Raw genomic sequence first — 72,089 nt, forward strand, 5'->3', positions numbered from 1 at the left:
GTCGAACCTCCATGGGAATCGAGAGCTGTAAAGGATTCTGCTGAGAAGTTCGAAATTGATAACAAAGAGGACAGTGCACAACCTCCAAAGCATATACCTTGTGAAAAATTGGACGGAACAGACCAAGAAGTCACATCCGCAACTGAACTCCTTGAGCCTGAAGAATCTTATCCAAGTGAATACGAAGATGATATCGAGGTAGATTTCTCTCAACCTCCAACATATGACTTGAGTGACAAGGAAGACATAGAAGACTTTGATCAGGACGCAGTTGCAGTTGAAAAATTTTGCAAAGAAGTGGAGGAATTCACAGAAGAATACAAGGGAGTAGAACTTACTGAACCACTGAAAACACCTGTCCCAAGGCCATTACCACCTAATACAAGCTTCAAGTGGGTACAATCCTTAACCTTTATCTTTACCTTTCCACTTGAATATGGTTTGCTTGAAACAGATGGCCAGCTTAGAGCTCTCTACAGCTTTAAGAGTAAGAGGGAAATGGCTCGTACTCAGAGCTGGTGTACAAGGTTCAATAAGGTTCCGCGCTTCGATTCGAAGTGTAAGGATTGGTATCAAGTTCAATTGAATGGGTCTCGAAAGACGTTTGGTCATCTTGGTGAGAATACAATTTCTAAACCGCTCGGATCGAAGTATATAGATTAAGATAAAGGCGGATTTAAAAGCAAAGTTTGGGATCATGGAATCTATTCTGACATTCGTCACCCCGGGAGCCTGAGAACTTGTTTGAAGCTGCTCAACAGCTTTACATGCCTAGTTTGGGACCCCAGAGGCTGTTGGCATTACAAACATTGGTGGAGATTTCTGGATGAATTTAAGCATAAGCCACCATAACAGGAAGCTCATCCAATGTCCAACTTAAGGACTTTAACTAAAAGTTCTAGGTGGGAGTGAAGAATTGAAGATTGACGGTTTAGAATTCAGAATAAATTCTCGTTGCAAGTATAGTTTCTAAACCAGGCAATCAACCTTTCTTACAAAAGTTTTGGTTGTCACAAGTAACAAACCCCTTTAAAATTGATAACCGAAGTATTTAAACCTCGGGTCATCTTCTCAAGGAATTGTAGGGAGGTATGTTCTTATTATTGGTTATGAGTTTTGTAAATTGGGGGTTTTGAAAGTAAGGAACAAGTAATTTAAATGACAAGTAAAATAAATAAATAACTGTAAACTAAACTCTTGGCAAGGTATGAAAATTCGGAAGTCCTATCCTAGTTACTCCTATGAGAATGGATGTTAATCCCACTTAGTTAACCCTTATGAAACCAAGAAAAAGTCAAGTGAACTAATTAGTTAGATTCCCAAGTCCTAGCCAACTCCTAAGGAAAGACTAGAGTTAGTGGAATACCAGTCAATTTAGCTGACATAACAACCAATCACGGATAGTTGATAATTCAAGAGCTTCCAGTTAATCAATTAAAGCCAAGAATATAAAAAGCTAAATTATTTATATAAATAAAGGAAAGCAATCATAATTCTGAAATACCTCAAATTGTACTAATAAAGATATCAAATGTAACATGGAAAAGTTCATAAATTAAATTGAGAAAATAAATAAAAGGAACATTGAACCTGAGAAGAAGTTGAAATAATAAGTTGAAATAATAAATTTGAAATCCTAATTCCTTTAAGAGGCATCCTAATCCTAAATCCTAAGAGAGAGGAGAGAACCGCTCTCTCTAAAAACTACATCTAAATTATGAAAAGTGAATAATTGAAGACATGTCAATTAATGGATGCATTCCCCCACTTTATAGCCTCTAATCTGTGTTTTCTGGGCTGAAAACTGGGTCAGAAACAACCCAGAGATCGCCTCTAGCGATTTCTGTTACGTTCAGGTCGCGGCAAAGTGACGCGGAGGCGTCGTCCACGCGTTTACGTGGATTGCATTTCTGCCAGGTCACGTGTCCGTGTGATCCACGCGTTCGCGTCGCCTGGCTTCGGGGCAGCTATGGAAAATTATATATCAAATCGAAGCCCAGACGTTAGCTTTCCAACGTAACTGGAACCACATCATTTGGACCTCTGTAGCTCAAGTTATGGTCGTTTGAGTGCCAGGAGGTCAGGCTGGACAGCTTTAGCAGTTCCTTCAGTTTCTTGTATTCCTTCCACTTTTGCATGCTTCCTTTCCATCCTCCAAGCCATTCCTGCCCTGTAATCTCTGAAAACACTTAACACACATATCAAGGCATCGAATGGTAATAAGAGAGGATTAAAATTAGCTAAATTAAGATCAAAGAAACATGTTTTCAATCATAGCACAAAATCAGGAAGGAGAATGTAAACTCATGCAAATAGTATGAATAAGTGGGTAAAGAGTTGATAAAATCCACTCAATTGAGCACAAGATAAACCATGAAATAGTGGTTTATCAACCTCCCCACACTTAAACATTAGCATGTCCTCATGCTAAGCTCAAGAGAAACTATAAAGGAGTAAGGAGGAATGGTATAATGTATGAAATGCAACCTATCTAATGCAACTATATGCAAAAATATTTCTACCTACTTGGTTAAAAGTAAATAAATCTTTTAAGAACAAATATGAACTGGATTTCACTAATTCAAATCACAAAAATGAAGTACAAGTAAACTTGCAAGAAGAAAATAGCTCATGAAAGCCGGGAACAAAGAATCGAGCATCGAACCCTCACTGGAAGTGTATGCACTCTAATCACTCAAGTGTTTTAGGTTTGATTCTCTCAATTCTCTACTAACCTTGCTTTCTAAGGCTTTCTCTTCATCTAACAATCAACATAAATTTAATGTACAGATACACATATCAAGAGGTCTTTTAAGGGTTGTAATGGGGTTAAGGTCAAGGTAGGATTGTATTTGGCCAAGTGGACTAAAATCTGAATCCTTAATTAAGTTAAACTTTTCCACCTAACTTAGACAATCCATGTAATCATAATACAACATCTAACTATCCATTAACCATGTTTTCTACATATTCATGCATTCTAATTTCAAGTACAGTACATATGCATTGCTTTCAACATTTACTTTGGGGCATTTTGTCCCTTTTTTATTATATGCTTTTTTTCTTTTCTTTTTCTCCCTTTTTTAATTATTTTTTTATTTTTATTTTTATTTATTTATTTTTTTATTTTTCTCAATGCATATGATTAAATTATTGAATGCATGAACATGTCCTAAACATTTCTTTGACATTTTCAGAAAATTCTAACATACTCAATTCTCAATCCAAATGTTTCCAAACCCACTTTTCCCACACTTAAATCGTAAGCACTCTCACTAGTCTAAGCTAACCAAGGATTCAAATGAAGGACATTATTTTTTTTTCTTAGAGTTAGTGATGAGCTAAAGTAAAGAACAAAGGGTTAAAATAGGCTCAAAATTGGTTTGCAAAGAATAATGAAAAGGGTAAGGCCATATGGGTATGTAAGCTCAGTGAAATAAAGGCCTCAATCATGTAAGTGTATGCATACATCAAATAATGGAAATATAGAATTAAGCAAGATAAAGATCACAATTTTAGAGAGAATAACACACACCAAAAATAAAATTTTGGTTGATAAAATGCAACCAATCAAATAGGCTCAAAATCTCACTGGTTTTGTGTGTTCAAGCTCTAAACCATGTTCCAGTATAATATTTCTTCAAACAAGTTTAACATTGAATTTTATTCAAATTAGTGAAATTCTCTAAAAAGTTTCTTGAAAAAGAAAATATTACTTTAACCAAGGGGTAAAATATGCATAAAATCAAACAAATATGCAATCAAACATGTAAATGCAACAACTAACAAGGAAAATAAACCATTGGTGTTGAGATAGAAGAGTAACTAACCCATGGAGATCGGTATCGACCTCCCCACACTTAGAGATTGCACCGTCCTCGGTACATGCTAAGATGTACAAGTGGACGGGCTGCTCTAACTGATGTCTTTCTCTATAGATTGTGCAGATTGACTTGCCTGTCTCCCCAGTTAGAAGCTTTCCATTTTCCTTCCTCGATGGCCATCCTGAAAGAAGAGAAAAAGAAGGAAAGTAACCCAGAAATAAAGATAAGAACATAAATAAAATATGGTTGTTAATGCCAAATAATAAAGGTCTCAATTACATGGTAGATACAACATGCAAGTGAGAAAATAGTGGAAGCAAATGGCATACCAGTGGTGCAAAAGTTGCAACAAATGGGGGGAGAAGTGTGGGTAATGAAAGACAATATAAATTCATGTCAATGCAAAAGGAATATCAATATTATAAAAATTAACAGTGACATATAATTGATAATACCCAATCAGAATAAAACAAGTCATGAAGCACCAGAATAATTCAAGAAAAGATGTAACAGTTGATTAAGAAAATTTAACACCAGTGGAAAAATAACGAATTTAGAAAAGAAAAAAATAAAAATTTGCACTAAATTAAAATGTAATGAATGAAAGTATGCAAATGAATTAAAATAAAATAAAATGAAAGATAAGAATAATGAGAAGGGAAAGAAGGGAAGAAGAAGTAAGTAAGAAAGGAGGGAGAGAAAATTAGGATTGGGGAAGAAAAGATAAGATTTTTGGCGCTGATTTGGATAAGCTGTGCGGCGGAGGCGATGCGGACGCGTGCGTGACGCGGTCGCTAGGTGTGCGATAAGATCAGGTGACGTGGATGCGTGGGTCACGCGATCGCATGGCCTGATTTGTGCGATTGGCGCGAGTGCAGCCTCGCGTTCGCGCAACTCTCTGTTCGAAACTCTTTTTGCCAAATTTTTGGGTGACGCGGTCGCGTGGTTGACGCGATCGCGTGGATGGCCTTTCTTTTAAAAATGATGCGGATGCGTGGGGCACGCGTTCGCGTGGTAGGGCTTGTGCTTCTAGCATGGTTCCAGCCTCATTCCAGCCCAACTTACTGCCATACACCCCTTTACGTCGATTTTACATAGCCACGCGTTCGCGTGGGTGACGCGGACGCGTGGGGAAGCTATTTTTCAAATGACGCGGCCGCGTCGGCAACGCGGTCGCGTGGGCATATTTGTAACTAAGGCACGCCTCCAGCCACGCTTTTGCGTGACTCTCTGTTCAATTTTCTTTTCTTCCTAATGCACTAGTGACGCGGACGCGTTAGCGACGCTGCCGCGTCGCGTGCGTGCTTTTTTTTTTATGCAGAATGCAAAATGATATGGATGTTATGAGTAATTCCAGGTTCAATGAAATAAAATAAAACTCAAAAACAAACAAAATGAAATAAAATTAAAATTGCAAAAGGAATGATCATACCATGGTGGGTTGTCTCCCACCTAGCACTTTTAGTTAAAGTCCTTAAGTTGGACATTTGATGAGCTTCCTATTATGGTGGCTTGTGCTTGAATTCATCCAGAAATCTCCACCAATGTTTGGAATGCCAACAGCCTCCGGGATCCTAAACTAGGCGCAGAAAGCCTTCATGTAAGTTAAAGCAAGTGACAAGGCCCCAAGAGTGTTGATTGCCAGAATGAATTCTGGGATTCCAAATCTTGCTTTTGCACCCGTCTTCTTGTTGATTATTATGATTCCATCCGGGTAGCAAGCAATCTGAATTCTCACTAAAGCGGCCAAACAACTTCCTAGACCCATTCAGTTGAGCTTTACACCAACCTTTGCGTTTAAACTTAAAGCTTCCAACCATAATGAACCTTGCAGGACAATTCTTACCACTGACCATCTTCCTCTTACTCTTAATACCACAAAGAGCTCTAAGTTTACCATCTGTCTCCAGTAGCCCATATTCAAGTGGAATTAGAAAGCTAAGGGATATGAATTTTACCCACTCGAATGTTGTGAAGAATGATGGAAACTTAGGGGGAGTATTTCTAACGAATTTGCAAGCTCCACTCCCTTGTGCTCTTCTCTGACAATTTCCACCTCTTTGCAAGTGTCTTCAATATCAACCTCTTCCTCTTGGTAGCTTTCCTCCAATTCAATCTCTTCTTCATTACTCACCAAGGGCATGGGAGGTTGTGCTTCTTCTTCTTTAATCTCCATCTCTTGACCAACCTCTTCCAAGTCTTCAACTATGATATGCCTTGGAGGTTGTACACCCTCCTCAACATCAAATGCAACCGTCTTGGAAGGAGGCTCTTTGTCTTGACTTTCCCATGGAGGTTCAGCATCTCGCAAGTTTTCAACCACTTTTTCCTCTTCAATAATTACTGCTTTGTCCAGTAGTTTTAATATAAAATCATACTCATCCTTGATGATTTTCTTTCCATGACAATTCCTTTCAACTATTCTTTCATCTTCAAGGGTCTTTACTTCCTTCACCTTTAGGGCCTCCTCTAGCTCTTTATGAAGTATGGATTCGCGAAGATGATCCCTTCTCTCTTGTTCCATGTCAATAGCATCATTGGGATCATGTTGCTCTTGGATTGATGGATGTGGGTGCTCTTCCATGGATGGTGGCGATGGGATGGAGAGATCGTTCTGTGGTTGAAAAGGAAGTGCACTAGAGCTTGAGGGTTGATTGTTGAAGGTATTTAGTGGTCCGATTTAGGCGACGAGAGCTTGTATAGTAGAGCTTAGATCGGTGAGTGCTTTCTCCATGGAGGTTTGGGGTGGATAGGAGGGTTCATTTGGCTCATAAGGTGGTTGGTATGGTGGATACGGGTTAGGGTCATATGAAGGTGAATGGTGGAAAGGGGCTTGCTGGTAACTACAAGGGGGTCCACCATAACTATTGTCTCGACATGCATTGGTAAATGGTCGTTGTCCATGGTAGTTTGGAAGGTGTTGTTGCCTAAAGGGTTGATCAGATCCTCGTGGCTCCATCCATCTCTGATTGTTCTGACCTTGATGCATGTCCCTGTTATAGCTTCCATTCTTTACAACAGCATTAGAACCAAACTCAAAGAGATGGGGTGAGAACTCATAATAACAAATAAAAATTAAAAACGAAAAATAAAAATAATTTTAAATTAAAAGGTTATTGAAATATAAAATTTTTTTGAATTTGAAAATTAAATTTTGAATTTTGAATTTTGAAATTTGAAATTTGAATTTTGAAATTTGAAATTTGAAAATTTTTTTAAATTTGAATTTTTAAATTTTGAAATATGAATTTTGAAAAAGTCAACAATATAAGATAAAGCTTTGAAAAAGATTCAAATTTTGAAAAGGTATGATTTTTAAAATTTTAAATTTAAAATTTTAAATTTGTATTTTGAATTTTGGAATTTAAATATTGAAATTCGAAATTTGATTTTGAAATAAGATAAGATACGATTTTGAAAAAGATATGATTTTTGAAAAAGATTTGAATTTTGAAATTTAAAACTAATATAAGATAAGATAAAAATTTTAAAATCAAAATCTGAAATTTTTTTTTATGCAAATTTTGAAAATTCAATTAAAATAAAGAGGAAAGATATTTTTGAATTAAATGAGGAAAGAGAAAAACAATAAAATGACACCAAACTTAAAAATTTGCAGATCAAAACGAAGAGAACAACTAAGAACAACTTGAAGGTCAAGATGAATACGAAGAACAAATTTTTGAAAACTTTTTAATAACTAAATAAAAACCAATAACCTCTTAATTTATGAAAAAGCAAAAAAAAAATAAAAACAAAAATAAAAACAAATAAACAAGCAAAAAGCAAATATTTACAATAACCAATAATAAAGCACACGTTTGCAATTCCCCGGCAACGGCGCCATTTTGAAGAACTGAAGATTGACGGTTTAGAATTCAGAATAAATTCTCGTTGCAAGTATAGTTTCTAAACCAAAAAATCAACCTTTCTTACAAAAGTTTTGGTTGTCACAAGTAACAAACCCCTTTAAAATTGATAACCGAAGTATTTAAACCTCGGGTCGTCTTCTCAAGGAACTGCAGGGAGGTATGTTCTTATTATTGGTTATGAGTTTTGTAAATTGGGGGTTTTGAAAGTAAGGAACAAGTAATTTAAATGACAAGTAAAATAAATAAATAACTGTAAACTAAACTCTTGGCAAGGTATGAAAATTCGGAAGTCCTATCCTAGTTACTCTTATGAGAATGGATGTTAATCCCACTTAGTTAACCCTTATGAAAGCAAGGGAAAGTCAAGTGAACTAATTAGTTAGATTCCCAAGTCCTAGCCAACTCCTAAGGAAAGACTAGAGTTAGTGGAATACCAGTCAATTTAGCCGACATAACAACCAATCACGGATAGTTGATAACTCAAGAGCTTTCAGTTAATCAATTAAAGCCAAGAATATAAAAAGCTAAATTATTTATATAAATAAAGGAAAGCAATCATAATTCTGAAATTCCTCAAATTGTACTAATAAAGATATCAAATGTAACATGGAAAAGTTCATAAATTAAATTGGAAAAATAAATAAAAGGAACGTTGAACCTGAGAAAAAGTTGAAATATTAAGTTGAAATAATAAAGTTGAAATCCTAATTCCTTTAAGAGGAATCCTAATCCTAAATCCTAAGAGAGAGGAGAGAACCTCTCTCTCTAAAAACTACATCTAAACTATGAAAGTGAATAATTGAAGACATGTCAATGAATGGATGCATTCCCCCACTTTATAGCATCTAATTTGTGTTTTCTGGGCTGAAAACTGGGTCAGAAACAGCCAAGAAATCTCCCCCAACGATTTCTGTTACGTTCAGGTCGCGGCAAAGTGACGCGGAGGCGTCGTCCACGCGTTTGCGTGGATTGCATTTCTGCCAGGTCACGCGTCCGCGTGATTCACGCATTCACATCACCTGGCTTCGGGGCAGCTATAGCAAATTATATATGAAATCGAAGCCCCGGACGTTAGCTTTTCAACGCAACTAGAATCGCGTCATTTAGACCTCTGTAGCTCAAGTTATGGTCGTTTGAGTGCCAGGAGGTCAGGCTGGACAACTTTAGCAGTTCCTTCAGTTTCTTGTATTCCTTCCACTTTTGCATGCTTCCTTTCTATCCTCCAAGCCATTCCTGCCCTGTAATCTCTGAAAACACTTAACACACATATCAAGGCATCGAATGGTAATAAGAGAGGATTAAAATTAGCTAAATTAAGATCAAAGAAACATGTTTTCAATCATAGCACAAAATCAGGAAGGAGAATGTAAAATCATGCAAATAGTATGAATAAGTGGGTAAAGAGTTGATAAAATCCACTCAATTGAGCACAAGATAAACCATGAAATAGTGGTTTATCAGGGAGACAACCCACCATAGTATAGTCGTTTCTTTTTCAATTTTATTTCGTGTTGTTTATTTTTTTCATTGAACCTGAATATTATTCATTAGCATTGCATACTGCATAATTGCATAATTGCATAAAAACAAAAATGCACGTGACGCATAAGCGTCGCTGACGCGTCCGCATCACAAGTGCATTAGGAAAAAAAGGAAAGTGAACAGAAATTCACGCGAAAGCATGGCTGTAGGCGTGCCTTTGGCACGAATTTTTCCACGCGACTGCGTCGCTAACGCGTTCAGGTCAGTTGCGAAAAACACATCCCACGCGTCCGCTTCACTCACGCGAACGCGTGATCTAGAAATCGGTGTAAAAATCCAACGCCCAGAAATCTGGGCTGAAATTGTGCGGCTAGTGTGCGTTTAGCACAAAACGGCCCACGCGTTCGCATCCCTGACGCGAACATGTCACTTGCAAAACACTGAGGAAGCCATTGAGGATATTCTGCAGCTTCAGCCAAAGTCAGATTAGCCTGATGGTTACCAAAAGGCTGAAGAGAATATGCGTTTTATGAGATTTGACTAGGATACTGTCAAGCAGAGGATAGCCCTTGATCCTACTGTCCCATGGGTCATGGGGAAGAACACAGCAATGCCTAAGGGAATCAAGCTGATGTATCTGAATGATGAGGCTTGGCTCTGGCACTAGATCCTGAGAAATTTTGTTATGCCGAGCACTCATGAGACGGAGCTACCTGCTGCTATGATCACCCTCCTCTGGTGTGTGATGGAGGGTAAGGACCTGTATCTTCCACGATTCATCCGGTATTACATGGCTAGGGTCCATGTCAGAGGCACTCTCCCTTTCCCATATCTGATTACCCAGCTCGGCCGTCGAGCTGACGTGCCTTGGGAGCTGGCTGATGCGAAGCCGACTGCTGCAGACTGCAAGAAGATCATTCCTCACAGCAGGAAGTTTTAGGCTTTAGGCTACAGACCTCCATTCCTCACCACTCCTGATGAGACAGCCACACCTTCAGCTGCCCCTTCTTCATCTACTGCTACCCCAGCTACCACCACTGCACCTCCACTTGCCTCAGAGCCCGTTTATCACCTCATGCACTGCTTATTTCAGCAGCTGGACTAGATGGAGCGCCGCAACCGGCGGCGATATGAGCGATCTGAGCGTCGCAACAAGCGACGCTATGAGCACCTCAAGTTGATGATCCGATCTGGCGGCGACATCCCCTCCGAGCCTGACACACCATCAGAGCCATCCGAGGAGGAGGCGGACGAGCATGAGGAGGAGACACATGCACAGAGAGAGGCTGAGCAGGCAGGACCAGAGCAGGCTACACCACAGCATGAGGAGCCACATCAGATTCAGGCCACAGACCCAGAGATCCCTCTCCAGTCAGCACCTCCACTGCAGCAGACAGATCCTCCTACCCTTATCCTGTCTGCAGATCCTCAGGCCACCATAGAGACTCCAGCAGCCCATCCTTCCGGTGATGACACTCCTTTACACCCAGCTTGAGTGAGCATCGAGGACGATGCTTTACTTTAAGTGTGGGGAGGTCGCCATCTCTGGCGTATCTTTTTGGTGAACCACTATAGACTCTTTTATCTTATTTTGTTATTTTCCTGTATTTTTCTTTTTATTTTTATTTTTCAGTACTTATACATTGTTCTTTTGCTGTATTTCTACCCTATTTTCCGCATTTTGCACTTTAGTTCATATTTTAGCCATTTAGTTTAGTTTGCAATTCTAAACTTATTAATTATAGAATATGTGGATTCATTAGTATAGTTTACCCTTTTAGCATATAATAGTTTGATTTAATTGAAAATAAAAGGAGTAAACTAGAAACCTTAGTAAATTAAAACAATCCACACACCTTGTATATATAGCATTACATGTTAGTTAGTTAACAACATTTCATCAAGGAACAACACTAAGATTTTAATGGCCACCCTAAGATTTACATTGAAAATAATGGGAACTTTTAATTTTTACTTGCATGACATGTATAACTGATATATGATTTTCGAGTTGGAGAACACACAGCCTGTGAATTTTGAGCTTAATTGTATGGTTGCATTCAGACCATAAATTTCATTCTTGTGTGTTTTACCCTTCTTTTTCATTCTGATGTTCTTTACTTTGTTTTAATCTATATGTCCAATTATAGAATATAGATACATACCAAGAGATGATTGAGGCCATCATTTGAATTTTTCCTCACTTATCCCAAATTAGCCTACCTTTTACATCACCCTTGTTAGCCCCCTTGAGCTTTTTAATCCCCTCTTGCTCTATAAACCACACTACTAGCCTTAAGCAGAAAAACAAAATAATTATCCCAAGTTGAATCCTTGTTTAGCTTAAGATAGAAATTGTGTATTGTTTAAGTGTGGGGAATTTTATGGGAACATGGGATGATAGAAACAAAGTAGGAATTTAAAAAGAGTAAGCTATTTCAAAAACAAAAATTTGGGAAGCATGCTCATGTGAGATCAAAACAATGGGATTACCATGAGCATTGATTTAAAAAAAAAGAGAAAAAAAAGTATTTTTACATTATTTAATTATGGGAATACACAAAGAAATTTCCCAAAATGCAAAATAAAAAGAGTCAATGCACATGGGTCAAAAATTTTAATGTATGAGCTTGTAATCCAAAAAGGAAAATATTGGGTAAATAGGTTAAGGAATTTTAAAATCATATATAATATGTATGTTAGGTGAGATCTTAGACTAATCAAGGATTCGCTTATTAGCTCACTTAGCCATATACATATACCCTTACCTTTACCTTGGCCCCATTACAACCTTGAATAAGACCTCATGATTTTTGTATGTCTATATTCTATAATTGTTGATTGGTTAGATAAAGAACAAAGTTATAGAAAGTAAGGATAGAAAAAGAATAGAGTGATTAACCCAATAAACACTGAGTGACTAGTGAGTAAACACAAAATCCAGTGAGGGTTCAATAGCTCATCACTATATATCTCTGCTTAAATTGTTAATTATCTTGCAAGTTTGTGAAATATTTTTACCCATCTCAATTGTAAAAGTGCTTTAACATTATCTAAGGTTTGGCTATGCATATATGATTCCTTGAGGATATGAATTAATTTACCTACATGTAAGCTTTATATACAAGTGAATAATAATTAGAATTGCATGATTCATTTAGGTAGTTGCATTTAGAATAGATTGCATTGCATGAGATTCCACCACTTTAACCTTACCTTACTCTTTATCTTGGATTTAGCATGAGGACATGCTATTGTTTAAGTGTGGGGAGGTTGATAAACCCATATTTTAGGATATATTTTATGCTCAATTCAAGTGATTTATTCAATCCTTCACCCACTTATTCATGTGAAATTGCATGATTTTACTTTCCCTTCCTTATTATGTGATATATGTGAAAAACATGTTTCCTATGCTTTAAAAATAATTATTTTAATTACCTTTTATTACCATTCGATGCCGTGATTTGTGTGTTGAGTATTTTTAGATCTCCTAAGGCAGGAATGATTTAAAGGATGGAAAGAAAACATACAAAAATGGAAGGAAAGCACAAAATGGAGTTTTTAAAGAAACTGGCAGCGATGCGAACGCATGGACGACGCAGCCGCGTGCCTAGCGCGAAAAGGCAGTGACGAGAATGCATGACTGAGGCGGACGAGTGCTTTGAGCAGAACACAGATGACGCGTACGCGTGACCAAAGCAAACGCGTGATAAGGAAAACTCCAGATGACGCGACCGTGTGACCCACGCGGACGCGTGATAGACGCCATGCACCAGAAACTGCAGAAAACGCTCCCAGCGATTTCTGAAACCCTTTTGGCCCAGATCCAAGTACAGAAATTACAGATTTGAGGTTATAAAGTGGGGGAATGCATCCATTCATAAGAGGTCAATTATTATTCACTTTTCACAATTTAGATGTAGTTTATAGAGAGAGAGGTTCTCTCCTCTCTCTTAGGTTTTAGGATTAGGATTCCTCTTAAAGGATTTAGGATTTCAACTCTTCATCAGGTTCAATATTTTTTTTACTTTATATTTCTCTTTTACTTTCAGATGCTTTAATGCTCTCATTTAATTACTTATGTTGTCAAATTGGCTTATGAACTCTCTATGTTTAGATTGATTTTCTCTTATTAATGCAATTGAGGTATTTCAGATTTATGATTCTTGTTTAGCTTTTTATATTCTTGGATTTATTTGATTAAATGGAGGCTCTTGAGTTATCAACTTATCGTGATTGATTGTTATGTCGGCTAATTGACTGGAATTCCACTAACTCTAGTCTTTCCTTAGGAGTTGGCTAGGACTTGGGAATCTAGCTAATTAGTTCCCTTGACTTTCCCTTGCTTTCGTAAAGGTTAACTAAGTGGGATTAACTTCAATTCTCATAGGAGTAACTAGGATAGGACTTCCGAATTTTCATACCTTGCCAAGAGTTTATTTTACAGTTATTTATTTATTTTACTTGTCATTTAAATTGCTTGTTCCTTACTCTCAAAACCCCCAATTTACAAAACTCATAACCAATAATAAGAACACCTCCCTGCAGTTCCTTGAGAAGATGACCCGAGGTTTAAATACTTCGGTTATCAATTTTAAAGGGGTTTGTTACTTGTGACAACCAAAACATTTGTACGAAAGGATTTTCTATTAGTTTAGAAGCTATACTTACAACGCGATCATATTTTTTATATTTCTTTACCGATAGAAAAACTGATTGTCAGTTTTGCACGCCTAAATGGAGCAGGGATGCTAAGTCCTTGACCCCTCAGGATCTATAGACCCCACAGGATCCCCACTACCCCACCTCTTCTTCTCTCCTCTTCACACCCTTTCATAACACTCTTCCCCAAATATCCTTCACCAATCACCTCTATATCTCTTCCCTAAATACGCTTCACCACTCACATCTATCCACTCTTCCCCAAAAACCCCTATCTCCAAATTCAAAAATTCCTTTCCCTCCCAAACCCAACCCCAATACATGAAACCTAACCCTCCCCCTACCCCTATATAAACCCCTCACCACTACTTCATTTTCACACATTACAAACACTTCTTCCCCCCTAGCCGAATACACTCTTCCCCTCCATCTCCTCCATTTTCTTCTTCTTATACTATTTTCCTTCTTCTTTTGCTTGAGGACGAGCAAACCTTTTAAGTTTGGTGTGGTAAAAGTATTGCTTTTGTTTTTCCATAACCATTAATGGCACCTAAGGCCAGAGAAACCTCAAGAAAGGGGAAAGAGAAGGCAATTGCTTCCACCTTTGAGTCATGGGAGATGGAGAGATTCATCTCAAAGGTCCATCAAGACCACTTCTATGAAGTTGTGGCCAAGAAAAAGGTGATCCTTGAGGTCCCTTTTAAGCTCAAAAAGGGCGAATATCCGGAGATCCGACAAGAGATTAGAAGAAGAGGATGGGAAGTACTCTCCAATCCTATTCAACAAGTCAGAATCTTAATGGTTCAAGAGTTCTATGCAAACGCATGGATCACTAGGAACCAAGATCAAAGTATGAACCTAAATCCAAAGAATTGGCTTACAATGGTTCGGGAAAAATACTTAGATTTCAGTCAGGGAAAATACTTAGATTTCATTCCGGAAAATGTAAGGTTGGTGTTCAACTTGCCAATGATGTAAGAAAACGCACGCCCCTACACTAGAAGGGTCAACTTTGATCAAAGGTTGGACCAAGTCCTCATGGACATATGTGTGGAAGGAGCTCAATGGAAAGTTGACTCAAGAGGCAAGTCGGTTCAATTGAGAAGACCGGACCTTAAGCCTGTGGCTAGAGGATGGTTGGAGTTCATCCAACGCTCTATCATTCCTACTAGCAACCGATCCGAAGTAACTGTGGATCGGGCCATCATGATCCATAGTATCATGATTGGGGAGGAAGTGGAAGTTCATGAGATTATACCTCAAGAACTCTACAAGGTGGCTGACAAATCCTCCACTTTGGCAAGGTTAGCCTTTCCTCACCTCATTTGTCACCTCTGCAATTCAGCTGGAATTGACATAGAGGAAGACATCCTCATTGATGAGGATAAGCCCATCACTTAGAAAAGGATGGAGAAAACAAGAGAGCCCACTCATGGACCTCAACAAGAGCATGAGGAAATTCCCCATCATGAAATTCCTGAGATGCCTCAAGGGATGCACTTTCCTCCACAAAACTATTGGGAGTAAATCAACACCTCCCTAGGAGAATTAAGTTCCAACATCGGACAACTAAGGATGGAGCATCAAGAGCACTCCATCATTCTCCATGAAATTACAGAAGATCAAATAGCTATGAGGGAGGAGCAACAAAGGCAAGGAAGAGGCATAGAGGAGTTCAAGAGCACCATTGGTTCTTCAAGAGGAAGAAGACGCCACCCTCACCAAGGTGGACCCATTCCTTAATCTCCTTACCTATTTATTTTTTTCTGTTTTCATTCTCTATGCTTTATTTTTATTTGTGTCTCCATTACATGATCATTAGTGTCTAGTGTCTATGCCTTAAAAGCTATGAATGTCCTATGAATCCATCACCTTTCTTAAATGAAAAATGTTCTAAAAGCAAAAGAACAAGAAGTACATGAATTTCAAATTCATCCTTGAGATTAGTCTAATTATTTTGATGTGGTGGCAATACTTTTTGTTTTCTGAATGAATGCTTGAACAGTGTATATTTTTGATATTGTTGTTCATGAATGTTAAAATTGTTGGCTCTTGAAAGAATAATGAAAAAGGAGAAATGTTATTGATAATCTGAAAAATCATAACATTGATTCTTGAAGCAAGAAAAAGCAGTGAAGAACAAGGCTTGCAAAAAAAAAAAAGGAAAATGGCGAAGAAAAAAAGAAAGAAAAACAAAAAGCAAGCAGAAAATGCCAAGAGCTCTTTAAACTAAAAGGCAAGAGCAAAAACCCAGTAATCCTTTAAACCAAAAGGCAAGGGTAAAAAGGATCCAATGCTTTGAGCATCAGTAGATAGGAGGGCCCAAAGGAATAGAATCCTGGCCTAAGCGGCTAAACCAAGCTATCCCTAATCATGTGCTTGTGGCGTGAAGGTGTCAAGTGAAAAGCTTGAGACTGAGCGGTTAAAGTCGTGATCCAAAGCAAAAAGAGTGTGCTTAAGAACCCTGGACACCTCTAATTGGGGACTCTAGCAAAGCTGAGTCACAATCTAAAAAGGTTCACCCAGTTATGTGTCTGTGGCATTTATGTATCCGGTGGTAATATTGGAAAACAAAGTGCTTAGGGCCATGGCCAAGACTCGTAAAGTAGCTGTGTTCAAGAATCAACATATTGAACTAGGAGAATCAATAACACTATCTAAATTCTGAGTTCCTATAGATGCCAATCATTCTGAACTTCAAAGGATAAAGTGAGATGCCAAAACTGTTCAGAGGCAAAAAGCTACTAGCCCCGCTCTTCTAATTGGAGCTAAGTTTCATTGATATTTTAGAATTTATAGTATATTCTCTTCTTTTTATCCTATTTGATTTTTAGTTGCTTGGGGACAAGCAACAATTTAAGTTTGGTGTTGTGATGAGCGGATAATTTATACACTTTTTGGCATTGTTTTTAAGTAGTTTTTAGTATGATTTAGTTAGCTTTTAGTATATTTTTATTAGTTTTTAAATAAAAATCACATTTCTGGACTTTACTATGAGTTTGTGTGTTTTTCTGTGATTTCAGGTATTTTCTGGCTAAAATTGAGGGACTTGAGCAAAAATCTGATTCAGAGGCTGAAGAAGGACTGCAGATGCTGTTGGATTCTAACCTCCCTGCACTCAAAGTGGATTTTCTGGAGCTACAGAAACCCAATTGGCGCACTCTCAATTCTGTTGGAAAGTAGACATCCAGGGCTTTCTAGCAATATTTAATATTCTATACTTTGCTTGAGTTTTGATGACGGAAACTGGCATTCAAATGCCAACTTCCTGCCCTATTCTGAAGTTAAACGCTAGAAACAGGTTACAAATCAGAGTTAAACACCAGAAACAGGCTACAACCTGGTGTTTAACTCCAAGAAGAGTCTCTACACATGAAAGCTCAATGCTCAGCCCAAGCACACACCAAGTGGGCCCAAAAGTGGATTTCTGCATCATTTACTTATCTTATGTAACCCTAGCTACTAGTTTGGTATAAAAACTACTTTTAGTGATTTATTTCACATCTTTTGGATAATTTTATGTTCAGAGATCACGTTTAGGGGGCTGGCCATTTGGCCATGCCTTGACCACTTTCACTTATGTATTTTTCAACGGTGGAGTTTCTACACCCCATAGATTAAGGTGTGGAGCTCTGCTGTTCCTCATGAATTAATGCAAAGTACTATTGTTTTTCTATTCAATTCAAGCTTATTCTTATTCCAAGATATTCACTTGTACTTTAACCTGATGAATGTGATGATCCGTGACACTCATCATCATTCTCGCATATGAACGCGTGCCTGACAACCACTTCTGTTCTATCCGCAATAGCTTGAGTGTTTATCTCTTGGGCTCCTGGTTCAGATCAGAGTCTTCGTGGTATAGGCTAGAATCAATTGGCAGCATTCTTGAGATCCGGAACGTCTAAACCTTGTCTGTGGTATTCTGAGTAGGATCTGGGATGGGATGACTGTGACGATCTTCAAACTTACGAGTGCTGGGCGTAGTGACAGGCGCAAAAAGATCAACGGATCCTATTCCAGCATGAGTGAGAACCGACAGATGATTAGTCGTGCGGTGACAGCGCAGTTGGACCATCTTCACTGAGAGGACGGACGGTAGCCATTGACAATGGTGATCCCCCAACATACAGCTTGCCATGGAAAGGAGTATGAAGGATTGAATGGAGGCAGTGGGAAAGCAGAGTTTCAGAAGGAACAAAGCATCTCCATACGCTAATCTAAAATTCTTACCAATAAATTACATAAGTATCTCTATCTTATTTTATGTTTATTTATATTTTAATTATCAAAATCCCATAACCATTTGAATCTGGCTGACTGAGATTTACAATATGACCATAGCTTGCTTTAAGCCGACAATCTCTGTGGGATCAACCCTTACTCTTGTAAGGTTTATTACTTGGACAACCTAGTGCACTTGCTGGTTAGTTGTGCGGAGTTGTGAAAAGGAGTTGAGATTATAATCGTGCGTACCAAGTTGTTGGCGCCGTTGAGATCATAATTTTGTGCACCAGAGCACTATAACTTGTGGGGCGCAAGATAAATTAAGAGTGAGCAGGGCACTATATCCCTGGTCGTAGCAGAAAGGCAAAATCACCGGAGAAGTGTTGGGTTGGCATTTTGAGCCGACCAGTGATATCACGAGCCAAATCGGATAGACATTTATCATATGCATCAATGTGACATTGTTTGGGTGTGAATATTGTAATTGGTTTGCCTGTGTGAATAACTATGTTTAACTGCTAATTGCTATACTTGATATAACTTCTTTGTTTGTGTTTGAACCTCTCTACTTGTGTTTGTAACTAAAATTGGTTGGACTGTGACGAATTGAATGTTGTTTGAATTGTTTTGGCCTGAGGCCGTGATTGATTATGTGATGGGCTGGAGGTCGTGTCTGGTTTGAGTTTTTGGTTTAATAAAGTATGAAAAATTAAACTGGTTCAATATAGACTTAATGAATCTATACTTGGAACAGCTTGGTCATTCATACTATCTAGGAAAACTTTTGATATTTTTTACAAAAGGTTTTGGATTTTGAAGAATAAACAGATTTCTCTCTTAGAAAGTGTTCATACCATGAGTCGAGCCAGGCGAGCCGGGCTGGATGAAGATCAAAATGACTGACCTCTTTGTAAGATTGGTCGACACGACCTCTTCCCAAAGAACTCGGCCAAATTACTATAAAGGCCCAAGTAGGCCCAAAGAAGAAGATCACAACCCACTTAAAGGAGGCTGGCCAAAAATAAGGGGACCCACCCACAAAAGATAAGATAAGATAACTAACTTATCTCAAAGGGAGGTTACCACACACTACTATAAATACACTGGAACCCAGGTATAACTCAAACTTTGATTCTACACAAAAACTTGCCTAAAACACATGCTAACTTAAGCATCAGAGTCTCTCGCAGGTACCACCACCCTCTGGTGATCAAGGATCAACAGCACCACCAGATTTAACAAGTCAGATACGACTGCTCTGGCCATCACAATAGATCTCATCTGAGATCGACATTCAGTTTCAAGTAACCCTCAGAACATTGGCGCCGTTGCCGGGGAACTTGGAAGTCATCCCATCATCATGGCGGACAACCTTGACAACAATCACAACTCCGGCTTGGAAGAAAGAACCCCGCTTAAAAATACGGATGCCACATCAAAGGATGTGCCTCAAACCAAGGGGAACAAGAAATCTCCAAACACTAAAATCTTAGATACCCTCCGTGAAAAGCAGAATCACCTCAAACAGCTCGAACAAGAGGCCGAACATCAACTGGAAGCCGAGAGAGACCTCTGGAGGGAAACGAGACGTCACCGAGAGCTAGAGGACAAACTCACAAAGGTCAAGGCAGATCTCAAAACCAAGACTATTCATTCCAGTCATGAAGATAACTCCCACAAAGATCAAGATCCATTCACTAAAGAGATCATGAAAACTAAAGTCCCAAAGGACTTCAAAGCTCCTGACATGACCCCATATGATGGTACATCTGATCCAAGCCATCATCTAAGTAATTTCAGAAGCAGGATGTATCTCACAGAAGCCTCAGATGCAATTTGATGTAAAGCTTTCCTGGCTACCCTGACAAAAATAGCAATAAAGTGGTTCGACAGTTTGCCTCTAAGATCAATCACAAGTTTCGACAACCTAGCCAAAAAGTTCCTCGCCAGGTTCTCCATCCAGAAGGACAAGACCAAACACGTCCCAAGCTTACTAGGAGTTAAACAAGGAGATCAGGAAAGCCTTTGCAGCTACATGAAAAGATTCAACAAAGCATGTCTTGACATACAAAGTCTCCCAACAGAAGCGGCCATCATGAGGCTCATCAACGGCTTGAGAGAGGGACCTTTTAGCCACTCAATATCCAAGAAACACCCAACATCCCTAAAGGACATACAAGAACGGGCAGAAAAGTATATCAATATAGAGGAGAATTCCCGACTAGGAGAAACCTCAAAATCCAGATTCTCCTAACCACCGAATCTACGGGCATTCCACCAACGACTGCTTTGACCTAAAAAATGTCATTGAAAAACTGGTACGAGAAGGGCGACTAGATTGGTTTCTAGCCAATAGAACAGACAAACCAAGAAAAAGAAGGGATGAAGAGATCGGACAAGCTAAACGTCCCAATTGCACCCTGAAAGGCATGTCCACAGGATCAATGGAGGATTCGCAGAAGGAGGGATCTCTAAGTCATCACGCAAAAGACCCCTTAAGGAGGTGTATCATATTGGAGGAGGAGACAGGTTGGTCGACCTCCCCAATATCACCTTCACTCAGGAAGACGCTGCGGGCATCATCCCAGGGCATGATGATCCCATGGTCATTACCATAATACTTGCCAATGCCAACCTCCACCGAACGTTAATCGACCACGGAAGGTCCGCGGACATCTTGTTCAAATCCGCCTTTGATAAGCTCGGCTTGCATGATAAAGAGCTCAGAGCGTATCCGAATAGCTTGTTCGGACTTGGTGACACCCCGATTCAACCACTAGGATACATCTCCTTGCATACAACCTTCGGGAAGGAACTCGGTCCAGGACGTTGAGCATAGACTATGTTGTAGTCGACGTGAGCTCGGCCTACAACGCATTGATAGGTCAGACAATGTTAAACATGCTTGCCGCTGTAGTCTCCACTCCACACTTATGTATGAAGTTCCCCACTCCGGAAGGATCGCTACTATAAAGGGAGACCAAAAACTCGCGCGACATTGTTACAATGAAAGTCTGAACCTTAAAGGAGATCTCAGAGGAAAAGAAACCAACACTATAGAACTCGGGGGAATCCGAGCTCACGAAGAACTCTGCCCTCAGCCAGAAGGTGAAACTCAAGAAGTTCAAATTGGAGACAATCCAAACAAAACAGCAAGTATAGGAGCAAATCTGAGAGAAGACTTAAAGGGACTGCTAATAAAGCTCCTAAAAGATAACTCTGACCTCTTTACATGGAAGGCCACTGACATGCCTGGTATTGATCCCGGACTAATGTGCCACAAGTTAGCCGTATACCTAGGGTCTCGGCCAGTACAGCAAAAACGTAAGAAACTCGGCTCAGAAGGTCGCAAGCGGTAGAGGAGCAAGTACAGGCCTTGCTGGAGGCAGGGTTCATAAGGGAGGTAAAATACCCGTTATGGCTAGCCAATATGGTGTTGGTCAAAAAGTCAAATGGGAAGTGGTGGATGTGCACCGATTATACTGACCTCAACAAAGCCTGCCCAAAAGATCCCTACCCACTCCCGAACATCGACACACTAGTTGACGCTTCATCAGGCTATCAATACCTCTCCTTCATGGACACTTACTCGGGATACAACCAGATCCCAATGTATCAACCCGACCAAGAGAAGACATTATTCTTGACCCCAAAAGCAAACTATTGCTATATAGTTATGTCCTTCGAACTCAAGAACGCAGGGGCTACCTACCAAAGACTGATGAACAAAGTATTTGCCAATCACGTCGGAAAACTAATGGAGGTTTATGTAGATGACATGCTGGTAAAAACACAAAGTGAGGAATCGTTGTTATCCGACCTCGCTAAAGTGTTTGACACCATAAGAGAGCATAGTATGCGACTTAACCCTGCAAAGTGCACCTTTGCGGTAGAAGCTGACAAATTCCTGGGCTTCATGCTCACCCAAAGAGGAATCGAAGCAAATCTAGATAAGTGTCAGGCCATACTTCACATGAAAAGTCCGACCTGTGTCAAAGAAGTCCAGCAACTCAATGGAAGACTAGCGGCTCTATCTAGATTCTTAGCTGGATCAGCCTTAAGATCTCTCCCCTTCTATGCAACATTAAAGAAGGGACAGAGGTTTGAGTGGACCCCAGAATGCAAACAAGCCTTCCAAGATTTCAAGAAATTTCAGGGGCAACCACCTGTCCTTACTCGACCTCGGAAAGGCAAAGAGCTCATATTATACCTCGCCGTAGGGAGTTGGGCAATAGCCTCAGCATTGGTCAGAAAGGACGAAAGTGGGCAACAATCCATCTACTTCATCAATAAGGCTCTACAAGGGGTTGAATTAAACTATCAAAAGATAGAAAAGTTTACCTACACCCTCATACTCACTTCCCGACGTCTCCGACCATACTTTCAAGCTCACACCATCAGAGTACGGACCAACCAACCCATAAAGGGGATCTTACAGAAGACAGACCTAGCTGGAAGAATCCTACAATGGACAATTGAGTTGTTTGAATTCGACATCAAATATGAAGCTCGGACAGCTAGTTAATCCCAGTACCTGGCCGACTTCATCGCAGAGTATACCGACACCCCGGGCACCCCCACAAAGTGGAGCCTTTACGTAGATGGTTCCTCAAACAAAACCGGAAGTGGCGCAGGTGTCATTTTAGAAAGTGATCAGGGAACCCAAATCGAACTCTCCTTAAAGTTCGAGTTTCTCGCCTCGAATAATTAAGCTAAATGCGAAATGCTACTAGCTTGTTTGAGGCTAACTAGGGAAGTGGGAGCTCAAAGACTTACCATCTTTAGCGACCAAGTAGTCACTTAGTAAATAGAAGGGAGCTATCAAGCTAAGGATCCCACTATGAAAAAATACCTTGACAAAACCAAAGAACAGCTTGGACAATTTAAGGGATATGAGGTCCGACACACACCCAGGGAATAGAATGTCCGAGCTGATGCACTCTCAACACTAGCCAGCACCAAACCAGGGGAAACAATAGAAGTCTCATCCAAGAAACACTCTGATGGATGACTCCCATAATCAACTACCTCAAGTCAGAAACACTCCCTCCAGACAAAAAGGAGGCAAAAAGACTAGTAGGAGAAGCACAGTACCACACCATAATACAAGACGTCCTATATAAGAGAGGAATCTCTACACCTCTCCTAAAATGCGTCCCAACCTCTGCTACAAGGGAAGTTATCGAAGAATTCTACAGTGGCATGTGCGGCAATCACCTTGGGGCACGAGCCCTTGCCAAAAAGGTACTCTGAGCTGGTTTCTACTGGGCGACCTTGCAAAGAGAAGCAATAGAGTTTGTCAAGACATGCCCACCATGCCAGAAGCATGCCAACTTCCACATAGCTCCACCTGAGGAGCTCATCTGTGTTACTTTACCCTGGCCATTCGCGAAGTGGGGGCTCGACCTCCTTGGACCCTTCTCTCGGGGTTCCGGACAAGTCAAGTTTCTCATTGTAGGCATAGACTACTTCACAAAGTGGATTGAGGCAGAGCCGTTAGCTAACACCACCACCCAAAGAAGTCGGAAATTTCTATACAGAAACATTATCACAAGATTTGGGGCCCCATGCTCCATCACCACAGATAATGGTACTCAATTCACCAACAAAGGCTTTAGAAATCTGGTAGCTGATCTAAAAATCAAGCACCAGTTCACCTCTGTAGAGCACCCACAAGCCAATAGATAGGCGGAAGCCGCCAACAAAGTCATACTGGCCGGGTTAAAACGGAGATTACAGGACGCCAAGGGAGCTTGGGCTGAAAAGCTCCCACAAGTCCTATGGGCATATCGGACAACACCACATTCAACCACAGGAAAATCACCATTCCGACTTGCTTATTGAACGGAGGCAATTATTCCCGTGGAGATAGAAGAAAGATCTCCTAGAATGATCCTCTATAATGAAGATACCAATTCCCAAGCTCAAAGGGAAGAGCTCGACCTACTTCCAGAAGTCCGAGAAAGAGCTCGGATTAAAGAGGAAGCCCTAAAGCGTCGAATGGCTCTGAGGTATAATAGGAAGGTAGTCCGGCGAAGCTTCACCACCAATGATCTCATCTTAATCCGAAATGATATCGGAGCAGGTCGGTCAGGAGAAGGAAAGGACCATACCGAGTAACAGAAGTATTGGGGAAAGATTACTACAAGGTGTCCGACCTCGAGGGACGAGAGCTACCAAGGTCATGGCATACCTGTAACCTAACAAGGTACTATAGTTAGAAAATAATAAAAGATCTTAGGTCAAGGTGCACTTTTTTTCCTAAAAAGGTTTTTTTAATGAGGCCCTAGGCCAAGATTAACAAAGTTGCTTGACCTAGAAAGGTAAGCACTCATATGTATACACTCTTGTTCATATTTTTATCTTTTATTATCATTTGAATAAAGTTTTCAGATTCCCTAAAAAGTTTTCTACCAAGACGCATTAATCTAAGCTCATAAAACGCAAAAATTCATCGTCCGATTACAAAAAGGTCGGCAAGGTGAAAACCAAATTCATCGTCCGATTACAAAGAGGTCGGCAAGGTGAAAAACAAATTCATCGACTGATTACAAAAAAGGTCGACATGGTGAAAACCAAATTCATCGTTCGATTACAAAGAGGTCGGCAAGGTGAAAAATAAATTCATCGACCGGTTACAAAGAAGTCGGCAAGGTGAAAGCGATAGAAGCAGATTAATACAAGAAGTTATAAAAAGTAACCCATAAAAAAAAACATGACGAGATCTGACTAAAAATGGATTACTAAAAATAACTTGATAAGTCCCGACAGAGAAGTCGGACCAACGAAAGGATCAATAAAAAGGGACGAAGACACCTCCAAAAGGTCAAAAGTGCTTCGCTGAAAGGTACAAGTCTTGCGAAAACAGACATTACTTAAAAAGCGAAGGCACAAGTCAAAAACAGAGCTAAAAGGTCATCCAAGCAAACTATAAAGTAAAGGTTCCCCTCGGAACACTACCTAAAAAGTTGCTGGAACATGACTAAAAAGCTCACGTCAACATTAACCCAAGGCGCGACCTAGCAAAGCAAGCATGACCCCGAGAAAGTAATAAAAAGCCAAAAAGGTTAGAAATAACTGAAGGCTCAAGCATACTTAGCAAAAAGGGGGACAGCTCCGCTTAAACAAAGGAACGATCTCAAAGCAGGACTACAAAGAAGTCGACAACAAAAAAGGTTCTATAAGAACACTAAAAAGTTATCGGACAAGTTAGCCCGGAAACCAATAGATCACCTTAACCAAGCAAAAAGCAAGCCATGATTCAGAAGGGCCAAAAACCCACACTGTAAAAGAAGTCGGACAGGAAAGGTATCAAACCTCTATAAAGATCCACAAAAGTTGCGAAGGTATGACTAACATATCAGCAAAAGCATATCTATCATAAAGCATTAAAGACTTATAAGGCCACCCAAAAAGGCAGCCTTAGAGTTTAAAGTGTTTTGTTTAGTAAAATAAAGTTGCTAAAAAGCAACCAAATGTCAAAGAAGTCAACCATAAAGAGATTTACAAAAAACAAGTCTAAAGTCCACAAACTGGACTATAATACAAGCACCAAAAATTATAAATGATCTAAATTCTCCCCAGTAGTGGCGTCCTTGGCTGGAAGAGGAGGAATGGTCGCGATCGGGACGGCATCAACAGTTCCATCCGGCCTATTCAAAATTTGCACATCAGGATCAGGCTCTGGTTGGTTGACTTCTGAAGGGACGGAAGATGCTGAAGTGGCTGTAGCTTTCCCTGGTGGCACAAGAGGAGGACTCTCTTCCTCGTCATCTGGGGCAGACACGATCTTGCCGTCCTCCATTACATTATCCAAACTGAATAAAGTGAGGTCAAGCTCGGGGGTAAGAACTCAGACCTGGGCCTTCAAATTCTCATATGCATCAGTCACACTACCCACCAGATGACCCTGGAGCTCAGCATAGTCAGCCTGAGCAGATTCAAGCCTCTCATTAATTTCCAGCAACTCGCTATAGGTACGGGTGTAGCTCTCCTTGTAATTTTTTGCCATTTCTCCAGCCAAATTTGCAGCTGCCTCAGCTGCAGTAGCCCGGGACTTCTCCCTCTCCACATCTAGCTCCAGCTTTGCCACCCTGGCATCGAGTTCATCCTTCAAGCCCTTAATCCTGTCGAATTCTGACATGGCGTCCTCCATAAAGGCCTTAGTTACATGAACCGGAGAATCCCGGATAACACGAAACAAGGCCGTCCCAAGGTTGGCCATCCGAATACTATTACTAGTAATAAAATCCAGATGGCGAAGAATAGAGACATCATCCAAGGGAACTTTACCATAAGGGGATATCACCTCGGCGGTAAAACCCACGCCGTCAAACTCCTGGCTATTCAGATCATAAGTACCAATAGTTTTTTGACGCTTTGTGGGAGGACCAGTAGCAGTAGGAGAGGAGGCAGCACCGGAAGTTGCCTGAATAGGGTCAGAAGGAATCATCCGGACCCGAGGAGTCGGAATGATCTTCCTCGGCCCAGAAGCATCAGAAGTCGGCTATTTTGGAGGCACTTGAGAAGACCCTCCCTCTGCAGTCTTGGCCGATATATTTTGTACAGCCGTCGCCTTCTTGGCCCTGCGGAAGGCCTTCATAGAGTCACTAGACTTCACCATCTCTGAAAAAGACACTAGAAAAACAAGTTAAAAATAAAGGAAAGGACAAGTCGGCAAAAAACAGAGGAAAAGCTATCAGAAAAGAAATCGGACGCTACTCAGCTCAGCACGAAGAATGGAAGGATCCCCCGGAAACCTCTTGGTATCTAAATGAGGAGGTTCCCCCCAGTGCTCCTCCAAAACAATCATAAAAGCCTGTTCAACTTCGTCCAGGCTCTCCCAAGAATACTTAGTATTTACTGTATCTTTTTGCCACCACAAAGGAAAGGTGGGTTCATTATTCTTATCTAGAAAGAAGGGCCAAGCATCTCTAGCAGCTCGGACCTTGAAGTAATAGTTCTTGAAATCACGGAAGGACTCATCAAACATTTCAAACACCTTTTTCCCTGGGTAGCTCGGAAAGAGATCCAAAAAGCCTTTTTCTTGGCTACTCCAGGTTTGGTCAAAACAAACAGATAGAGAAAGAGAGGTACAGTAGGTCGAACACCCAATTCCTGACACAACAACTGAAAGATCTTTATGAAACCCGAAGAGTTCGGATGAAGTTGAGAAGGGGCTACGTTGCAGGTCCATAAGAGGTCGGTCTCGAAATTAGTAAAAGGGATAGTGATATTCAGCTGACTAAAAAAGTAATCATAAGCATAAAATAAAGGTCGTTCTCCCTGAGTCAAGGGAGGGAAACTAACCCTCTCCTCAGGATCAGGCGATAACAGTTCATAGTTCTTTTCATCGTTCCTATTGCTACAAATCCTGTGAAATCTCCTAAGTCTCTCACAGTATTCCGGATCGGCCATAGTAACGCACATAAGGACTATAGAGTCCAGCCAATCGGCCATTTCCACGGGGATCTTGGTAGACATCTCAATAATATTTTTTCGGGAAGACATATGGCAACTACACCTACAGCAAAGGAAGATAACAAGGGTCACTACTAAAAAACTTGGACGAAATACACAAAGAAGGAACAGCCAATCAACATAGAGGTGGGGCAACAAAAAGGGCACCCCATGGTCTACAGTAACAAGGAGTATTCAGCAAAGCCTAGGGGCACCCTTTGGAGGAAATAACAGAAAGAGAATCCAAAAAAGGAGAAGACGCAAAATAACACTAACCAACCTTAGACCTTTCAAACACGCAAAAAGCTCAACTTAAAATACCAGCATTCCCTCATACATTCCCCAATATAAGCAAAACTACCGATAGGCAACAGAAACCTCAAAGGTGCACATTTTAGTAAAACAGGTGCAGCAGAAAAACCACAACGTCGATCGAAAACAAAGACACAATATTTCTGCAAAAGGATCACGCTTCTCAAAGACAAACTCAGTAAAAATCAAAACTTTGCAAACATGCAACGGTGAAGACATACATAAAGACGACTATCGAAACGTAAAAAGGAAGGAGAATACCAACCTGTAGAGGAAGAAAAAAATAAGCACGAGGGAAGGATCTGACAGAAGCAACGATCGAATCTGCACCAACGAAACACTCTCGAGTAAAGAAGATAGAAGGCTTGGGGGCGTGATTACAAGAAGAAGTCAGAAGAACAAAGCGCCTAGCAAACAACAAGCAAAGAACGAAGAGAAAGGGAGGAAGAAACTGAAAGTGATTCTTTAATTTCAAAATGAAATACAAAAGAGGGAAAAGAAGAAACGACAAAGGGAAATTTAATGAGTTTCTAAAACCCTCGCACATTCCCAAGGAAGCACAATGCACGCTACAATCAAAATAGAAAGAGAGAAACGCTTCGCATTCAAGCAGAAGCAAGCCTGCCAGAAGTTACACAAGAGATCAACCGAAAGCTAAATGCTCGAGCATGACTTCCTCAAAGGGGTCGAAGTCTAAAGACACGACCTCAAGGGAAAGTTCGAACTCAAGCAGGGCCACTATTCATACCATGAGTCGAGCCAGCGAGCCGGGCTGGATGAAGATCAAAACGACCGACCTCTTTGTAAGATTGGTCGACACCGACCTCTTCCCAAAGAGCTCGGCCAAATTACTATAAGGGCCCAAGTAGGCCCAAAGCAGAAGATCACAGCCCACTTAAAGGCGGTTGGCCAAAGATAAGGGGACCCACCCACAAAAGATAAGATAAGATAACTAACTTATCTCAAAGGAAGGTCACCCCATACTACTATAAATACACTGGAACACCCAGGTATAACTCATACTCTGATTCTACACAAAAACCTGCCTAAAGCACGTGCTAATTTAAGCATCGGAGTTTCTTGCAAGTACTAGCACCCTCTGGTGATCAAGGATCAACAGCACCACCAAATTCAACAAGTCAGACATGACTGTTCTGGCCATCACAACAGATCTCATCCGAGATCGACCTTCAGTTTCAGGTAACCCTCGGAATAGAAAGGATTTCAGATTTTTGAATATAAACTGTTGGTTTTTGGAACAATACATAAGACGAACAATGGTCACTGTACTCTGAAAATAGATTTATTTTTACGTATCTTATTATAGCAATTCTGTAACCCTATAGTGAGAACCCTTTCGAGGATGATGTTCTCACTCCCCTACAGGCGTTTCCTTTTCAAGATATCGGAGAAGAAGTCACGAAGAGTTTATTTCATTTCCATTTATATGATGTATTGTATTGTTTTAGATATTATGTTTTTCCCTCGCCTTTATCTGTTCACGTTTTGTAAGAGGGATATGATTTGTATTATGTAATGCTTGCAAGTCAATATTATAAATATATATACATATTCTTGTTAAGTTTTGTATATGGTTTTCGAGTTTGTATCTATGTTTTCAACTAAAAAGTCTTTTGAAAGGTTATACGGTTTTAAGTTTTTAACAGGCTTCTATCTTAATATTAAATATATTTAGAGTCGTCATAATATTCGAGCTATCAGAGTGGCGCAGCCGGAAGCGTGACATTTATATAGTGAGGGTGTTACATTATGGTATCAGAGCAGTCCTTCCTGTAGAGCCTAAGGAATGGACTGACTATGCTTCAATTGCACACTCTGAGCGTTTGTCATGTAGTAGGTCTCATTCAAATAACAACAATTAGAGCTTTATGCACATGACTGTTTATTGATTAATGTTGTTAGTCTGTCATTGTATACTTTTTGGTATTAAGTTTGGCCGGCTTAACACTAGTGGATTATGTATATGGAAGCACTAACAGGTTATCATAGATAATATATGATGAGCGAATATTTTATACGCTTTTTGTCATAGTTTTCATATAGTTTTTAACAGGTTTTACTTAGTTTTTATTAAGTTTTATAGGTTTTAGTGTTAAATTTACATTTTTGGATTTCACTTTGAGTTTGTGTGTTTTTGTATCTTTTCAGGTATTTTCTGGCTGAATTTGTGGAGATGGAGTAGAAGTCTGATTCAGAGACAGAGAAAGCACTGCAGATGCTGTCCAAATCTGACCTTCTTGCACTCGGAAGGGATTTTCTAAAGCTACAGAAGTCCAAATAGAGTGTTCTCAATGGCTATGGAAAGCTGACTTCCAGAGATTTCCAGCAATGTATAATAGTCCGTACGTTGTTTCGGATTAGAAGGCCAAAAACTGGCGTTCAGCACTACAAGATTAATATTTATTTGAGGGAATATTTTGGTGGAGGTTTTTAAGAACCTCCACAATATATTTTATTTATGGCAATTTTAAAAACCCCTACCCATAATTAATTAAAATTCAACATTTAGGAAACAAATCTCATTTTCCCTTATTCCCGAAATAAAAGGCGTTTAGTTAGCTGAGAGAGTGGGTATGGAACCCTAGGTTTCCTACCGCCAGTTTCGCGCCGTTTTCGCTGCCGTTTTCATTGCTGGTGCCGTTACCACTGCCATGTTCATTGCAGTAGAGAGCTTCTGGATCGAGCCACCTCTTCTGTCAATGCGTTTTTAGATCAGTTCTCTTCTCTATACTGTCGTTTCTGCCACTGCTGCCTCCGCAGTTTCCACCACCATTGTCGCCACAGTTTCAGCCATCGATGCTACCGTAGTTGCCATGGTACAACGCATTTTCAGATCTGTTCATTCCTGAGTTTCTTCTTCAACGCTGCTTTCTCTCACTCCAATTTCTCCTTTGAACTGCTACTGGTACTTCTTTTTCTTCTTCTTCCTAATTAATTTGTTGATATTTCTTCTTTGTTAACAATAAATTCTAGCCTTTTCAGTTCTGATGCAACTTTCGTACTGATACTCCCTCTTGTTCTATATTTTTTTAATTATTTTTCATTTGTGTTGATCTTGGAAACGAGGTAGGGAAGACATGATAATTGATAAAAAAAATATTAGAATTATGTTATATTAGTTTCACTACAAGAAAAATGGCTTATGGCCACGCTTTTTTTGCCACGCTTTAAAAGCGTGGCCAAAAGTGGTCAATGGCCACGCTTTTGTGAGGGTGGCGATTGAATAGAGATTTGGCCACGTTTTTTCTTGCCACGCTTCAAAAACGTGGCGAAAAGGGTCAACGGCCACAATTTGGAAGGGTGGCAATTTATTAGAGAAACGGCCACATTTTTTTCTACCACGCTTCAAAAGCGTGGCCATAGAGTGAAAGAGAGACGTTTTAAAAGCGTGGCGACAGGGTTTCATTATGGCCACGCTTACAAAGCGTGGCCATATCCTAGTATTCTTTTGGCACGCTTTAAAAGCGTGGCCATAGAGAGAAACTGGGACGTTTTAAAAGCGTAACGAGAGGATTTCATTACGGCCACGCTTACAAAACGTGGCCAAAAGGTTTTTAAACAAAAAAAACCTAATGACCCGGCCCCCAACCCGGTCCCCAACCCATTGGCGATGCTCTTTCACCCTAGATACCCTAATCGAGCTCTCACCCTGGCTACCCCTGGAAGAGCTCCTCCCATTCCCTTCGCCCTTCGCCTTCCAAACCACTTCCATACCCTAATCGTGTCACAATCTTCTTCATCTTCTTAATCTTCATCTTCGTCTTCATACTCTTCCTCTCTTTCTCGTTCTTCGTCCGTTCTTTCTGGATCTCTCTGTTCACCTTCGAATTCCACAAATTAAATTTCGAGCTCCACCAAACATGGGTGACGGCAAGGTCAATCTCCTCGATGATCTCTTCTCCTCCAAGCCCTCCGATTCCAAAGGTCTGATCTCTTCTTCCAACGCTTCTATTTTTTTTTATTTTCTCGATTTTTTCCGTTGTTTTTACTTTTAGGGCTTTCCCTTTCGATTTTCATTTTCCTCTAAATCGCTTTCAAATGGTTGCTTCTCGTTTCGTTTTTGCAATAATTGTTCACTTTCTCTCTGTCTTGATCCATTGAATCTCAATCCCTGATTTGTTCTCTCTATCAATCGCATGCTCAACACGCAAGTTCCTTCTTGGTTAATTGATAATGGATACCTAATTTTGAATGTTGTTTTGTGTGATTTTAGCTTTTGAATTTTGATATTTTAGCTGTTATATTTTTTTACAATCCCTAAACTAGTTACCTTTCTCTGTTAGCAAAATTGATCTTGATGGCTAACTAGATATCATCTTTTAGGAACTATCCTCTGTTAATGGGTACATGGAAGGTTGCCCCTGCTCTGGTAGCTGGTTGTGTTGCAATATTGAAGCCTTCCGAATTGGCATCTGTGTATGTTTCTCAGCAGCTCTTGCAAAATCTTTACTTCTTTTTGAGTCTTGGTTAATTTTGCTGAACTATAGGCTATGCTTTGCTTTATTTCAGGACATGTTTGGAGTTGGCTGACATATGCAAAGAAGTGGGCCTTCCTCCGAGTGTACTAAATATTCTCTTTATGTATAATAGATTAGAAATAAATCTAGTAACTAAAGAACAATGAATATACGAGAAGCTCGTACACCATATGGTATTGGCCATTCTTAAACCTGAACTCCAGAGTTCAAAATTAAAGCTTTTTCTTTGGTCATTACCTTTTTTTTTTCTTTTAAATTTTTAAATAAAGCTTGTCTTTTCTGCTCCTACTATATACACTATAGTATATTGACTTTAAAATAAAGGATTTTTGCAGCATCAGTTTCCATAACATTAATATTGGAAGGCTAAAAACAAAAAACAAGTGATATTGGACTGTGCTAATTGTTTTTCTTAATTTGTCCTTATGCTAATATCTTGGGGCCTCAAACAGTAAATCAGTAAGTGTTCCATTTTATGGTGTTTTAATTGCTGTACATTTTTACTTCCTTGCAGTCTAAGATGAAGCGCATTGGAATTGATACTGAAGCACTCAAAGAGCTCTTTGGGAAGAAAATTATGGAGCTTGAGGAGGAAAAAAGAAAAGTGCAGGTTTGGACATAGTTAGGTTTAAATACTTTTTAGATAGCACACAAACGAAAAGTTTTTTCTGGTTTGGTTTAATTTTTGTCTACATTTTTTTGTGTAACTTGTTTTCAAAATTTTGTAAAAAGGAAGTCGTGAAAATAAGAAATGAAGACAGTAAACAGTATTTTTCTTATGTTTATGTTTTTCTTTTCACAATTATGAAAACAAAAACATAAGAATGAAAACAAGGAATCAAAATATTGTTTACAGAAATCTCAAGATGTTCATGGCCAAAAATTGAAAGCACTGGAAGCACAGGTAATATCTCGATATTATTTTCATGGTAATTGTCCTTTTCCAATGTCAAATAGTGTTCGAGTTATTTATATATTAAAATCTTGAACATCATATTTTAGACCTCAAAAAGAAACAAGAAAACCAGGTGCAGCTACTAAAGCAAAAGGAGAAGAGCGAAGAAACTGCAAAAAAATTCCAAGCTGAAATATAGTACATCAAGGATCAAAAGGCACCTGCGTTTAATTTTTGAGCTACTTAATTATTGAAATTTTTACTTTGTATCTGATATTGGATTTATGAAAACTGTAGGTCCAATTGCAGCATAAAATGAAGCAAAAGGCAGAACAATTTCGACAATGGAAAGCTTCTCGAGAAAAGGAGTTACTTCAGGTGATTTGCTTCTATAAATATGTAATCAATATTCTGTTTTCTTGTTTCAAAAATGCAGTGGATCTTTCAAGCCTTATAATAATTAGTACTTAATTGTGCACAATATACAAGTCAATCAGTTCTCGGATTGCCAAATAGGCGTGCAAGTTGGTGACAACAATTGAGCTTTACCTTTTCCACTATTTGATGTTTATGCTGAACTTATTGGTATTGCCATATAGTAACTAAAATTTAATTCTTTATCTGTTTTTCGATTTGGTAAGCTGAAAAGATTTGCTTGGAGAGAACTGCAAATAGCTACAGACAACTTTAGTGAGAGAAATGTTTTAGGACAGGGAGGCTTTCAGAAGGTTTATAAAGGTGTTCTACCCGATGGCACAAAAATTGCTGTTAAAAGGTTAACCGATTATGAAAGTCTCGGTGGAGATGCTGTTAAAATGTTATAGTGAACTTTGCTGCTTAATTAATACGTAGAATAATGTGCTTATATATATTTGGTTGGTTTCAGAGAGTATAAGCAGGAACTGTCCCACTATGGTCAAAAGATCAACATCATCCTTAGCAAACTCAGGAAGCAAATCACTCTCTGCAATCTACAGATAGGTGAAAAGAAATTTTTAGATCCCATAAAAGCATTATTATTATTATTATTATTATTATTATTATTATTATTATTATTATTATTATTATCTTTAATAAATATAGTTTTGTCAAAAATGTAGACATGTATAGGACAAGACGAAGAACTTACATGGTTTACGTGTTTTAACTATTAAATGAAATAGAGTAATTTATTTATTTCTTCTCCTTACTCAAAAAGTCAAAATTAATAAAAAGTGCAAACCTTGACTGTATTGAACTACTATATATAAAATTGGCTCCTTATTAGGATTATTCTAGATTAAAATTAAGCGAGATCTGTTACAAAATTGTTTTTTTTAATAAATAATTAGCTAATAAAATTTTAAATGTATAAAATTAAGGGTTTAGTTGATATTGTATAGAGAAATTGGGAAATTTAGAAAATAAATATATTATGTTATTATTAGGGAAAAAAACTCAGTTGTTCTATACTAATCAGTTTTATTATCTAATTTTGCTTTACAGAGGAGGCAGAATATATTCGCAAGCTCATGAAACTTTTCGAGGTTGCCTATCATCTTTGAGGTATTTAACCATCAACTTATATGGTACATGAGTAGTCCTGCTAGTTATAAATAAAATTGGCTTTGCGAGAGTAATATTTTTACAAGAGTTGCCTCCATTTTGCTTCTTTATTTTGTTTCATTCCTATAGCTATTTAACATTCTAGGGTATAATTATCATCATCATAACAGAGTCTTAGGGAAATAAAACACGAAAGAGAAAGATGAAGCTGATCTATATAATCATTAGAACTATCATAATGTAAGCTTACCCAATTTCGAATATCCACTAGATAGCATAAAAAATTCTGTATCCTGCTCTGCCAGATTTAAATTTATATTGATAACATAGAACTGTATATTGTTGTTTATGCTGGCTTCTAAAACTTAGGTCATTTTCTTATGAAGAACTCAAACCTGGGGAGGCTGTTTTGGATTGGCCTACGAGAAAAAAAGTGGCTCTGGGAGCAGCCCGAGGCCTAGAATATCTTCATGAGCAATGCAATCCTAAGATTATTCATCGGGATGTGAAGGCAGCTAATGTATTACTGGATGTGAAGGCAGCTAATGTCATTTCTGTAGCTATATGTTACTAGTTATTGTTTGATTTATCTTGTAATAAAAATTGCATACTTCATTTATTGGTTTGGTAATAAAAAAGGATTGAAAATTTATATTTTGCAACAATGAAGGTAAAAATCAAAAAAAGGATTTTTTTTCCAACTTGATAAGGCTATCGCCACGCTTTTAAAGCGTGGTTTTTTTTACAACTTGATAAGGCTATCGCCACGCTTTTAAAGTGTGGTCTTATCTTTTGCTATCGCCACACTTTAAAAGCGTGGCAATATCTCGTCTACTGTCACGCATGTAAAAGCGTGGCCATATCTACTCTATTGCCACGCTTTAAAAGCGTGGCCCTACCTTCCACATATGATCACGCTTTAAAAGCGTGGCCATATTTCCCACCTACAGCCACGTTTTTACAAGTGGCCGTTTGTAAAAAAACGTGGCAATAGGCTGAAAAAAGCGTGGCGGTAGCTCAAAAAGCGTGGCGAAAAGCTATCGCCACGCTTTTTCAGCTTTTCGCCACGCTTTAAAAGCGTGGCAATAGACGTGTTTTCTTGTAGTGTTTATTTTCTAATGGAATATATTTTAGGATTGTGTTGTTTATTATATTTCAGGATTGCATTGCTCGAACAAACAGGAATTGGAAAGAATGCCAGCCACATTTGTTTCTTCAATTTCAATCACTTCTCGATTATTTGATTCTTTTTCATGAGGTTTTTTTTTCTACAAGGAAGATCATTGTTATTTTGTTGAATGTTACTTAATTTTGTTTTCTTTACCAAAGTCTCAATGCAATTATCTTATTAACTCAGCCGATTTTGGAGGTTATGTTAGTTACTTCTACACCTAATGTTTACAAATTTAGAGCATAAACACTTGTTTAATTTAAAGCTTCAACTTACAACTACTCTAGTGAAGGTTTTGAATTGAATGATTGGTTTTATTTATATTACCCTTGAGATGATTTCTCTTATGAAAATACATGAAGCATGTCCATAGATGTCAGAACAACATGCATTTAACTGTTTCTCAATCAATCTCATGATGTGTGTCAGGGACACTAAAAGATGCCAAAGGAGTCGCCATCTCTAAGGTTCCTTTACCTTATCATCTTGCCTTGCTCTTTACCAACATTTTCCTGAGGATCTTGGGATATTAGCATGTGCGCTTTTTTGCTTCTACGGGTCCCATCCCCATCCCAATGTGTTCACAGGGCAATTTTTTTAAAGTTGCTACTTGTTTTCATAAGCTATATTATACACTGTTATAAGATAATTTCTTAGTTAAATCTTATTATATAATAATTATATGTTGTCCCTTTTTCTTTAGTTATTGGACATATGTGTGGTAACTCATGGTTTGGACTAATACCATTTTGACTGTGTTTACGAGACGTGTTGTTTATATATTTAAAATTGGATGTAAGTCAAAGAATGAATGATGGTTTGAATATTACAATATGGAGTATATTAACTTATTCCATATGGTTTGAATGTTACTTAATTTTATTTTCTTTAGAAGCTCTATATTATTATTCTTCTCTCAACATGGGACAAAGGATTTGGGATTTTATTTTGTTAATTATTTGGTCCAACAAGTGGTAAAAGTTGAGTTGTGTTATGATTAAGAGGAAACCATTTTGGCATTACTGATTTAGATTTAGTGCTTAGGATTATGCTTTTATTCTGGTTGCTCTGCTGTTCTTAGGTTATTTGATATAATTGTAACTATTTTTTGAAGGAATTGTTGAGGGACTCCAAACAAAATTCTTTCGGCAGAAGAAATCATGTGAAGATAAAAATAATCATTTTATTTCTTCTTATTACTTTTTTGTTTGTTTCCTTCTTACATGGTTTTAATTTCATTAATTATTAGTGCTGATGATGTTATTAATTAATAGTATTTATTTATTAGAACAGATCTCATATGAGAAGACAGCCACTGATAATAATAACAGATGCAGAGTTTTATACTTCACCAGTTTCTTGCTATTGCTTTTGAACAAAGTTTGTTGAGGTAAGATAAGAATTATGATATCAGTTTTAATATTAGTTTTAATTATTTGTTTGGCTTTGAATGCAAGTGGGTTTTTTGGTTCCATTCTTCAGGCTGGGTTGCCAGTAGACCACACTAGTGTATGCCTTATGTAAATAAAATTTCAAATTAATTCTATTAACAAATCTGTTGTGACCTTATGCACTTTTATTCACAACAAATACGTTGGTATTAGAGGATTAGCATTTGAGATTTGAGAATAAGAATTTGTAAGAGAGAATTTGTGACATTTTTGTCAATTTTGTAACTTCATTCATAAAAAACTTGTAACTTAATAATAATTTTTTGTAACAGGTTAAGAAATGAGTGAGAATCAATGGAGACTAGATGTAACTCATAACTAGATGTTCATTATCTCTTACATATGAGCTATGTTCCTCTAGTTAGATGTGGTTAAAGCGTTAAGTTGTGTTTCTACTAATTTTATCTATCATTTTAAATTACCTCAACTTTATTTATAACAATCAGAATCAACTTTATTTATATCTCCCAACTCTATCTATATAGCTAAAGTGAGTTCACCCTCATATATATTTTCCCCTTAATTCATTATTCTTGTTCTATATCTATGCTTATTTATCTATCACAGTTATGTTGTACTTAATAACTGATGCTTTTATTCTTGAGTTTGAGGACTAGTTGTTACTCTAGCTTGGAAAATTCAATATTGAACTAGGTACTGATTTTATTTCTGGTTTTATTATGCATTTGCTTAGGTTTCTTCTGTTTCTGGGATTAAAGTGGGTACTAATTTTTCTCTCACTAGTTTCTTGCTATTGCTTTTCAACAAGCACTTGTTGAGGTAAGATAATAATTATATCTTATTTTGTTTTAAATATGTTAGAAGCCTATTATAGATTTGTAGTTTATTATGTTAGAAGTCCTATATATATATTTTAGTAGTACACGTCTAGTAATTATTTTTTTCTACTTGAAGTTTAACTAGAAACAATGGATAAATCTTGGATTGCTAAGCCACGAAACTCAGATGAATACATAGTCGGTCTAGAAAACTTCTTGGATTTTGCATTTCAACATGGAGCAATTGAGAATAGTAAGATAATATGTCCATGTCCAAGTTGTGGGTTTCGCAAATGGCATGCTCGAAAGGATGTTAGAGATCATTTACTTTACAAACCATTCCCTAAGAATTATGTTGTATGGAACTTTCATGGCGAGAAAGAAGTAACCAAATTCTCAACAAGTGCACATGTCATGTGCGAGACATTGGCAACTCAACATCCCCTAGATAACATAGTAAATGATGCTTTCGGGATACATATGGATCAGGAGAGCGGTGAGGATTCAGGCACGGAAGATTTTGTAAACGATGAGCCAAGAGAAAATCGTAGAGACTTTGATGAGTTTCTCAAGGAAGGCAATCAAAAGCTATAGGAAGGAAGCGACTTCACAAAGCTAGAATTCATAGTCAAATTGTATCATATTAAAGTCTTGTGTGGACTAAGTGACAAGGCCATTACCATGATACTTGAGTTGGTGAGGGATGCTTTTAGTTGTGTGAATTTGCCTACGACTTTTGATCAAGCAAAGAAACTAATTCGAAAACTAAGTCTTGACTATGTTAAGATAGATGCTTACCCTAATGATTGTATGTTGTTCGAGGATGAAGACCCAAACAACATCCAACAAACATGCAGTCATTGTGGTGCTTCTAGGTGGAATTCTAAGAAGAAGAAGAAGAAAAAGCAAGCTGCCAAGGTTTTGAGATACTTTCCGTTGAAACCAAGGTTGCAAAGATCGTTCATGTGTCGTAAAACTGCAGAGCATATGTTATGGCATGCAACAGCGAAGGGAAAAAATGACAAAATGGTGCATCCAAGGGATGGTGAGGCGTGAAAGACTTTTGATTTGACACACAGAGAGTTTGGATTCCATCCTAGAAATGTTTGCTTAGGACTTGCTCAACATCAACCTCCTTTGTTTTTGCATCTTCCTCTTCTTCCATGTGTGAGGGTGGAAAGTTCTCTAATTCACTGGAGTATAAACTCCTTTGATTGATTTCCTCACTTTCTTCCATAGGATCTTGCATTATATCTCTTAGGAAAGAATTTGCTTGCTCCTCTTCCTGTGACTTGATAATCGACTGCACATGTTTCTCTACATTTTTGACACTTGTCTTTATATTATGTATGCATTCTTTCATGAGAAGCTCAAGATCTGATGGTATTTGAAATGAATAAGGAGATGGCGGCTCTTGATATGGATAAGAAGGAGGTGATGGTTCTTGATAAGAGCAAAAAGATGATGGTTCTTGATAAGAGCAAAAAGGTGATGGTTCTTGGTATGGATAGGGAGATAGTGGCTCTTGATATGGGTAGAAAGATGATGGTTCTTGATATGGATAGAGAGGTGGTGGTTCTTGGTATGAATATGGAGATGGTGGTTCTTGATATGAATAGAGAGGTGGTGGCTCTTGATAGTTGGAACATGGAGCACTGAAGTGTCTTTGGTTTTGACCTTGCTAACCAAACTTTGGGTAGTTCCCCCATTCATAATGATATGAATCACTACTCGGGTGTGAGTAGTAACCCATATGATCTCTCTCCATTATTTTTCCTTAGCACAAAACACCAAACAGAATTAAACACACCATGTGGTAAACAGGAAAGCAAAGAAGAAAGAACAGAAAGAAAATTTAAACTCAATAGATAAAATAACTAGTAAGAATAAAACAACTACGGGGACACCAAACTTAATTTCAGAAATTGAGAAAGAAAAAAATAATGGTTTAATTGAAAGTTTTTTTTTTTATTTTTTTGGAAATTAAAGACAGAAATAAAATAAAACTAATAAAATATAGGAATTTTTTTATTTTTATAATGAACAGAAACAAAACGAAAATAAAAGAAAATAAAAATAAAAAGGAAAAATAAAAAAAATAAAACGACCTAAAGTTTTGAAAAGAAAAAAAATAAAAGGAAGTGAAATCAACAGTGGGACAGGGAAACCAAAACGAAAAGCAAGGAAAAAAAACAAAGAAAAAAATGAAAATAGAAATTAATAATATTAAAATAAAACTAATTAAAAGAAAAATTATCTAATCTAAGCAATCAAACAACTGATAGTTGTTAATCACAGTCAATCCACGGCAACGGCGCCAAAAACTTGGTGCGGTATTTGTAACCCACTAACTTACCGGCAAGTGCACCGGGTCGTACCAAGTAATACCTTACGTGAGTAAGGGTCGATCCCACGAGGATTAATGGATTAAGCAACAATAGTATTTGATAGGCTTAGTTAGACAAACAGAAAAGAGTAATTGAGAGTTCAAAAGAATTAAACAATAAAGAAGAGTTTGAAGACAGGCAGTTGAATAAGTTGGGAGTAAAATATTGAGAAGACAGTTAAGGTTTCAGAATTATCTATTTTTCCGGATTAACTTTTCTTACTAACTATTTTAATTATGTAGGATTTAATTTATGACAAACTATATGTGACTAGACCCTAATTCCTTAGACCTTCCTAGTCTCCTCTAAAATTCATTAGCTACTAATTCCTTAGTCAATTAATTCCAATTAGAAGGTGATGATCAAATTCCAGTTTATATGCCACAAAAACTCTAATTACCCAAAAATAAAAGGATTATATGTCACGTATCCCGTTAAATCCAGATAATTAAAATTTAGGAGAATATGTTTTCAAGCTGTTGTTCAAGTAAAGAGCTTTTCCAACTTTTACAAGAACGCATCTAGAAAAAGTGTCATACTTCTGTTCCATCCAAATTCATAAGATGAAGAGCGAGAACAATTCTTAAATTATAAATCCATGCATAAATTAAAATAGAAAAAGCAATAAAATTAATCCATAGAAATAGACAGAGCTCCTAACCTTAACAATGGAGGATTAGTTGCTCATGGTTCAGAGTAGAAAATAAGGATTCTAATAAAATGTATTTTGGTAGTCTGGGATTGAATAATGTTGAGGTGGTATCCCTCTATTTATATCTAATCCTAATTAATTTAAAATCTATCTTTAAAACTAAAATAATATATTTTCCTATTTTTAAAATCTGAATTTAAATTAGAATTAATTATAGCAATCAGCAAATCTTCAATTGATGGATGGGGACCACTTGGCTTCACTAGGATCCACACCTAACTTGGGCTTGGCAGCATGAATTAGAGTTTAGTTGAGTGAAGCTGCGCCTAACTTGGGCTTTAGTGCACCTAACTTGGGCTTTAGTGCGCCTAACTTGAAGTGGGCGGGACCAATCTCGCGTATTGTTGTTGTGTCTTGCGCCTAACTTGAGAAATCTCAAGTTAGGTGCAGTCTTGGCAGCGAGTTTGGAGATGAAGTATGGACTATTATATATCGTTGGAAAGATCTAAAAGTTAGCTTTCCAACGCCACTGAAATCACGTCCATTGGATTTCTTTAGCTCGAGTTATTCAGGTTTGAGTGCGAGAGGTCAGGGTTGACAACATCATTCGCCTTCATCTCTTCTTCTGCAGAAACTCCATCAAATCTAGCTGAATGCTACCTAAAATAAATAGAATTGCACAAGACTCAAAGTAGTATCCATAGTGACTAAAAGATAATTAATTATTGATTAAACTCAACAATTTAAATGTAAATTCACTAGAAAAAGATAGGAAAGATGCTCACGCATCAAGATGCTCGGATGGAATAATCCGACACTGTGTGTCTGAAGAAGAGGCACAGAGAATTCTATGGTATTGCCATAGCTCTTACTATGGAGGACATTTTATAGGTGAGCGGACAGCGACTAAGGTACTCCAAAGTGGCTTTTACTAGCCTACTCTCTTTAAGGATTCTAGAGAGTTCTTCCGTAACTGTGATAGTTGCCAGAGGACTGGCAATCTTCCACATGGTCACAGCATGCCTCAGCAAGGAATCCTAGAGATTGAGTTGTTTGATGTATGGGGCATAGATTTTATGGGAGCCTTCCCGCCTTCATACTCAAACATCTACATCCTTGTGGCAGTAGATTATGTGTCTAAATGGGTAGAAGTAATAGCAACACCCACTAATGACACTAAAGTAGTAATTAAGTTCCTCCAAAAGAATATTTTCAGCAGGTTTAGTGTCCCCAGGACACTAATCAGTGATGGAAGAACTTATTTCTGCAACAGACAGCTGGATTTTGTTTTAAGCCGATACGGAGTTCGCCATAAAGTAGCAACACCATATCATCCCCAAACTAATGGGTAAGCTGAAGTCTCAAATAGAGAACTAAAGTGAATCCTAGAGAAGACAGTAAGTGTCTCTAGAAAGGATTGGGCTAGAAAGCTTGATGATGCTTTGTGGGCATACAAAATAGCTTTCAAAACCTCCATTGGAACTTCACCATATCAGTTAGTATATGAGAAGTCCTGTCATTTGCCAGTGGAACTAGAACACAAAGCCTATTGGGCTACTGGGTTCCTCAACGTTAATGCTAAAGCAGTTAGGGAGAAATGACTGCTCCAACTAAATAAGTTGGATGAATTTCGCTTAGAAGCATTTGAAAATGCAAAAATCTATAAGGAAAAAGCAAAGAGGTGGCATGACAGAAAGCTAGCTTCCAGAGTCTTTGAACCAGGATAGAAAGTCATGCTCTTCAATTCAAGACTCAAACTATTCTCTGGGAAACTTAAATCCCGTTGGATAGGACCGTTTGTTATTACCAAGGTATCACCTTACGGACACATAGAACTTCAAGGTAAAGAAACCAGGTTCACTGTCAATGGACAAAGGGTTAAGTATTACCTTGAAGGAGATATAGAGCCAGGAGGCTCAACACTGCTACTAAGTTAAGTACAGTGAAGTCCAGCTAAAGACATTAAAAAATGGACACCTCTCTCTGGGGACTCTAGTAAAGTTGAGTCACAATTTGAAAAGGTTCACCCAGTTAAAGTGCATGTGGCATGAATGTATTCGGTGGTAATCTTGGAAAAAAGAGTGTTTAGGGTCACAGCCAAGACTCTGAAAGCTGTGTTCAAGAATCAAAAAGAGCTAAACTAGGAGAATTAATAATATTATTTGAATTCTAAGTTCCTAAAGATGCCAGCCGTTCTGATTTTCAATGGATAGTGAGATGCCAAGACTATTCAGAAGCAAAAAGTTACTAAGTCCCGCTCATCTAATTGACTGAGCTTCATTGGAAACTCAGGAATTTATTGTATCCAAATCTTCTTTTCATCCTATTTTATTTTTAGTTGCTTGGGGACAAGCAACAGTTTAAGTTTGGTGTTGTGATGAGCGGATATTTTATACACTTTTTGGCATAGTTTTCATATAGTTTTTAACAGGTTTTACTTTGTTTTTGTTAAGTTTTTATAGTTTTTAATGTTAAATTCACAATTTTGGATTCCACTTTGAGTTTTTGTGTTTTTGTACCTTTTTCAGGTATTTTCTGGCTGAATTTGAGGAGATGGAGCAGAAGTCTGATTTAGAGACAGAGAAAGCACTACAGATGCTGTCCAAATCTGACCTCCTTGCACTCGGAAGAGATTTTTTGGAGCTACAGAAATCCAAATGGAGCTTTCTCAATGGCTATGGAAAGCTGACTTCCAGAGCTTTCCAGGAATGTATAATAGTTTATATGTTGTTTCGGATTAGAAGGCCCAAAACTGGCTTCCAACGCCAGCTCCCTGCCCTTTTCTGGTGTCCAGCCCCCAAGGAAGCAAAGCCTAATGTCCAAATGCCCAGAGATGACTCCCTAGCTGGCATTCCACATCCAAGAGACCTCATAGCACGTGGATCTCATCAAACCCAGCCCAAAAACTCACCAAGTGGACCGCAGAAGTGGATTTTAGCACTAAAAAGACTGTTGTACCCATACTAGTCATTAGCTTAGTATTTAAAGGATTTTATTCATGTCATTCGAACAACTTTCATCACTTTTTTCTAATCATACACGTTTATCATTGTTTTACACCTCAGTATGAGTTTCTAAACCTCCTAGGTTGAGGGGAGGAGCCCTGCTGAGTCCTATGAATTAATAAAAGTACTATTGTTTCTTCTTTGATCCGTGTTTGATCTATCTCTAAGATGTATATCCTATCTTCCTCGTGGTGAATAGAATGATATAACCAGTTAGCTTTGTTCATCACATTAAGACGAATGTGCCTGATAAACACCCGCATCTACTTGGGTTCGTGTGAATACTCAAAAGGAAAAGCACGAGCCAACAACTATGTTTATACATCTCTCAGACGGTTAATCCACGACTTCGTTTGGGACTTCTCAAGACACCAGTTCAGCCGATTTCTGGGGAGATTAGGGTCTCCGTAGTATAGGCTAGGATCCAAAGAAGCGGCGTTCTCTGATCCGGAAGATTCGACTTTGTCTGTGGCGTTTTGAGTTGGATCGCTAAGAGAATGGACTGCTATGTGCTTCACCCTCCATTGGATTGAATGACCACGGGCCCTGGCATTCATTCTGTAGCAGAGGAAATCGATGACCACGGGCAATGGCTTTGATCACTTACAGCCTGCCATAGAAGAAGATCATTCACAAGCAAAGAAGACAGTAGTACCAGAGTTAATTCATAAAGACAAAGCAACTCCGACTCTCAACTCTATTCCTAGCATATAATTCCTAATAGCTAATCCAATTGGTGTTACCCCTTCCAAGCATTTATGACATATTATCACTCAAGGTTTATATAATATAATCCAATTCCTTCTGATTTCGCCTGACTAAGACCTGCAAGACAACCATAGCTTCCTTCAAGCTACAATCCTCATGGGATCGACCCTGACTCACTCAGGTATTTCTTGGATGACTCAGTGCACTTGCTGGTACTGCTGCTGTAAGAAAAAATGTGGGGTTTGCGTACACGCGCACCAATATACAAGTAATAGGTAACGTATATCGTGGCTGTTGGGAAACGCTACTGGTTAAAGTTTGGAAATCGAAGCTTTGAAGTTGGTACGAGATTAGTGTACTGATGTTAGGCATGTCGTATTAACCCAATCCTATTTTATAGCCTTTTGCCGCCTTGCTTTACCATCACATGTTTAAACTATGTCACCTTTTGCATTAAGCCTGCCTTGTAACTTCTGCTTGCAATCACACTTCTACCTTTATATCTTTATACCATCAGAAAATCCTAGTATTTAAAACTGTATATATATCCATGTATGCTGAGGCCTTCTTGTTTTTCCTTAAATGTGTTAAGAAGTGAAGTGATATAAAACCTCTTTCATCTTGTATTAATTTTCGAGGACAAAAATTTTTATAAGGTGCATTAAATGTAAGACCCAGAATTTTAGAAAAGTCTTATTATGAGCTAATTTCAAATCATGTTTTTATCTACAATTTTAATTTCAGAAAGTATTTTATTGAAAATAATTAAAGCAAGTTTTGATTAATTGAATTTGAAATAAATTAAGATTCTTATCTAATTTTTTTAATTTGAGTTATTTTCTATATTTAAAATTATAAAGTTAGTAGTTGTAAAATAATAAGGATTTTATATGATTTGATTTAAAGAATTGAGATTTGCAGTTTAATACTTTCATTTTTATGAGTAAAGAGAATTAATCATATTACCTCAAATTAAGGTATGTGTTAGGATCACATGGAGGTGAATGGTGGTATGGGGCTTGTGAGTAAGGTTGATAACAATCTTGAGGAGAGGGTTCATATGCATATGGTGGTTGTGGTTGACAACCACAAGGAGGTCCACCACATCTATTAGATTGGTATGCATTAGGAGTTGGATTGTAACCATAAGAGACCGGAGGAGGTTGTTCCTAAGAAGATTGTCTATATGATTGAGGCTCCTCCCACCTATGATTACCAAATCCTTAATGCAAACCCTCATTGAAGCTTTCATTTTCTACAACATAGTTGGAACCAAACTCATTGCCAAAATGATGAGAATTTGATGAGCGGATATTTTATACGCTTTTTGGCATTGTTTTCATATAGTTTTCAGCATGTTTTGTTTAGTTTTCATTAAGTTTTCATGGGTTTTAGTGTTAATTTCACATTTTTGGATTCTACTTTGAGTTTGTGTGTTTTTGTTCAATTTCAGGTATTTTCTGGCTGAAATTGAGGAGCTGGAGCAAAAGTCTAACCTCCTTGCAAAAGTCTGGTGCTACTAAAGACCGAATGGAGTATTCTCAATGGCTATGGAAAGCAGACTTCTAGAGCTTTTCAGTAATGTATAATAGTCTATACTTTGCTTCAGATTAGAAGGCCCAAACCTGGCATCCAACGCCAGCCTCCTGCCCCCTTCCAGGCATCCAGCGGCCAAAGAGCAGAGACCAGCATCCAAACACCCAGAGAGGACCCCCGAGCTAGTGTTCAATGCCCTAGAGGCCTCCGAGCATATGGATCTCATCAAAGCTCAGCCCAAACACTCACCAAGTGGGCCCCAAAAGTGGGTTTTAGCACTAAAAGACTATTTTACCCTTTCTTATGTAATCCTTAGTTATTAGTGTAGTATTTAAAGAACTTTTACATTCTTCATCAGGGAGGATGACGTGGCGAAAATTGGCGAGTTAAGAATTTATTATAAGAGATACGTTGCAAGTACAGTTCTTAACTAGCCGAAAATCCACTTATCAATTTAGAAGGGGTTGTCACAAAATTAAAATTAAAATACTGGGAATATGAATCCCAGGTCGTCTCCCAACGAGTTGCAGAAAGGTGTGCTATTTTATTAATCAGATGTTTTCTAAAATGGTTTGAGTTGATAAACAGAGAATTAAATCAGAGAAATTATGTAATTTAAATAAAAACCTTGACTGGGAGTAGATTAGTTGAAAGCCCTATCCTTGATGGAGTTCTCCCAAGATTAAGATGATAATTGAAGGTTGTTCTGCTTAGTTATCCTTTACTAGGTAGAGGAAAGTCAAGCAAGTTGGAAGGCAATTTCTATTCACAAGTCCTAATCCTCTCCCTTGTGAAGGACTAGTGTCGGTGACTAGAGGGCGATACAACAATAAACCCAATTACAATTTTTCTCTTGAGTAATCCAACTCAAGGTTCTCCTTTCAATCATCTCCCAATCAAGTTATGGAACTACTCGCTCATTATGAATGTAAATTTCACAAAATAAGGAAGAGAAATACTGAAAGACATGATAAATAATAATCAAAAGGATCAATTAAAAATAAAAATAGCTCTTGTATAAATAAATTCTAGAAATAATCCAAGAGTAACTCTGAGTAAATAAAGGACATGAAAGAGTAAGTGACAAGTAAGGAAACAAACTAGAATGACGAAGTCTTGACGAAGGTAATAACTCTTCTCAATATCCCAATCCAAAAAGCAATAAAATCAAAATCCTAAGAACTATAAAAATGTGTAGAGAGAAAACCTAGAGGAGGAATAAATTCAGATCTAAAACTAAAATTATGCGGAATGAATGTTCTCTCTGGTCTCTGCATGTTCCCCGGCTCTAATATGCCTTTCTGGGCCGAAAACTGGGTCAAAACAGGGCCCAAAATCACCCCCAGCAAATTCTGCAGATTCTGCAGATCGCGCATGTCAAGCGATCACGTCATCCAGGCGTTCGCGTCATCCAGCGTTTTGCCTTGCCACGCGTGCGCGTCGTCCACGCCTTTGCGTCACTTGTGAGTTTCCAATCCGCGCGGTTGCGTGAGCCATGCGTCCGCGTCATTGCAATTTCCTCTATGTCGCGCAGTCGCGTGAGCCATGCGTCCGCGTCACTTCTCGCTGGTCATCTCCTCAATTTCTTGTGTTCCTTCCATTTTTGCAAGCTTCTTTTCTAATCCCCAAGTCATTCATGGCCTATAAAGTCTGAAACACTTAACACACAGATCATGGCATCGAATGGAATAAAGGAGAATCAAAAATACAAAATTAAAAGTCTCTAGGAAGCAAGTTTTCAACCATGATGTATTTTTAGGAAGGAATTATAAATGCATGCTAATCATATGAATAAGTGGGTAAAGATTTGATAAAACCGCACAATTAAGCACAATATAAACCATAAAATAGAGGTTTATCAGAGGACGCACACCATATTTTTGTTTAGCATTGTATTTTCTATCAGTATGAGTTTCTAAACCTCCTAGGTTGAGGGGAGGAGCCTTGCTGAGTTCTATGAATTAATAAAAGTATTACTGTTATTCTTCAATCCGTGTTTGATTTAATTCTAAGATGTATATTCGTTCATCAACATGGTGAATGGGATGGCTTGTGACAACCAGCTCCGTTCATCATACTAAGACCGCGTGTTTGACAACCACCCGTGTCTACTTGGGTTCGTGTGAATACGTGACTGGAAAGCATGAACCGTGGTGTGGAATTTAAAGTCCACAAACTAACCGGCAAGTGCACTGTGTCGTACCAAGTAGTACCTCAGGTGAATGACGGTCGATCCCACGAGGATAGATGGACTAAGCAACAATGGTTAAGTGATTTACTTAGTTAGACAATCATAAAATGATGTTTAGAGAGTTCAAAAGCATTAACAGTAAATTCAGAATAGCAGAAAGCAAGCAGTAAACAAGTTGTGAATAATATATGGAGAAATAGTTTAGACTTCAGAGATATCTATTTTTCGGATTGACTTTTTTTACTAACTATTTTAATCATGCATGATTTAATTCATGGCAAATTATAAGTGACTAAACCTTAATTTCTTAGACCTTTTTAGTCTTCTCTAACCTTCATCAACCACCAATTCCTTGGTCAATTAATCCCGATTAGAGGGTGAAGTTCAATTCTAGTTATATGCCACAAAAACCCTAATTACCCAAATATAAAAGGATTATATGTCACATATCCCATTAAGTCCAGATAATTATAAGTTTAGGAGAATATGTTTTCAAGCTGTTGTTCAAGTAAAGAGCTTTTTTAAGTTATACAAGAACTCAATTAGAGCAAAGGTTATACTTCCGTTCCACCCAGATTCATAAAATAAAGAACAAAAAAAATTCTTGAAATATAAATTAGTACATGAATTAAAATAGAAAAGTAATATTATCAATCCATACAATAGACAGAGCTCCTAACCTTAACAGTAGAGGTTTAGTTGCTCATGGTTCAGAGAGAGAAACTAGGATTCGTAAAACTGTAAATTGCGGAATGAGGTCAAAGAGAAGAGATGAGAGAAGAGCCCGAAGGGCTGATTCTTTTCCCTTTTATATCTAATCCTAGTTAATATAAATTATATTTCCTAAAACTAAATAATATATTTTCCTATTTTAAAATAAAATAAAATTTAATCAAAATAAATTCCATTCTGCGTGCAGCCTTGTATGAGTGAATGGGGACCACTTTTGTATTAAAGGTTGTGGTGCCAAACTTGGAAGAAACCAAGTTTGGCGTAGAGTGGGCAGAGCTCATACTTTCCTTGGATTCTTTCAGTTGGCACCGAACTTGAGTAAGCTCAAGTTCGGCGTGGTGATGGCAGCATGTGGCTTTCTTTGGAGACTTTATATTGAGTAGTGGACCACATTGCTTTCCTTGGAGTGCTTTTGAGTTGGCGCCAAACTTTAGCTTCCTCATGTTTGGCGTGAAGTGGTCCGTATGAAATGGAAGAAAAGGATTTACTATTATATATTGTTGGAAAGCTCTGAAAGTTAGCTTTCTAATGCTGCTAATTGCATATCAATTGGACCTCTGTAGCTCAAGTTATTACTATTTGAGTACAAGAAGGTCGGGGTTGACAGCATCATTCGCTTTCTTCATTTTTGCTACAAAATGCCATCAAATCCATCCGAATGCTACCTAAAATAAACAGAATTATACACAACTCAAAGTAGCATCTATAGTGGCTTAAAGATATTTAAATCTTGATTAAACTCAACAATTTGAACACAAATTCACTAGGAAAAGATAGAGAAGATGCTCACGCATCACAACACCAAAGTTGAAGTGTTGCTTGTCCTCAAGCAACCAAAACTAATATAGGCCTAGGATGTGAATTTGCATGAGAGTGAGAGATGCTTTAAGCTTATGTCTCTTCTTGAAGTGGGGTTTACAACTGCAATCCTGAATAAGTTTGGCATCTCACTATCCTTTGAATAAGAAGAATGTTACTGTCATTCGGAATTAGAATCCGGATAATATTATGAATTCTCTAGTCTTTTATACTTTAGTTTAATCCTTGAACACAACAAATCTCCTTTTGGTGCTTTACACCTTGAGCCTAGCCGTGACCTTAAATGGTTTGTCTCAAGGGTTACTTGACACAAAAAACACCACAAGCACTTAACTGGGGAACTCTCTTTCAGTTCTGATTTTTCTTTCAATTACTCCCAGACAGTGGTGCTCAAAGCCTTTGGCATACTCTGTTAAATGCATCTGATCTCGACTCTTAGTGCTCTGTCTCAAGGATTACTTGACACATTCACACCACAAGCATATGACTAGGGAAACAACTCTTTGAGCTTTTCATCATGTCTGACCTCCCTAGTCATTGATGCTCAGAGCCTTGGACCTTTCTTTTATTTTATCTTTATTTTTTTTGCTGTTTCTTTTGCTTCAAGGATTAAGCTTTCACTTACTTTAGAGAATTCATAATAGTTCTCTAAATTCCTGTTCCTTATTCATCAACATCTTTTGATTCAAATTCAAATATGCACGGTTTATGTCATGCATTCAGAATCACAAAGAACACCATCACATTTAAGTAAATAAGACTATTCTTTGTTATAAACTCTATTTCTCATGCACTACATCTTTTTCTTTTTCTTTTGAATTCAAGCTCAGTGAGCAATACATGAGACACTTTTCAGAATTAAAAATAAATAACAGAATATAAATAAAAAATTAAACTAGAACCTAGAAATTGAAATAACAAAGGATTATGCAATAATTAAGACAAAACAGTAGAAAACAGGAACATAACATAGTAAGAATGAGAGAAAATATAGAATGAAAGGAACTCATCCAGCTCAATTATCCTAGTGGCCGTTTCATTCTTCAGGCGTTGCTCTTTCGTGAAGATGATTCGTCTCCCTTTGGTGCTATTAAAATAAACAAAAAATCCACAAGCGAAGCGACAACACCAAACATAAAAGTTTGCTTGTCCTCAAGCAAAGAAAAACTGAAAACGGAGAGACATAAAAAAAACGTATGGAGGAATAAAAACAAAAATATCTTTTTGTTTATTTATTTATTTATATATAGTTATTTATTTATTTATTTATTATATATATATATATATATATATATATATATATATATATATATATATATATATATATATTAGGGAAGGGGGCTTATAGGTGGGGAGGGGGGGCGTAGTTGAAGCAAGGAACGGGGGTGGGGTCACGAAGAAAAAGGATATATATATATATATATTTGGAGAATGAGATAGGGGTTACAGGTGGGGGTCAAGATTATATATATATATATATATATATATATATATATATATATATATATATATATATATATATATTAAGGGATCATATATATGGAAGGGTGTTCCATGGTCAAAGGGTGTGGGGATTAGGGAATGGAAGATATAGGATAATTGGATGCGCATGCTGGCACCAAACTTGGGAAAGTTGGAGTTTAGCGCTGCATGCTCAACAAAGAAAGTTTCACCTGGCGCGAAACTTGGTACATCCCAAGTTTAGTGCCAGCCCACTATTTTTTTTCTCTTTTTTTTTCTTCAAAATTTCCATGCCAAACGCCAAGGAAGCTACGATTGGCATCCCCTTGGTAGAGTGAATAGCTCCTTCTGTACGCAGCTCCCATGCCAAACTTGAAAAAGTTCAAGTTTGGCGTTAAATCTTCCCCAAGTTTGCCTTGATGCATTGTTCTCCACGCCAAACTTGGGATTTTCCAAGTTTGGCGTGGACCTTTCAAAACCAATTTCCCTTATTCACGTAGCACTCGGCGCCGAACTTGGGAATCCAAAGTTTGGCGCCAACCAGACCGAGTCAAACCTCTCTAGGGTGGGCAAAAATTTTTCTAAGTGTCCGGGTTCCTGTTTTATATTTTCTACATGATCAAAATACACGTAAAACAAAGGAAAAACAGTAAAAAATCAACAAAACTCAAATAAATAATAAAACCAACGCAACGGAAAATAAACTAAGGATACAAAATTATCGGGTTTCCTCTCGACAAGCGCTTCTTTACCGTCACTAGCTTGACGGTCAGCTCCTCTAAGGAGGAGGATCATAGGGGCTCAGCTCTTCACCCCTCACTGTGAACTTCTTCCCTGTGCTCCCATTGATCAACTCTATATGCTCAACAGACAGGATCCTATTCACTGTATGAGGCAGGATTGGGCATGCAGTGAATACCACCTTCATTCCTGGGGAGAAGTCTTCAGTGGGAATCTTTTTGTTTCTCCATCTCCTGGGTACTTTCTTCTTTTTGATAACCTCCTCCTTGGCGGATGATGTATCTCCGACACCAAAATTAGGTTTGATGTCAGGAGGAATTTTATTAATTGTCACCAAAGGAGGTTTGAGTTACAGATTCTATTGTGCATCATCAGGGGTTTCTTGAAGGTTTGGAATAATAAGCTCAGTCTGCATGCACCTCTCTTCTTTACCTGCTAAATGCATATCTTTGAAGACATGAAAGACCAGTTGCTCATTTTGCACTCTAAGAACTAATTCACCAACTTCTACATCAATTAGAGCTCTCCCAGTGGCTAGGAAAGGTCTTCCTAGGATTATAGAGGCATTCTCATCTTCCCCTATGTCAAGAATTACAAAATCTGCTAGGAGAAAGAACTTACCCACTTTGACCAAGATATTCTCCACAAATCCATATGCAAGCTTTATAGATTTGTCTGCCATCTGTAATGCTATCCTTGTGGATTGTGCCTCTTAGATTTGTAACTTTTTCATCACAGACAAGGGAATTAAATTGATGCTTGCTCCCAGATCACATAACGCTTTCTCAACGGTTGTGCTCCAAATGGTAGATGGAATTTGAAAGCTCCCTAGATCTGGCATCTTCCTTGGCAAGTTATTCTGAATTATGGCACTACATTCCTTAGTCAAGACCACTGTCTCATTTACAGGCTCCCAAGGGTGTATTGGTAAAGATTTTCTCCAATAAAACCATGTTGCAAGTATAGCTCTACCAACAACAATCCTCGGGGGTCAAATTTAGAGAGGGATTTGGTTGTCACAAGTTCAGCCCCAATAGAAATAACCGAAGTATTCAAACCTCGGGTCCTCTCACAAGAAATGGGAAAACATGTGCTTTAACATTGGTTAGAAATCCGGGGTTGTGAGTTATGAGCATGAAAATAAATGGGAATCTTAACAAGCAAGTAATCTTAAATTGCAACAAACTAATTCAACTATTTAAGCAAAACATGAGCAATTCCAATGAACAAGCAACATTCCACTTAATTCTATTATAAACCAAGCAAGTAACTGTAACTAAAGCAAATAATTTGGGAAAATTGGTTTTCAAATATGAATAATAAAAGCAACTCTTGGCTAGGCATGGGAATTGGGGTCACGATCCTTGTCTAACAACCGTATCTAGACAATTATGAGGAACCAAGCTCATTAAGTCTACCCTCAAAGTCTTAAGTACGTGATATCTACTCCTAGACTTGATGTACGTCAAATGGCTTTGATCACATCAACCCATAAGTCCCAACCTACCTACTAATTGGATTAGTAGTGGGTTGGCGTCAATGAGTATCAAATTGACCACCAAGGGCTCCCAAATCATCAAATCTATTAGACCCAATGACTCAAGTTTACCCAATTCCCTTGACCTAGGCCAAGAGTAAAGAAGACTACTCCATAATCAAAGTAAACAATTCATCGAACACTTGGTAAGCATTAACAAAAGACATGTTCAAAATAGCAATTAAATTGAAATCTACAAGTACCCACTAACAATTATCAACATACAATCATCCAAACAACAAGATTAAACATAGAAATCATCAATGTAACATCAACAAGTCAAGATTCACAACATTTATGAAATGGGTATAAAATGATAACTGACAAGAATTCATAAAACTATCACTAGATATAAGCAAAATTGTAACAAGGAATTCAAATTGAACAATTAAAACTAGTAATTAACAAGATCCAATTCATAAATCAACAAGGGAAGATCAAATTAAAATTAGATATAGAGAGGAACAAGGGTTTCTCTCTCTAGAATAACCAAAGAACCAAAAACTAGCTTAAATTATGTCTAAGTGTAAAAATGATTGATCCCCCCTTTCCCCCTAGCATCCTTGGGTCTTTTCCATGCAGAAACAGCTTGAAATTGGGCCTGATGAACCTCAGAAATCACCAGGCACGATTTCCTTTAATGAGGTCACGTGCAGCTTCCCACGCGTGCGCGCCATGCGTGCATTCGCGCCGATTGCTTTTGCGATCCACGCGTGCCCGCCAAGTGTGCGTGCGCGTCGATAGGAATCTTCTGATCCACGCGGATGCGTCCATCCTTGTGCACCGCTTCCAGCCAATCCCATCCACGCGTCCGTGTGGAGTGCGCGGGCGCGCCGATGCTACTTTTCCCAAGATTTCAATTCTTCATGTTCCCCCCTCTTTGTACATGCTTTCTCCCTCTCTTCTAAGTCATTCCTATACTATAATTCCTGAAATTACTCAACAAATACATCACGGCATCGAATGGCAATAGAAAAGGATTAAAATATGGCAATTTTAAGGCAAAATAAGCATGTTTTTCATCATGGAGCAATATTGGGAAGTGAACACAAAACCATGCATTTCTTGCGAATAAGTGTGAGAAATATTGATAAAATCCCCCAAAATAAGCACAAGATAAACCACAAAATCGGGGTTTATCAAATCTCTCCACACTTAAACCAAGCATTTCCTCATGCTTAAAATAAAAAGACCAAAGATCATGATGGAAAAGAGTTTATGAAATGCAAACTACCTAAATAGATGCATACAACTAATATAAAATCATCTACCTACTTGGTCAAGAGTAAATCTATCCTCCAAGAATACATGTGAGCATATAGGGTAAAAATAGTATGTGATTCATGAATCCTACCAAATTGAACATCATCATGGAATGCATATGACTTGCTAAATGAACGCTTGTGAAAGCCGGGAACAAGCATTGAGCATCGAACCCTCATCGGAAGTGTATCCGCTCTATTCGCTCAAGTGTATAGGGTTCGTCACTCAATCTTCTCCTAATCATGCTTTCCAAGATTTGTATTTTATCTAACAATCGACAATTACTTAATGCATGCTTACAAGTATCATGAGGTCTTATTCATGGGTTGTAACGGGGCTAGGGTGAAGGTAAGGATGTATATGGCCACGTGGGCTTAAAATTTGAGTCCTTGATCAACCTAGGATCCACTAGGCACATAGAACAACCTATACAACTACAATATATTACCTAGCTACCTTTGAGTTTTACTCTTTTTGCATACTCATGTATTCTTTTCAATTCACACCCCTATGCATTGTTTTTGTTACTTTATCTTGGGACATTTTTGTCCCCTTTCATTGCTTTCTCTCTTTTTTTTATTATTATCCCCTTTTTCTTGGGGTTTCTTTGTGAACAAAAGTTTCACTGCATACAGTTTCGTCATTCAACACATGAGTATGTTCCCAAATCCTAAAATTTTTCAATTACACTACAATTACACACCGATATATCTACCCGAATTTTCCAAGTATACCCTCCTATTTGAATGACACACATCCTAACTTACCTAAGCTAATCAAGGATTCAAATTTAGGGACATTCATGGTTTTTCACTTAGGGTTGTTTATGTGCTCTATTTAAGAACAAAAGGGTTTATCATGGGCTCAAAATTGGTTAGCAACGGTAGATAAAAGGGTTAAGGCCATTTGGGAAAAGTGACTATTGAAATGATGGCCTCAATCATGTAAATGCATTCATACACCAAGCAATGGACATATAGAATCAGACAAAGCAAGGATCACAATCATAGAGAGAGAGATATGCACACAAGAATGGAAATAATGGTTAAAAGATGTAACCATGCAATAGGCTCAAAACTTTCATGCTTGTGTTCTTAGCTCAATCACTATGTTCCAAAATACATTCTTAAAGCAAGTTTACTGCAAAAAAAAAAAATTTCAGAATTTTGGTAGGTCACCCAGGACACAGTTTCTTGAAAAGGAAGTTATTATTTTGACCAAGTAACTCTATAGAAACTAACTATCATGCAAGGGTATTTACAAGCAAAACTAACTACACATGCAATATACTAACTTCTAAGCAAAAGATAAATCCATGGGTATTGAGGGGAAGAGAATGTTACCCATGGAGATCGGTCGAACGACCTCCCCACACTTTAGAAATTAGCACAGTCCTCTGTGCTACGAATAATACGCAAGGGACGGTCGGGACCGGAACCTTCACTATCCGCATCATCAGAGCTCCTATCACTTGGGTTTGAGGTGGATGTGAACATTTCGGGTTCCTCCATGCTAGGGGTAACACAACGCAGAAGCTTCTTGATGTAAGTGTACCGGCGGTGGTTGCGCTGCTCATATCTATCAAGCTTCCGGTGAAGATCTTCTATCCTTTGATGTGTGGATCTCAGTGGTGGCGATGATGAGCTAGAAGGAAAAAGAAGTGGCGGGGCCATGTCAAGGCTTGGTTTGCTCATAGGAAGGTGTAGGTATTTCCCGCTTGGGACCACATCGCCCTTAGCCGGAACTATGATCTTTTTGTCCTTGGCTTCCCAAGAAACACCCGCAGCAGTAACTAAGTCATACACCGATGCTGGAAATGGCAAATTACCCTGGTCGTGAACTTGACTCATCGCTTGCCTGACAAGAAGCGGAATATTCACCGACTTTTCCGTGAGAACACACCAAACAAGCAAGGTGAGGTCTGCCGTGAGGGACGACTTGTGGGTGCTAGGTAGCACATAGTGGGATAGGATCTGGGCCCAAGCTCTAGCTTCCACAGTGAAGAAGCGAGCGTCAATGCTCTTGGGCCTCATCCGGAGTCGACCTTGGGTCCAAAATGTCCCTGGCTCAGCAATGACTCGGAGAATCGAGTCCCAATTGAATCCATACTTCTCTCGCTGACGTAAGACTTCTTGGTAGCCATCCATGTCACTTGGCACTGGTAGGACATTAAGCACTTGCTGAATAGCCTCTTCTGAAACTGAGATTTGCTTTCGGCGCATGTATACCGATTAAAGAGAGGGAAGATGGTAGTTAGTTTAGAATTCTTCCACCCAAGAGAGGTTGATTTCCCTTGGTTTCCTCAAAAGAAACTCCCATCCTCGCTGTTCAATGCGGGGCAAAATATAAGGAGCGACCTTGTCCAGTGGAACGAGTAGATGCTCAGGATGATAGTTCCTTACAGCTATGGAGGGGAACATAAGTTCACAAAAGCGGTTGGGGAACCTTGAAGAATCTTTTGCTGGTTTTCCCTTGTCATTCTCATCAAAAGGAGCGGGTGTCTTCCCTTTCTTAGATAGGGGTTTGGCTCCTAATGAAGAGCGCGCCTTAGAATTTGACTTTTAGGGTGCCCTTTTTGTGGCCGGTTTCCTTGAAGCTATCTCCTTGCCTTTCTTGGTGGCCATCCTGAAAAGGAAGAGAAGGAAGGAAAACATTAAACCCAAGAATCAATTTGACAAAAAACATGCAAGTGACTTGTGGTGCCCATGATGAATTTAAAAGCAAGGGTCACAACACTTGGCATGGGATGCAAGAGGAAGTAAAGCATGCAATGGCATGAGAAGAGTAGTCTCAAGCATCCATAATAAAGAGCAAGTCATGTTCAATTAATATCTAATTGGCAAGTATAAACTTTAAGCACACAAATTATACTCAATGCATTTAAGAGAAAGTAAGTGAATGAGGAGGGAGCACCAATTTGAAAAATATATGACTAGAATGAACCAAAATGGTATATGTGCATTTCCTCGAACACTTGGCGTGCAATAATCAAGCAATGAGCAATTATGAGATACTAAACCAATTCAAAGCCCAAAATGGAACATCAATCATCACATAAACATCACACAATGGGAAAGATAAGAAAAAGAATGACAAAAGATCTATTAATGCAAATTAAGCTCAAATTCAACATCCATGGAGAAATAAGGAAAAAGGAAAGGTAAGCAAACAAAAAGCAAGAAACATCATCATGCAAGTAAAAGGGAAACCAAGTAAAGCAATAAGAAGCATCTAACTAGAGGGAATAATGTAAGAGAAAATAAAGAAGAGAAGTAGAAGAAGTGAAACCTTGAAAAGTATGAAGGAACAAGGTTGAATCTTCTTTTGTGAAGATGAGAAAGAAAATGGGAGACGTGTAGTGCCACCGGAAAAAGTTGGTTGTCGCCGGTGAGTGGCCGGAGACAGTGGTGGTGGGGTAGGGAAGAAGAAGAGGAGAAGGGAGATGATGGAGGGAGAAGGAAAAGAAACTAAGAAAGAAAAGGGTTTGAGAGAAAGAAAAACAGGGCAAAGCGCAAAGTATAAAACTGACTCGCGCAACCGGCGCGCGCGCAAGGCGCGCTGGCGCATCGGTGAGGATGCTAGCAGGGGACGCGTGCACGTCAGTGGCCCGTGCGCGCGAGGGGAGTTGTGCCTCAGGCACAGAGGTGGCACAAAGTTGGCTCAAGTCTCTGGTTTTTGTACCAGAGTGAATCAGTAAGGCAGGCGCGCGGACGCACACCTTGCGCGGACGCATCAGTTTTGGCATAAGGTTGGCCCAATTGTGGCACAACTCTCTGGTTTTTGTACCAGAGAGTCCACATATCTCCATCGGCGCGCGCGCGCACCGTTCGCTGGCGCGTCGATGGTTGAATTGCAAGGGTGCACGCAGGCGGCATGTACGCGAACGCGTCGGTGCCTGGCGCGAATTGGGCACAAAATGGGCATGACTCTCGGGTATTTGGCCCAAGAGTGTAATTTCGCCACTGGTGCGCACGCGCACTGTGCGCTGGCACGTCGGTGCCCTTCTTCAAAGAAAAATTTTTGTTTTCTTTATCTTTTTCACATCCTATCTACATAAACATTCGACCTATCCAACAAAATCAACAAAGCTAGCATTCCTATGCACTCAATCAATCATCAAAAGATCACAAAATTCACAAGAAACTAAAGATACGAACAAGATGGTATAAACAAGGAAGATCTTACCATGGTGGGGTGCCTCCCACCAAGCACTTTTCTTTAACGTCCTTAAGTTGGATGGTCCTTTTCTTAAGCTTCCTCTCTCCTTGGTGCATCCTCCAATATGTACACCTCTAGCTCTCTTGGGGGCTTGCAACCATGATACTTCTTCACTCTATGTCCATTCACTTTGAAAGTTGCTTCACTCTTGGGATCAAACAATTCCACCGCTCTGTAGGGTTTCATCTCCTTCACCTTGAAAGGTCCTTCCCATCTAGAATGGAGCTTGCCAGGCATAAATCGGAGCCTTGAGTTGTAGAGGATGACCTCTTCACCTTCTTGAAATCCTTCTTCTAGATGTGATGGTCATAAAATGCCTTAGTCTTTTCCTTGTAAATTCGGGCATTCTCATATGACTCGTTCCTCAAACACTCAAGCTCTTCTAGTTGTAACTTCCTAGCTTCACCCGCCTTGGCTAAATCCATGTTGCACTGCTTTACCGCCCAATAGGCTCGATGCTCAATCTCCACCGGAAGGTGGCACACCTTACTGTAGACAATCCAGAAAGGACTCATCCCTATCGGAGTCTTGTAGGCCGTTCTATACGCCCATAGTGCATCTCCTAACCGGAGGCTCCAATCCTTTCTTTGTGGATTGACCACTTTCTCCAAGATTCTCTTGATTTCCCGGTTGGACACTTTCGCTTGTCCATTTGTTTGCGGATGATAAGCAGTAGCAACCTTATGCGACACTCCATAGCGCTTGAGTAATGCTTCTACCTTCCTGTTACAAAAGTAGAATCCTTGGTCGCTCACGATTGCTCGTGGCGACCCATAACGGCATACAATGTAATTCCTAATGAAAGAAACAACGGCATTGGCGTCGTCAAGGTGGGTAGGTACGGCCTCTACCCACTTTGAGACGTAGTCAACTGCTAACAGAATATACAGATACCCACTAGAGTTGGGAAACAGTCCCATAAAGTTAATGCCCCATACATCAAATATCTCACAGAACAACATAGGTTGCTGAGGCATTTCATCCCTTTGGGATGCGTTTCCTGACTTCTGACACTTATGGCAAGACACATATAACCGGTTAGCATCTTTGAATAAGGTTGGCCACCAGAATCCACAATCCAACACTTTTTTAGTGGTCCTTTGTGGGCTAAAGTGGCCACCACATTCGGACGAATGACAAGCGTCAAGAATTGGTTGGAATTCAGACTCCGGGACACATCTTCGAATTACTTGGTCTACGCCCCTCTTCCACAAGTGAGGGTCATCCCAAATATAGTATTTGGAATCACTCCTCAACTTGTCCCTTTGGTTTTTCGAAAAGTTGGGAGGGAAGATTCTTGCAACCAAGTAGTTCGCCATTGGGGCAAACCAAGGAAAGCTATCCGACACCGCATGCAAACTATCCAATGGGAATGAGTCATTGATCGGAAATGGATCAATTTTTAAATTCTTAATGCGGCTTAAATGATCCGCAACCAGGTTTTGAGATCCACTCCGGTCCCTAATCTCAATGTCGAATTCTTGCAAAAGCAAGATCCAACGTATGAGTCTAGGCTTTGACTCATTCTTTCTCAATAAGTACATGATCTGTGTATACCACTATCTTTGAACCCAGCAAATAAGATCTGAATTTATCTAAAGCATGAACAATAGCTAGGAGTTCTTTTTCAGTAATGGTATAGTTGGATTGTGCCGCATCTAGTGTCTTAGAAGAGTAAGCAATGACATAAGGGAGTTTACCATCGCGCTGTGCAAGCGCGGCACCCACAGCATGGTTTGACGCATCGCACATTATCTTAAATGGCAACGTCCAGTTGGGGCCTCGCACAATTGGTGCCGTGATAAGAACTCTCCTTAGCTCTTCAAAAGCTTTTACACATTCACCATCAAACTCAAAATCCACATCTTTTTGGAGTAGGCGCGATAATGGCAAAGCAATCTTACTGAAGTCCTTGATAAAGCGCCTATAAAATCCTGTATGTCCCAAAAACGAGCGGACCTCCCTCACGGATGAGGGGTGAGGCAAAGTGGTGATAACATCGACTTTGGCCGGGTCTACAGAAATGCCTTCATGAGATACTACATGTCCTAACACTATACCTTGTTGTACCATAAAGTGACATTTTTAAAAATTTAAGACAAGGTTAGTGTCAACACATCTAGCTAGGACCTTGGCCAAGCTCTCTAAATAAAAATCAAATGAAGTACCATAAACACTAAAGTCGTCCATAAAGACTTCCAGGCAATTCTCCATTAGATCGGAGAAGACACTCGTCATGCACTGCTGAAAAGTAGCGGGTGCGTTACATAGTCCAAATGGCATCCTTTTCTAGGCAAAGGTGCCAAACGGACAAGTAAACGTGGTTTTCTCCTAATCTTCAGAAGCAATATGTATCTGGAAGTAGCCAGTAAATCCATCAAGAAAGCAGTAGTGAGATTTACCTGCCAAGCGGTCTAGCATCTGATCGATGAAGGGTAAGGGGTAATGGTCCTTCCGTGTGGCAGCGTTCAATCTTTTGTAGTCAATACATACTCGCCATGCATTTTGTACTCTTTTAGTGACCATTTCACCGTCGTCCTTCTCGACCATTTTGATGCTCGACTTCTTGGGGACAACTTGAACCAGGCTCACCCATTCACTGTCAAAAATTGGGTATATGATATCCGCATCCAGTAATCGGGTGACCTCTTTCTTCACTACATCGAGGATGGTCGGGTTGAGCCTCCTTTGTGGTTGCCTAACCGGCTTAGCTCCATCTTGGAGAAATATCCTATGCATGCACTTGCGGGGGTCAATTCCCACAATATCTGCTAGGCTCCATCCTATTTCTTTCTTGTACTTTCTGAGAACATCTAGGAGCTTTCCCTCTTCTTCACTTGAGAGCTCACTAGCAATAATGATCGAAAACCTTTGGTTATCCTCTAAGAAAGCATACTTCAAATGAGATGGAAGGGGCTTCAATTCATTTTTTATCTCAAGTTGAGGTTCCTTTTCATCAATCTCATGGGATTCATTCTCGACAACTTCTTCATGTTCATCTTCTTGGTCATCCGTCTCCTCAACAATGGGGTAGCACAACTTGTCATGGTCTTCTTCTTGCACTTCTGCTACCACTTTATCAATCACATCACATCGGAGCATGGAATGTTCTTCGAGAGGATGTTTCATGGCTTCCTCTAAATTGAACTTGATAGTCTTGTCTCCAACCCTAAAGTAATATATACCGGTGAAGGCATTTAACTTGAATTCGGAGGTTTTGAGGAAGGGTCTACCAAGTAGAACGGAGGAGGAGCTTCTATTTTCTGTTGGAGGTATTTCAAGGATGTAAAAGTCAACCGGAAAAACCAAATCCTTAATTACCACGAGTACATCTTCCGCTATCTCCATCACTGTGATCATACTCTTATCGGCTAAGGCAAACCTCGCCGCCGACTTCTTTAATGGAGCTAAATTCAACTGCACATAGATAGAAAGTGGCATGATGCTTACACAAGCTCCCAAGTCACACATACAATCATGAAAAGTGTATCCACCAATACAACAAGACACTAAGCACGATCTAGGGTCACCACATTTTCTTGGAATAGGTTCCATCAAGGAAGAAATTGAACTACCCAAGGATAATGTCTCTAATTCTCCTATCCTATCCTTGTGTGTACACAAGTCTTTCAAAAATTTTGCATACTTTGGAATTTGTTGAATAGCATCAAGGAGTGGTATGGTTACCTCAACCTTTTTGAACACTTGAAGCATATTCAAATCAAACTCCGGTGTCTTCTTCGCCTTCTTCACCATGGAAGGAAATGGAATAGGAATTGACTCATCCACTATAGCTTTCCTCTTGGGTTCCTTGAGGTTTACTCCTTCTTCCTCATGCCTTTTGTCTAACACCTCTTCTTCATGTGGAGCTTCAACAACTACCTCTTCCTCATGAATTTCTCCCATGACCCTTGGAGGTATCTTCTCTAATGTAGTTCCCGATCGTAGAGTGATGGCGTTGAGACCGCCTCTTAGGTTTAGTTGGGGTTGGGATGGAAGGTTAGAGGAACTTGAGGGTTGATTGGTGTTGTTATTGGGGGTTGATGATTGGCTAGAAATGTTCATCTTTGAAAGCATGTTGGTGAGGTTGGCCAATTGAGTATTCAAGGCCTCGAATTGAGCCTTGTTGCTCTCATCTCGTTTTTCCATAGCGGCTCTAAGCTCATCAACTTGATTCTTGGAAGATGGAGGAGTTTGGTTTTGATTTTGTTGTCTATGGTGTGGTGCTTGGTACTTGGTGTAGTTGTTTTGGTTTTGGTTGGAGTGGCCTTGGTTGGCTTGGTAGTTGGTGTTGTTATGGTGGTATTGGGATGAAGATTGGTTGTTGTTGTTGTGATGAGAAGAAGAGTTGTTCCACCTTTGGTTTTGATTGCTTCCTTGTGCATTATCTCTCCACCCTTGATGTTGATTACCACCTTGATGGCAGTTGTTTTGACCTTGAGAAGGGTAGGGTGGACAGTTGTTGTAATTCACATTGGCTACCACAAGGGCATGTTCCTCTTGAATTTAATGGCATTGGTCGGTGTAATGTGTGGTGCTAGAGCACAAACCACAAATTCTAGGAGGGCCTTCAAGTTGAGCAACCGGAGGTGGGGCTTGGACGGCTTGGATGGAGTAGTATTCCTTTTGATCCCTTTGGATTTGTGTAAGGATGGTGGTCATATCCCCAAGTGCCTTGGTTAGACTTGCTTCGGAGGGGGATGGTTCTACCACACCCTTGAGAGGATTACTTCTCACCCTTGTGTGTTGTGTAGCTTCGGCAACATCCTTTATCAAATTCCAAGCATCTCCCTCCGTCTTGTTTTTCGAAAGGGAACCGCCACTAGAAGTGGTGAGCAATCTTCTATCTTCCGCACAAAGACCTCTGGTAAAGTAGCTAATGAGCAAGTGAGTGGTCATTCCGTGGTGTGGACATGACTCCAATAGCCTCTTGAATCGAGACCAATACTCGTACAAACTCTCTTGGTCTCTTTGCATTATACCCGAAATCTCTTTTTGGATGTAGTCGATCTTCTCCGATGGGAAGAACTTATCAAGAAACTCTCTTCTCAAGAAATCCCAATTAGTCACAATCTCATCCGGTAGCGAGTAGAACCATGTTTTTGCTTGCTCTTCAAGAGAGAAAGGGAATGCAAAGACCATGATAGCTACCTCATCGGCTCCTTGCCTTCGAGCCGTAGAGCAAGCAACTTGAAAATCCTTCAAATGTCGGATGGGGTCTTGACCCGGCAACCCATGATACTTAGGAAGTAGATTTATCAAGCTACTCTTCAACTCAAAGTTTGGATCAAGGTTAGGATACCTTGCTTGCAACGGTTGAAGTATGATATCCGGAGCTCCTTGCTCATGCAAAGTGATCCGGTGTGGCTCCGCCATGTGTCGCTCACCTGTAGGATGCAAAGATGTATTAGTAGTGTCAACAAAAGAATAGGAAGTAGCGGACTCCAAGTCACTCTCGGTGACGTCTAGTGATTCGGTATTTTCCTCAAGAGAGGCCGAAGTACTAGGCGTATAGTCTAACCATCGTCTAGCTTGCCGAGTGTGTAACAAAGTTCTTTTGATCTCGGGATCAAAATTGGATAAGCTAGAATTCGGTTGAGACCGAGTCATCAAACTTGAAAGTCATAGCACAAATGTAAAAAAAATCTGAACTATAGCTAAGTATTAAAAGAGGTAAAATATCTACAATATTCACATATTCACATAACCAATATCAAGGCATATGTTGCAACCATTCCCCGGCAACGGCGCCAAAAATTTTACAGGCTCCCAAGGGTGTATTGGTAAAGATTTTCTCCAATAAAACCACGTTGCAAGTATAGCTCTACCAACAACAATCCTCGGGGGTCAAATTTAGAGAGGGATTTGGTTGTCACAAGTTCAACCCCAATAGAAATAACCGAAGTATTCAAACCTCGGGTCGTCTCACAAGGAATGGGCAAACATGTGCTTCAACATTGGTTAGAAATCTGGGGTTGTGAGTTATGAGCATGAAAATAAATGGGAATCTTAACAAGCAAGTAATCTTAAATTGCAACAAACTAATTCAACTATCTAAGCAAAACATGAGAAATTCCAACGAACAAGCAACATTCCACTTAATTCTATTATAAACCAAGCAAGTAACTGTAATTAAAGCAAATAATTTGGGAAAATTGGTTTTCAAATATGAATAATAAAAGCAACTCTTGGCTAGGCGTGGGAATTGGGGTCACGATCCTTGTCTAAAAACCGTATCTTGACAATTATGAGGAACCAAGCTCATTAAGTCTACCCTCAAAGTCTTAAGTACGTGATATCTACTCCTAGACTTGAAGTACATCAAATGGCTTTGATCACATCAACCCATAAGTCCCAACCTACCTACTAATTGGATTAGTAGTGGGTTGGCATCAATGAGTATCAAATTGACCACCAAAGGCTCCCAAATCATCAAATCCATTAGACCCAATGACTCAAGTTTACCTAATTCCCTTGACCTAGGCCAAGAGTAAAGAAGACTACTTCATAATCAAAGTAAACAATTCATCGAACACTTGGTAAGCATTAACAAAAGACTTGTTCAAAATAGCAATTAAATTGAAATCTACAAGTGCTCACTAACAATTATCAACATACAATCATCCAAACAACAAGATTAAACATAGAAATCATCAATGTAACATCAACAAGTCAAGATTCACAACATTCATGAAATGGGTATAAAATGATAATTGACAAGAATTCATAAAACTATCACTAGATATAAGCAAAATTGTAACAAGGAATTCAAATTGAACAATTAAAACTTGTATTAACAAGATCCAATTCATAAATCAACAAGGGAGATCAAATTAAAACTAGATCTAGAGAGGAACAAGTGTTTCTCTCTCTAGAATAACTAAAGAACCAAAAATTAGCTAAAATTATGTCTTAGTGTAAAAATGATTGATCCCCCCTTTCCCCTTAGCATCCTTGGGACTTTTCCATGCAGAAACAGCTTGAAATTGGGCCTGATGAGCCTCAGAAATCGCCAGGCATGATTTCCTTTAATGAGGTCACGTTGATAAACCACTATTTTATGGTTTATATTGTGTTTAATTGTGTGGTTTTATCATGATCCTTACCCACTTATTCATTAAATTAGCATGAAATTATAATTCCTTCCTGAATTTATAACATGTTTGAAAACTGCTTCCTAGAGACTTTAATTATGTATTTTTAATTCTCCTTTATTCCATTTGATGCCGTGATCTGTGTGTTGAGTGTTTCAGACTTTATAGGGCATGAATGAGTTGGAGATTGGAAAGGAAGCTAGCAAAAATGGAAGGAACATAAGAATTTGAGGAGATAACCAGCGAGAAGTGACGCGGTCGCATGGCTCACGTGACCGCGCGAAGGAGAGCAAATCGTAGTGACGCGGCCGCATGGCTCACGCGGCCGTGCGGATTGGAAAAGCTCAAGCGACACGGTAGCGTGGACGACGCGAACGCGTGGCAAGGAAAAGCGCGAAAGACACGTCCGCATAGATGACGCGATCGCGTGACACGTGCGATCTGCATAATCTGCAGAATTCGCTGGTGGTGATTTTGGACCTTATTTCGACCCAGTTTTCGGCCTGGAACAGCAGACTAGAGCCAGAGAATATGCAGAAACAAAAGACAACATTCATTCTACACAGTTTGGGAGTTTTAGATCTAGTTTTACTCCTTTAGGTTTTTCTCTCTAGGTTTAAGAATTTTAATTTTTCAATTGGTCTTAGCATTGGAACATTGAGAAGAGTTATTTCCTCATCAAGACTTCGTCATTCTAGTTCGTTCTCTTAACTTGGTTTTATTCTTCCATGTTCTTTGCTTTGTTCAATTTTGTCATTTGAATACTTTCATGATTAATTAATACAAGGATTATTTCTTCCATTTTAATTTATTTTCCATTCCAATAATCATGTCTTCTTTTAATTCCCTTTCATGTGCTATGGATTTATTATTTACAATGAGTGAGTAGTTCCCTCACTTGATGGGGAGTTGATTGAAAGGAACTCTTGAGTTGGAAGGATTGAAAGAAAATTTGTAATTGGGTTAACTGTTGGATTGTTATCTAATCACTAACACCAATCCCTTTGAACTAAGTGGGTTGCAACTCGTGAACAGAACTAGCATTCCAACTTGTTTGACTTTCCTTTACCTAGTAAAGGATAACTAAACAGGACAACCATTAATTATAAATTAATCTTGAAATCATCCCATCAATAATAGAGATTCCAACTAATCAACTCCCAGTCAAGACTTTTATTCATATTATTTGAATTTTCTCAATTTAATTTTCCACCTACTTAACTCAACTTTTTGGGACATCTGATTAATAAAATAGCACACTTTTCTGCAACTCGTTGGGAGACGACCTGGGACTTAAATTCCCAGTAATTTTTAATTTAATCTCTCTGTGACATATTTCTAAATTGATAGGCAGATTTTCGGTGAGTTAAGAACTATACTTGCAACGTAACTATTTTAATAATTTTTAATTCACCAACTTCTGTGCCTCATCAATTTTTGGCGCCGTTGCCGGGGAGTTGCAATAGAGTGCTAAAGTTATTAATTAGAATTTATTTATTTGCCTTTTATTTTATTTTGCTACTATGAGCTGCATGTTTCTTTCGTCAAATGACGCGTTCACTTCCTGATCCGCGCTTGCTAATATTCGATCCTGAAATTGAAAGGACTATTTCACGAATAAGGTGAGAACAACGTCGATTAGTCCGCTCTGAGGGCGGATCTGAAAGTGAACTTGAGGAAGAAACCAGCCCCCGTTCTACTGATTCGGTTGTTTTACGTGCAGAAGACATGGCAGCTAGGAGAGTTACCATCCAGGAGGAAGGAGCCCCTGATTTTACAATGTAACCGTTTCAAGCGCATCATCCAACGGTAGCTACAGATTTTGAAATAAAGACCGCACTGCTAAATTTGATGCCCAAGTTTCATGGCCTACCTGCTCAAGAGCCTATCAAGCGCTTGAGAGATTTCCAGGCAGCCTGTTCTACTGTCAGGCGTGATGGTACTGATAAAACTTCAATTTTGCTGAAAGCTTTCCCGTTTTCTCTCGAGGGAAAAGCAAGAGAGTGGTACTACACTCAACCTCTAGCAAATGTATCCAACTGGGATACACTCAGAAAGGAGTTTTTGGAGAAATTCTTTCCATCTGAAGTTACTGATAAACTGAGGAAGGATATTTCCACAATTGTTCAGGATGACAATGAGACTCTCTTTGAATACTGGGAGCGCTTCAATAATCATCTGGAAGCATGCCCCCACCACATGATTGACAAGATAGTGTTACTTAGCTATATCACATAGGGCATGAGGCCCCAAGATAAGACCATATTGGAAAGTGCTAGCAATGGGTCTATGAAGAAGTACAAGACCACTGATGAGGCTTGGCAATTGATCAGTGATTTAGCTGAATCTACTAGGAACCACAGACAAAAGCAAGGCCGTTCAAAAGCCGTTGCAGAAGTATCCTCTAGCAGAGAGACTGTGGCTCTAGCTCAGAGTATATGTGAGATGACCAACTTGCTGAAGCAGATGCAATTAAATCAACAACAAGCTCAGCAAGCTCAACCTCCCTCGCCACAGTAAAACCAACAATTAGTCCCGCAAAGAATTTGCGGAATCTGTGCTGATTATAGCCATTACACTGATGAATGCCCGCAGCTCCAACAAGAAGACAACATGGTGGCATCCACTCATAACTTCTATGACCGCCCGAACCAAGGGTACAATCAAAGTGGAAATAATAACCATGGATGGCAGGACAATTCTAACCAGAATTGGAGGGACAACAATAACAGAGGAGGCCGAGATAATCAGAGAAATCAGAGGTGGAATAATAACAACAACAGGCAGCAGAATCAACCTTACAGAGCACCTCACCTGAGGCAAAACCCAGGACCACAGAACAATCAATAGCAGACCTCTCAATTTACTCATTCTTCTTTATCTCCTAATGAAGAGCTACTACAATATTTTGAGCGAAGACAACAGACCATGGAAAATAACATCATGAATAGTATTAATGCCAGTCTGAATGGTCTCACCTCTACTTTGCAAGCTCTTATGTCACAGATTGGATCAACGCAAAATTCCAGTAACTAACCTTCAAGCTCCACTGGAATCCCCACTCAACCATTACCCAATCCAAAGGGAGGCATTAATGCCATCAACCTAAAGTCTGGAACCACCCTACAGGAGAGGAATCAGGAGGAACCAAGCCCACCAGAACACACCTCAGCTGAAGAGGTAGTAGAAATAGAAGATGTTGAAGAGGAAGAGGACATACAGGACATAGCTGAAGAAGAAATAGCTCAACCACAGGAGGAAGCACCAAAAGGCGCAGACACCACAGAAAACACTACTCCTATTCCATTTCCACAACTTGCAAAGAAGCCTAGGAAGCAGCTAGAACCCGACCCCAAAATGGTAGAAATATTCAAAAAGGTTGAGGTAACTGTTTCTCTTTTTGATGTTATTCAGCAGGTACCTAAATATGCAAAGTTTCTAAAAGACTTATGTATCCATAAAGACAAAATTAATGAATTAGAAACTATTCCTTTAGGTAGTTCTATATCTGCTTTAATGGGAGGATTACCTAAAAATATAGTGATCCAGGTCCTTGTATAGTTAGCTGTACTATTGGTGGTGTAGTAATTTATGATTGCATGTGTGATTTAGGAGCATGTGTCAGTATAATGCCTTTGTCTATATATGATATTTTGAGGCTCCCTCCCTTAAAAAGGTCGGCAGCTCGTTTTGTGTTAGCAGATAAAAGCATTATTACAGTGGCTGGAGTTGCTGAAGATGTTTTGGTGAACATTAAAGGGCTTACATTTCCCACTGATTTTTATATCTTGGAGATGCCCCATAATGATTCAGATAAGCCATCATTAATCCTACTTGGAAGACCATTCCTGAAGACATCAAAATTCAAATTGGATGCTTTTTCAGGAACATACTCCTTTGAAATAGATGGCCGCATAGTAATCTTCAATCTGAATGGAGTCATTGACAACCCCCCAGAAGATCGTTCTATCTTTCAGTGTGATGTCATAGATGAAAGTGTAGCTGAAGTTCACAAGGAAGAGTTAGAAGAGAGGCACACTGGACAAGGTCCAAGTGTGGGGACCCTCTTAACTGACAATGAGGGCACTTCGTCATTTTCATAAGCTCCAGATAATCCAGAGCCTGCCCATGATCAAAAGTTAGAATTGAAACCCCTCCCTCCATATCTCAAATATGCTTATCTTGAAGATGAGCAGAGGTTTCCAGTTATCATTGCAAGGGAACTTACTTCTCAACAAGAAGAGCAGTTACTTGATGTGCTGAGGAAGCATAAGAAGGCAATTGGGTGGAGCTTGGCAGACATAGTAGGCATCAACCCTCAAGTATGTGAGCACAGAATATTTTTAGAAGAGGGAGCAAGACCTGTCCGTCAACCCCAAAGAAGATTGAATCCCACCATCTTGGAAGTTATCAAAAAGGAAGTGACCAGACTATTGGAAGCCGGTATCATATATCCCATTTCAAACAGTGAATGGGTAAGCCCAGTACAAGTGGTGCCCAAGAAGTCTGGAGTTACTATAGTGAAGAATGAGCATGGAGAGCTCATAGCAAGTAGAGTTCAGAATGCTTGGAGAGTCTACATTGATTACAAGCGTCTCAACCAAGCTACCCGTAAGGATCACTACCCACTTCCATTCATTGATCAAATGCTGGATCGCCTGTCAGGTAAATCACATTATTGCTTTTTAGATGGTTACACAGGTTATTTCCAGATTCATATAGCTCCTGAGGATCAGGAAAAGACTACTTTTACATGTCCTTTTGGGACTTATGCTTACAAGAGAATGCCCTTTGGCTTGTGCAATGCACCAGCTACTTTCCAAAGGTGCATGATGAGTCTTTTCTCTGATCTTATTGAGGACTGTATGGAAGTTTTTATGGACGATTTTAGCGTTTATGGTGATTCTTTTAGCCTTTGCTTAGATGGATTATCTAGAGTATTAGATAGATGTGTTAATACAAACCTTGTATTAAATTTCGAAAAATGTCACTTTATGGTAAAACAAGGGATTGTATTAGGACATGTGGTATCTAATAATGGCATTTCTGTAGACCCAGCAAACGTGAATGTTATTTCTAGTTTACCTTACCCCTCTTCTATGAGGGAAGTCCGTTCGTTCCTTGGCCATGCAGGTTTTTACAGGAGATTTATTAAGGACTTTAGTAAGGTCGCACTTCCCTTATCCAGATTACTGCAGAAGGATATTGAGTTCGAGTTTAGTGAGGATTTCAAACAAGCGTTTGATAAGCTGAAGACTGCTCTGACTCAAGCTCCAATTGTGAGAGGACCAGACTGGAGCTAGCCATTTGAAATCATGTGCGATGCTTCCAACCATGTAGTAGGAGCAGCGCTGGCTCAGCGTGAAGGTAAGGATCCTTTCGTTATTGCTTATGCATCTAAGACTTTAGACACTGCCCAATCCAACTATACTACTACTGAGAAAGAGCTTCTTGCTATTGTTTTTGCTCTGGATAAATTCCGAGCTTATTCATTTGGTACTAGAGTAGTAGTGTATTCAGACCATGCAGCTTTGAAGTATCTATTAGCTAAAAAGGAATCCAAA

The 72,089-nt window shown here is 39.0% G+C and overlaps 1 protein-coding gene, 1 long non-coding RNA gene and 1 other non-coding gene across 6 annotated transcripts; 2 read left to right on the top strand and 1 right to left on the bottom strand.

Moving 5' to 3' along the window:
* The first annotated feature begins 31,384 nt into the window (after positions 1 to 31,384).
* Positions 31,385 to 35,475, top strand: LOC112750268 (uncharacterized). Of its 4 annotated transcripts, none has more exons than XM_025798902.2 (10): positions 31,385 to 31,786; positions 32,186 to 32,278; positions 32,372 to 32,423; positions 32,855 to 32,950; positions 33,197 to 33,244; positions 33,533 to 33,613; positions 33,877 to 34,010; positions 34,122 to 34,216; positions 34,721 to 34,780; positions 35,167 to 35,475. In XM_025798902.2, the coding sequence occupies exons 2-9, from the start codon at positions 32,202 to 32,204 to the stop codon at positions 34,777 to 34,779; spliced, it is 642 nt and encodes a 213-aa protein (XP_025654687.1). In that variant the 5' UTR covers positions 31,385 to 31,786; positions 32,186 to 32,201; the 3' UTR covers position 34,780; positions 35,167 to 35,475. The 4 variants fall into 4 exon arrangements, with proteins under 4 accessions (XP_025654687.1, XP_025654688.1, XP_072072481.1 ...); XM_025798903.2 differs by having other exon boundaries at positions 35,150 to 35,375; XM_072216380.1 differs by having other exon boundaries at positions 31,445 to 31,786; positions 32,372 to 32,405.
* Positions 35,476 to 37,179: 1,704 nt separating this feature from the next.
* LOC140178944 (uncharacterized) lies at positions 37,180 to 44,368 on the top strand. The gene is made up of 3 exons (XR_011872055.1): positions 37,180 to 37,341; positions 38,097 to 38,182; positions 43,749 to 44,368. It is a non-coding gene; the product is annotated as an uncharacterized lncRNA (long non-coding RNA).
* Positions 44,369 to 68,622: 24,254 nt separating this feature from the next.
* LOC112753191 (small nucleolar RNA R71) lies at positions 68,623 to 68,730 on the bottom strand. The gene has a single exon (XR_003177585.1). It is a non-coding gene; the product is annotated as a small nucleolar RNA R71 (small nucleolar RNA).
* Between the last annotated feature and the right edge of the window lie 3,359 nt (positions 68,731 to 72,089).

This window comes from Arachis hypogaea, chromosome 15 (assembly GCF_003086295.3).
Source record: "Arachis hypogaea cultivar Tifrunner chromosome 15, arahy.Tifrunner.gnm2.J5K5, whole genome shotgun sequence".
Lineage (NCBI taxonomy): Eukaryota > Viridiplantae > Streptophyta > Magnoliopsida > Fabales > Fabaceae > Arachis > Arachis hypogaea.

What these genes read in the sequence shown, in the direction of transcription:
- LOC112750268 (XM_025798902.2), top strand. Translation starts at nt 32,202, where the DNA reads ATGGGTACATGGAAGGTTGCCCCTGCTCTGGTAGCTGGTTGTGTTGCA. An exon ending in AGGAAAAAAGAAAAGTGCAG is followed by an intron (nt 32,951 to 33,196) that starts GTTTGGACATAG and finishes TATTGTTTACAG; the next exon opens with AAATCTCAAGATGTTCATGG. An exon ending in GAGAAAAGGAGTTACTTCAG is followed by an intron (nt 33,614 to 33,876) that starts GTGATTTGCTTC and finishes CGATTTGGTAAG; the next exon opens with CTGAAAAGATTTGCTTGGAG.